The sequence below is a fragment of the Centroberyx gerrardi genome, chromosome 19 (genome assembly GCF_048128805.1).
Source record: "Centroberyx gerrardi isolate f3 chromosome 19, fCenGer3.hap1.cur.20231027, whole genome shotgun sequence".
Classification (NCBI taxonomy): domain Eukaryota; kingdom Metazoa; phylum Chordata; class Actinopteri; order Beryciformes; family Berycidae; genus Centroberyx; species Centroberyx gerrardi.
In genome coordinates, this window is record NC_136015.1 from 6,710,723 (window position 1) to 6,782,381 (window position 71,659).

General features: G+C 43.8%; 4 protein-coding genes across 4 annotated transcripts; 2 read left to right on the forward strand and 2 right to left on the reverse strand.

Moving 5' to 3' along the window:
* Nucleotides 1-313: 313 nt before the first annotated feature.
* Nucleotides 314-12,764, forward strand: txlna (taxilin alpha). The gene is made up of 11 exons (XM_071913362.2): nucleotides 314-451; nucleotides 1,494-1,682; nucleotides 1,916-2,185; nucleotides 2,807-2,898; nucleotides 4,412-4,582; nucleotides 5,355-5,549; nucleotides 6,225-6,344; nucleotides 6,481-6,555; nucleotides 7,360-7,452; nucleotides 7,604-7,699; nucleotides 10,596-12,764. The coding sequence occupies exons 1-11, from the start codon at nucleotides 322-324 to the stop codon at nucleotides 10,923-10,925; spliced, it is 1,761 nt and encodes a 586-aa protein (XP_071769463.2). The 5' UTR covers nucleotides 314-321; the 3' UTR covers nucleotides 10,926-12,764.
* Nucleotides 12,765-20,182: 7,418 nt separating this feature from the next.
* Nucleotides 20,183-25,115, forward strand: eif3i (eukaryotic translation initiation factor 3, subunit I). Its single transcript, XM_071913366.1, has 11 exons — nucleotides 20,183-20,311; nucleotides 21,273-21,365; nucleotides 21,542-21,629; nucleotides 21,782-21,847; nucleotides 22,189-22,338; nucleotides 22,994-23,121; nucleotides 23,334-23,444; nucleotides 23,583-23,672; nucleotides 23,843-23,916; nucleotides 24,296-24,388; nucleotides 24,510-25,115. Exons 1-11 carry the CDS (start codon nucleotides 20,309-20,311, stop codon nucleotides 24,589-24,591), a joined length of 978 nt encoding a protein of 325 aa, XP_071769467.1. The 5' UTR covers nucleotides 20,183-20,308; the 3' UTR covers nucleotides 24,592-25,115.
* Nucleotides 25,116-25,577: 462 nt separating this feature from the next.
* hdac1 (histone deacetylase 1) lies at nucleotides 25,578-35,855 on the reverse strand. The gene is made up of 12 exons (XM_071913351.2): nucleotides 35,759-35,855; nucleotides 34,512-34,624; nucleotides 32,342-32,459; nucleotides 32,172-32,246; nucleotides 30,354-30,492; nucleotides 29,044-29,185; nucleotides 28,842-28,934; nucleotides 28,642-28,750; nucleotides 28,163-28,543; nucleotides 26,928-27,083; nucleotides 26,800-26,845; nucleotides 25,578-26,688 (listed from the first exon to the last, which is right to left on the reverse strand). The coding sequence occupies exons 1-12, from the start codon at nucleotides 35,805-35,807 to the stop codon at nucleotides 26,661-26,663; spliced, it is 1,449 nt and encodes a 482-aa protein (XP_071769452.1). The 5' UTR covers nucleotides 35,808-35,855; the 3' UTR covers nucleotides 25,578-26,660.
* A 2,792-nt stretch (nucleotides 35,856-38,647) lies between these two features.
* marcksl1b (MARCKS-like 1b) lies at nucleotides 38,648-41,286 on the reverse strand. The gene is made up of 2 exons (XM_071913374.1): nucleotides 41,007-41,286; nucleotides 38,648-40,055 (listed from the first exon to the last, which is right to left on the reverse strand). Exons 1-2 carry the CDS (start codon nucleotides 41,190-41,192, stop codon nucleotides 39,510-39,512), a joined length of 732 nt encoding a protein of 243 aa, XP_071769475.1. The 5' UTR covers nucleotides 41,193-41,286; the 3' UTR covers nucleotides 38,648-39,509.
* Between the last annotated feature and the right edge of the window lie 30,373 nt (nucleotides 41,287-71,659).

Genomic DNA, 71,659 nt, shown 5'->3' on the forward strand with positions numbered 1-71,659 from the left:
TAAAATCAAAATCTCTCAAAATGTTCCGTGACTGCCATGTAGACCTGGATGTAAACTCAAAGATTCAACCACCAAACTCAAACTCCTAACATGGAAGGATGTCTATCGTCACTATCTAAAAGAAGACTATTTATTCTAACAAGTTGTCTGGTATAAATCTGGTGTTTGAGTCTGTGAGCTTTGAGACATTTGGAGCATTTCATTGGCTGACTTAAGAAAAAAACAGCAACTGTATTTTAATTTTATTCATTTATTTACTCCGTAAATGCATTATATTTTTATCTCCTGTACTCTGTATTATTAAAAAAAAAGTTTAAACTCATGTTCGTCAATAGGGATTTTATTTTGAAAGATATAACCGGAAGTAATAGTTTTTTAATTCGTGCTCACGCTGCTGAGGAAACCTGCGGATCACAGCCACACTTATTATTCACTGAGTCTCTGAGTAAAGGTAAACAGTACTTTGTGATCTGACAACGAGTAAATAAGGATGCTTATAATGTGGAAATAAGTCTATGTAGTCTGATTATGTTTTTGGATCTTTACCTCAGCTGATAGCTAACATTGGCTAACTAGCTAGTAGCCGTTCAAGCTAATTTAGCTGCAACTGTCTAGGCTAGCTAACGTTAGCTTGTTACAAGCACGGTGAGGTAGCTACGGTTAACATGATGCAGTTATACCTCGATAGCCAACAGTAACGAAGCTAGAGCTGGGGTTGACACTTGACAGGAAACTTAATACATAGGGGCAAATGTTTACCTTACATTAGAGCTAGCCCCGATGTGTTCCTGTATTGAGAGACCGTCACTCCAAACTCTGTTTTAAATTCTGTCAATTTCATGTTGCCTTGAATATCGGCAAATGTACATACCTCAGAACATAACTTAAGACCTTTTACGAACCATTGGGTTCCAGTCTTCAATTCGGCATACATGCAACACAGCAAGCAGCACATATCTCAACAAAATTTCCAGAAATTCACAGAATTGGTTCACTTGTTATTCCCACAATCTTCTTCCGCCAAAGTAACTTTACACCGTGAAAGGCGGTAGCAGTGTGAAGCAATTGTAAAAGTTGAGATTTTATTGCATTAAAGTGCTGCTTGGTGGACCATATACAATGTACCAGAAGAACCTCGCGACTCGTTAAATGTATTAAGCCATGTACTACGATGTGTGTCGCGTGCCGATAAGCAAGGCAGTATTACATTTTAGAGCAGAGTTTGACTTGACGTGTAAAGTTTTCTCTAGTAACGTTACAGAATTAGAGAATGGCATGTAGAGAAATTAGACATATTAGAAAGCACTTGAACCATGCTTCACTTTTTACTGGAGTTTATTTTAGAAGCCTTGAATGAACTAGGCCTAGCTGATTCTAAGATAACTACCGCCTCATGTTCTCTTCAACAATATACTAACTTTGTGTCATTGGCAGTTAGCCAAGTGACACAGCTGTTTATAATTACCGCATTACGAATTTCATTGTGTACATAGGAAAGATGAAAAAACAAGACACGGAAGAGTCCACTACCCAGGGCAGTGAGGACACTCCACCTACAACAGGAGAGACGGAGTTGCCCACAGCTCCAAAAGACGGTCCTGACAGCAACAGCCCCAAAGAGTCTGAACCACAGACACCACAGACAAACACACCGCCTCAGGGCGATGGGGCAGAAAGTGAAGGTAAAGGTGGCATTTTATAGGTTCATTCATGCTAATATGGTTGACATTACCCTGTCATACAAGAACCACTTCTGACATGGTAGGTAGGGAGACACAGTAGTTGCTATTTCCTGGAATAGACCATTTTTGTTATTTTACAAGTAATATTTTTTAACACAATAGGATCTCTGAACAGTGTTTGAATCACAAGAAATTGGGTCGTGACAACTAATCTCCCCCTCTGCTGTATCTAGTGGTGGAGGCAGTGGCAGCGTTGTCCCAGTGTGACATGGCCGAGGAGCTGAGCCGGCAGCTGGAGGACATCCTCAGCACCTACTGCCGGGAAAGCATGGGCGACGATGCCACCGCCCTGCCCAACGGCCAGTCGCACAGCCCCGAGCTCAACGGCCTGGCCGGCGAGAGGGAGGACCACAAGCCGGGGGAGGGCAAGGTCAACGGGGGTGGCGGCGGGGGCGAGAAGGAGCAGAAGAAGACGCAGGACAAGAAGAAAGGGAAGGGGCTGGGTAAGGAGCGGCTCACTCTGGCTGAAGTCCACCCTGGAGAGGTTTTGAATATGTCATGCTGATAAGCCTACCAGAGAGCAATAGGGGGTGTTCTTGTTTTGAATGACTACTCAAATTCCCCCTTTTTTCACAAAGGTCTGGGAAGTTATGGAAAATGATTCTGAAAATTTCCATGTGCTAAAAAAAGTATAGAAAAACAGAAAATATTTTAAAAGTTTGGAAAAAAGTCAGGAAACTTACCATCACACTACACATTGCTTGCCCCCGAGAGAGACTGTGTATATTCTTCAGGATCTGTGATATTATTAGCCTATATAGATGTAGACATTTTTTTAATTCTGCCTTGTGTAAAAATTAGGGTCTTGAAAAGTATGGAATTTGGAAACATTAAATGTATACAAATGTTGCTTAAGTTTAGCATTCATGCAAACCATATTATCACTGTCTGGTTTGCCTTGTGCTGATTCTACCATTCATTCATGCCCAGACCTCTCTTAACACTTTTCATCCTTTTGTTTGTTACTAGAACATCAGGCAAAAAATTGACTTGCTAAACAAGCCTACTAATCAGTAACAGGCTGTATAATTCTTCTTTGTCTCTGTTTCCCTTGTGTTGTTTAGGCAAAGAGATCACCCTCCTCATGCAGACTCTGAACACACTGAGCACCCCAGAGGAAAAACTAGCCGGCCTCTGTAAGAAGTATGCTGAACTGGTGAGTGGCTCTTGCAAAGGGTTTGGCACTGATACTCTAGTCTAGTTTTTGTTGTTTGGCCACACTTGATCTTGATCTTACGTCAAACTCACCTACAATTTGTCTTAATGTCAGATATCAAATTTTGTTTTTTTGTATTGTGTTATATTTTATGATTACAATTTCAGAAGATGTGTCCAATACTTTGGTATTGGTTTTGAATAACACTTATTTGGTGTGGTTGAATCAAACCCTGAACCGTTTATCCCTTTAATTTGGCTCCTTTGGGAGGTGAGAACAACCTAATTGAATTGAACTGCTCCCTGGTCTCAGGCCTCAGCCTGGAGCAGTTTGTATGAAGTGGGAATACAGTCAGACTAAAGGTGGAAAAACAGTCCAGGGATCATGTGTTTAATGGAGCTGATTGAATGTTTTGTTTCCATTCTCCCAAATGTTTTCAAGAGCATCACTAAGCTAACTTAACGCTGATGCAGGGATCTGAGAGACACACATACACACACAGTGGTGCAATGCAGACCTCTGTCCTATGTGTCCTTTATACATTCTAGGGCACCGTATAGCATTTCACAGCACAAACGGTGACCTGAAATGATCTATTGCGTCCGTGCGTCCTGCAATAATGTGGGTTTTCACATTGACCGTGTGTGCGTGATAGAGAGTTTGCGAGACAAGCCATTTGTTTGTATGTGTGTGAATTTGAGAGAGCTGGTGTGTGTGTGTGTGTGTGTGTGTGTGTGATTTGGCACTGTGTCAGAGCTGTGAGCCGTGGCCTATTTGAGCTGACTGGGCCTGCAGGAGGCTGATAGATGAAGTGCGGTCTGCAGCTCGGTCTCTGGGGCTGCAGTGTTGTTAATGGCTGGAGGTGGAACTGCTGTCCAGGGAGAGGCACTGGCTCCACTCTGACCTCCACTCTGGTCCGGCTCATCTCTACTGTATTTTGACTCGGGTTCGACCCACATGGGCTTTTGAAGGCAGATACACAATGTGACCGTTTTGTTCCAAAAAAAATCCATAAAATCAATCAAGTATTTAGTGTTATTTAGACCATGGTACAGTGTGGCTCTTCATTGAAATTCATAATAATAATAAAAATAATAATAATGATAAAACATGAATACTTGTGTGGAATCTGATCAAAATGCTGCATGATTATTAGTCTTGATAATTTGCAGAACAAAATTACTCTGCACTTTTTGCATTTTATATAAACATCTTGACTTTTTCCACTGCAGCCGACATTCTAAATTAAGTGACACATTTCAATGTTGCCAATATTTTATGATCATTTATTGTGGAAAGTAAAACTGTGATATACTGTACAATTGTCCACAATTAACTGTACAGCCCTACAAATAACCTAAATTCCCCATGGAGATCAATACATTTTTATTTTATCTTACAAAGTACATATTATCCAAGAAACTGCATCATATCAGAGATAGAGACTCTGGATCTTGTGCGAATACCTCATAAACATGTGGTTTGTTCATGTGTGTGTGTTCGTATTTGACAGCTGGAGGAGCAGCGTAACTCCCAGAAGCAGATGCGAGCGCTGCAGAAGAAGCAGACTCAGCTGGTCCAGGAGAAAGACCACCTGAGGAACGAACACAGCAAGGCCATTCTGGCCCGCAGCAAGCTGGAGAGCCTCTGCAGAGAGCTGCAGAGACACAACCGCACACTCAAGGTACACAACAGGCACTAGCAGGCAGGCGAACACACACTCTACACTCAACGCTGTGATTATAGACTCCTAACTGCTTGCTTGATGTTGATCAATGGCTTCTCTACAAACTAATAACCACAGCATAACCCACACATCAAGTACAGTTTCTGTACAGACCGCATTGGTGGTGATGACAGAAAGATCTAATTACAGAGTCTCAAACAAATTTTTTTTTCGATGTCATAGCATTTGTAAAGGTTGCTTTACTTTACACCACAGTAGTGCTGTCATGAAAATTTGGTATGAAGTTATGGAAAGGTTTTGGAATTTAATTGTAAAATAATATACCCCCTTTGCATACAAGAGGAGGATTATGGGAGCTGTGTTGCAGCTAAAAGTGAAGATGTATAGGTCAAGTTACATTTTCACAATAATAAATCCTCTTTTAAATCCTTTTATTAATTAGATACAGCTAATAGAGACATGATTTGTAGAAAAGGATTTTTACCAAACTGTTATGAAGTTTGGGAATGTCCAAATATAGAGGAGTGAAGTGTCTCACCGTGACTCACAGAATTCAGCTCTTGAAGGTCATGCTGCTGAGGAAAACACAGCTTGTGGGACTGTAGCATCATCACATATGGATGCTCCTTTGAATCCACATTGGCCGGCCGCCACCTTGAAGCTGAGCCAGCCGGTCAAGATAGAAGTCAGGCATCACAGCATGATGGTTCCTCCAGCACATTTAGTCTTATCCCCCTCCTCCTCCTCCTCCTCCTCCTTCTCTCCGCAGGAGGAAGGGATGCAGAGAACCCGGCTGGAGGAGGAGAAGAGGAAGGAGGTGACCTCGCACTTCCAGGTGACGCTGAACGACATCCAGGCACAGATGGAGCAGCACAACGAGAGGAACGCCAGCCTGCGGCAGGAGAACACCGAGCTGGCCGAGAAACTCAAGAAGCTCTATGAGCAGTACAAGCTACGGGAAGAGGTGTGTGTGTGTGTGTGTCTCCCATAATTCAGAATGCACATCAGTTTGTGGGTTTTTGTGTGTTATGGTCTCTCCTCCCCCCTCATCAATATCAGTCTAATCATTTGTAAAAGCAGTTTGAGTTGTATTCTGTGCATAAAAGGCACTCAATTGAATGAGATTAGATACAACTTTAATAATCCCTGTTGGGAAATTGGGTTCTTCCAGCAGCAAAGAAAATGGGATATAAATAAGAGTGGAGCAAATGCGGGGTATTAAACATAATGCAGCCAACAATTTCAACACTAGAGCATATTAAGTAAAAATGTATGAATGAAAACAAGTATGAATTTATAGCATATAGGCAGTGAGTGCAAAATGACAACAGTGGAACGTACTGAGGCAAAGAAAATAAATGCAAAATTATATGAAATATGAAAAATATCAGAACTTATGAGGTATGAAGTAAATGAAAATATGGAGATGTATTCAATGTATAATGAGAAAATATGAGAATATGAACAAATATGTGAATTTACATTATTTATATAGGGTGTGACACGTGCATTGTCGGCTTTCTACGATGTCAGATCATACGTATATGATAATGCAGTGCAGATGTAACTGTTGACATTATTGGTTGTAGGAGTGTTTTGTGTATAACTTGTCTGTGTGTGTTGTGTTATCCCCCACCAGCACATAGACAAGGTGGTAAAGCACAAGGACCTGCAGCAGCAGCTGGTGGACGCTAAGCTGCACCAGGCCCAGGAGCTGCTGAAGGAGTCGGAGGAACGGCACGACAGAGAGAAAGACTTTGTAAATGACCCCTCAACAGACACACATACCTACACAAAACAAACCAAAATACAACACCAGTGCTGTGCTTTTGTCCTGCCTTCATACCAAAATCTAATTATCTGTCCTCATCCCTTGTCCTTCGTCTCGCCCTCAGTTGCTGAAGGAAGCGGTGGAGTCTCAAAGGATGTGTGAGCTGATGAAGCAACAGGAAGTCCACCTCAAACAACAGGTTTCCCATGAGTCTTTACCTTTCATAGCTTGACTGTGAAATGACTGAAGGTGACAGGTTTTGTCCCCCGTAATGAAATGTCCACCCGTCATATGTGACATCTCTGACAGCGCTGATTGGGTGCTGACAACACTTGGGGGAATAAAGCATCTCACCGCCGTGTTGTGGCATTTTAAAAATTACACTGATTAGCCCAAGGGGAACGCCACAATTACAGGTCGGTTTAAGTTGGAATGACATGAAATTTGGTGCATCCAGCAATCCTTGCTCTATTAATCTGCCTCCATGACCATCAATACACACTATATTTGATTTTTCCACCATTTTGAGTTTCTTGACAGTTTCTCCTCTGTGGCTTTTTCATTTATTTACTGATTGGACCAGGGGTGACAATCAACCAATACGGGGCGCCACAAATGCCAAAAAGAAAAGACCAGCAGACAAATAGTAGGGCTGGGTAATATCAACAAAATATCACGATAATGACAAGAAATTAGTTTGATATCAATATATAATGATATCTGCTAACATATGCAAAATCACGTTTAATAATCAAATTGATGTTCATCACAATATGATCCTGTTGAAAGACGATAAATGATCAAATTTAATTATTGCCCAGCCTCAGCATACAGCTTTACAAAATGCAAGAAAAAAAATAAAGGACTCACTTACTTACTTTAACATGTGTATAACTTTACTGATTTGGCCAAAGGGTGACTACGTCATTTGTTTGCTATTGTCTTGTTTAATGTTACTATGGGTATCTTAATACGACCGACCTCTGTTGTGTTCTGTTCCCAGCTGTCGCTATATACAGAGAAGTTTGAGGAGTTCCAGACCACTTTGTCCAAGAGCAATGAGGTCTTCACCACTTTCAAACAGGAGATGGAGAAGGTGAGGTGTGTGTGTGTGTGTGTGTGTGTGTGTGTGTGTGTGTGTGTGTGTGTGTGTGTGTGTGAGAGAGAACGAGAGAGGGAGTTACTGCATGTAACTTTTGTTGGGTTGACCTGCTGACTTGCCAATCTCATCTCCTGTGTGACTTCAGATGACTAAAAAGATCAAAAAGCTGGAGAAGGAGACCACCATGTACCGCTCCAGGTGGGAGAGCAGCAACAAGGCTCTTCTGGAGATGGCCGAGGAGGTAAGCTGCTCTGTGTCCGACTGTTAAGCAAGTGGCTCCAGAGCAATGTAGAATAGGGCATTGAGGGCAAATGATGGAATTCAGTAGGGCTGGGTGAAAAAAGGATACTCTAATACATTGCAATGTATTGGAGAATTGGTTCAGAATTGGTTCTGCAAGCCCTAGTACTGATACTCACCCTTTGTAGCTGTTATTTTACAACTACAGTACTCTCCTGTAGGCATCATTTTGCTGCAACTTTGAGAAGTACGAACGAACATACAGTATATACATAGCCACTTAACCAGGTGTGTTCAATAATAGTTGCAGGTGCCATTAAGCCAGCACAAGCAAATCTCTAGGCAGATGTTTGGACACATTTCTAAGTAACATCATCTGTAAGCTTTTCCATTTGGTATTAAAATACTGTGGTAACACCATGAATTTACACACATACCTGAGTAGGGGTGTAACGATATATCGTGGAACGAAATTTCGCGATCCAAAAACGTGACGATAGGCATCGTGGAGGTGATTAATGGTTTGTGATATCAAGTAAAGCTTATCAATTAGCTGCACCACCAAAATGTAGACTACTCTTTGTTTTCATTTACATACTTAAAACGCCAGAGGGTGGAATCAGTAATCCTAGATCCTAGTTTGCCTGACTGGCGTTATGACATCATTGACACCGACGTTCACCGACGTTCACTCGAGACCCGGATGAGCCAGGTGTGTAGCGTGCAACAGGAAAATGGAAAGCGGTGAAATCGAAATACACTCGTTACATTAAGTAACATTATCATCGTTATTTTGAAAGAGATGGAGGTAAGTGTTGTGAGACATTCTCAAATTTTCTAGCCAGTCTGTTTCCTCAACATTGCGGTTCTTCCCATAGATATAAAAACAGTTGTTCCTACCAGTTCTGCGGTCTCAGCTCGGCCCAAATGTTGCGGTTGAAAGTATCAAGTCCATGCGGTGGAAAAAGAGAACATGACGCCGCTGTCAGTGACGGTTTATTAAGATCTTATGGATAAATTGACGCCTCTGGTTACTGGTGTTACTGGTGTGTAAACTGAAAACACAGGCAATGGTAGCCGCCATATTGGTCTGAAGTAAACGTTACTATGGTTACAGACATTATTTACAACCATCGCGAGGTTGGCGTGGAGTGACTCCTGTTACCCGTTAGGGCTGTCAACGAATATTGTCTGCCTCGCGAGTTCTCGTGTGGGCTTGGGCCGCTGCACTGAATGCACTGCATGACGGACAGGAGTCACACAACGTCACTTTCATTGATTGAAAATGAAATGTAGGTCAAGCTGAAACGAGCGAATAATTCAACAACAACCGTGTGGTAATGATGGCAGAGAGTTCACAACCCAACTCGGCCACAGAGAGAGTGATTTGCATTGTTTGATTATTATTTTCTGTTTCATGTCAAGGAAAAGATAATTGTTCCATGTTTATCACAGCACAGCTCGCTCAGAGCGTTGAATGTCCGTTCTATATACCATAAAAATACCGTAAATTAATTGCCCGGGCTTTTATTCGCTTCAATCATTGAATACAACCGGCCTATATTTGGGACAGGAGTCGGGACCTTTAATTCCTTTCGCACAAAACTCTTGCTCAGCAAAGATGGAAAAATACTATCAAATTGTTTATTAGAGAGAGAGGGAGAGGGAGAGAGAGATCTTTAAATTAAGTTTTACGATATAGGACAATAAGGACATTATTTTATTTTGTAGGTATGTAGATCTTTTAAAAGACATGTTTATGTTGAAATAAATATACCTATACAAGTAGTTATGTCTCTCGTTGTATTGGTTTGCCCTCTTATGGACAAAAATAGATCTTCGAATGGTTCGAACCTATGTGTTTTTTTAGAAGGAATAATCGAACGTCATTTTTGGCCAATTTTGACAGCCCTATTACCCGTACAGACACAGTGGTAATTTTACTCCGCTCTGCTCCAGTGTGAACCAGATATATGCAAATTCACTCTCATTCATAAATTCGGTTGTCACTACCAAATTCTGGCAGTGTGTACGTAGCTAACTGTCAAAGGTGTCAGCTGCTGCCTGAAAATGTTGACATGCTAATTTTCTTAAAAAAATAAAACATGTCCTCCTAGGTTAGAAAATCAATGTCTGAACATATTTGTTGTTTTAATTTAAGCTTAAGTTTTGTGGCCTGCCTGGCCGACTAAGATGTTTGGAGAATGTTAGATCAATGTTCAGACATTTGCACTTAATTGTAAAGAGGACATCCTTGTTTAGACATTTTATTTTAATTTACAATTTGTTTCATATAGACAAGCATCCGCTGTTAAAAGCTGATTTATTTTATTCAACAGATTCTATTATTTGCTTTTTGCACTGAAAAATATATAACAAAGAAAGAAACCATTATAAAAGAAACTGTAGGAATAGGTTAATGTTACATTTTATGTCTAAGCAATAAGGAAAGAATCTTCTACAGTCATAATTTGTTTCTATTTAAACTTTGTTAAAAATATCGTCATTGTGTGAAACCGTGAAGCCTGTACCGTGTATCATACCGAACCGTGAGCTGAGTGTATCGTTACACCCCTATACCTGAGTAGACACCACTAGTGGTTGTATTTAAGTCCATTGTACAAAGAGTTGTACATTTTCAGTGTGTGTTTGTGATTACAAGTTATTACAGTTAGTGCTACAGCACACAGAAGTCTACACTGTTTACATTTATTTTGCCTGGTAAATTAAATGTAAACAATAGTGGATGGAAATATAAACAGAAATGTTAGTCAATTTTTGTTCAATTTGTCCCCTAAACCATATCAATTCACATAATCACATCACAATACTAAAAAGACATGTGGCTGCTGCAAATTTACCATGGTCGAGTGACTGTTGGTGTGTGTTTTGTGTAGAAAACGGTGCGGGACCACGAGTTCGAGGCGCTCCAGGGCAAAGTCCAGCGGCTGGAGAAGCTGCGGCGGGCGCTGAAGGTCGAACGCAACGAGCTCAGCAAGAAGGTGCAGAGCCTGAGCGGGCAGGACGACGGCGTCCCCGGGGCCGCCGCCTCCGACCCGGGCGCCGACTCGCCCTCTCCGCCCCCCACGGACTCCCCGCTGGAGCCCAGCGAGCCACCTGTCCCGGACGCCACGCCCTGCTCCCGGTCCTGCCACTGCGACCCGGAGCTGGACACGCACGCCCCGCTGGAAGAGGCCGGCGCTCAGCCCGTCACCGCCCAGGATTGAAGCCTCTCGCACGGGACAACGCTGCTCACAGTCCCCCCCCCACCCCCCCCACCTCCAGCACCAAGCAAGCACCAAACGACCAGCCACCAGCCTGCAAGCCACTACTACTACTCCTCTGGAGGAAGCTGAGCCTGAGCACCCATCCCGCAGCAGATCAGATCCCTTTTTTATATATTGTAGGGTAAATATCTGATCTGCGGTCAGTGGTAGGGTTAGCTTGTGTCCTCCCAGAATCCTCTGTGGGCATCATGAAGATGACGATGAGAAGATTGTGCCTCATCTCTGTCTCTGCGTTGTGCTTTTTGCTGCATTTTCCCTTTTCGACCTGCATCCGGTAGAGAACTACTTAGGCAAGATAGGAGTGTCAGTGCTGCTTGGGATGGAATAAGTCAAATATGTATTAGTCAAGAGGTATCATCTGGGGCTGAATAATTTGTGTGTGTGAGAGTACGTGTCCGGTCAGTGTGTATCTGGGATTATTTGAGTGTGTGTGTGTGTCTCGAAGGGGTTTGATGCAGTACTGTGAAGGCCACTTTTAGTAGTAACACATTACTATGTTTTTTTTTCTTCAGGTCAAGTCTTAACACAGATATCAAGCAAATTATTTCTTTATCCAAATCAGTACTAGTAAATTAAAATTTCCTTTTTTTGCTAATCAAAAATAATCTAGCCTCGGGGTATTACAGGAATGAATTTCTCATTCCGACATCTTTTTTTATTTGTTTTTTTTCCAAGCAGCACAGATGTTGAAAAAGCATCATTATATTTTGTTTCTCCACAATATTCATACCAACATATTGCCCGTAGACCATTTTAGGGAAATCACCTTTGTTCTCTCGTTTGATCATCACACCTCTTCAGTTGCACAACGTTTCTGATTTTGTGGACTGTATTTATTGTTTGATGTATAATCTCTAATGTTATTATAATGTGTATCTTACAGAGCACCACTGTAAAAAAAATCAGTCTATTTTTCTTAATGGAGACCATTTATAAAGCTATTGCAGTTTTGACATTCCTAATCCTTCTGAGTTCAGTTGCTCCTATGTAAATCTGTGTTTTTGGTTTTTTTACCTTTGCAATGAGAACCACTTCAGACTCGACCAACCTGTTTTTCCTGTAGGTCTGTTAACTCCATCTTTGTGCATTGGTGTGTATGACGTGTGGCTAAGATTGTCGCCTCCCAGCCCTAATAATTGCAGTAGCTTGGAATCAGGTTTTAATAAGAATGTTCAAGGACCTCTATGCAACCCTCGCCTCTTGGTTTTATTCTGTGGCAGTCTGAACTGACGAGCACTTAACTGAGAATGTATATTCATTATATCCACTGTCCTGCATGGATGTAAAAACACAACACGTTTGCTCAAGTTTGAACTCTGTTAATTGAACTAAATGCTCTCAATTTTTGCTTGAAATTCAACGTCTTGCATCTCCCTGATGCTTTCAAAAGGCACAGCGACTTTAAGTCTAGGTGCAACGAGGAAGTAAAATGAGAGCAAATAAGATGTATATCATAATAAATGACAGTTAATGAAAGTTTCACGCTAACATTCCCACTTTCTCCTCAGACATTCTTATGTACTACTTAATATGTAGCATTGGTAAGGTCCAGGTGACCGCTGTTTCAGTAATTTTCCACTTACAAATAGCAAACTTAATTTCTTCCATTGTCCCACAGGACAGACTCATAGTGTCCCCAGTCCCATGCTGGATTTGGAGGTTCATTGACTTTGAGAAGGAACCAAAGATTCCCTTTTGATTTGTTTTTGTCTGTTTTGCAGTACTTTTATCTGGCCCTGTATATTTTGTTTCTTGTTAAATAAAAGATGTACCTGTGTATATTTGAGTTTTTGGCTGATTTTTGCCTCAGCTTTTTTGACCCAGATACTCCAGAGGACTGCCGCTTGTCTAAAAAGGAAAAAACACCCTAAAAGCCTGATAGTAGATGTTCATTTCGGATTGCCTTGTACGGGGCTCCATGTCTCAAAGGAGAAAGGTGTACACAGCTCCAAGAACCTGCAGTATTATTGATCTGAATCCAGCTCATCTTCGCCAGGGATCCACATTTGATGAGACTGTCCCAAGGAGCCCAATCTGAGAAGATTTTTGTTGCTAGACAAGACGGAATTAGATAGCTGTCTATAGTGTCAGTAGGCTAATAACATAAACCTAGAATAAAAACAGCCATCTTTAGACATTTTGTCATTGTGCTAACTTCTACTGAGTGAAATAACAGTAACATTTATGTGAATATATCCCTGTCTGGACATGCAGTATATCCCTATTCAGGACAAACGTAATTTTTCAAAGTGCACATCAGAGTGTACATGTCTGTCTGCCCAATACAGTCTTGTTCCAATAGCAGTGCATCATCTGACTGCATGTTGTGGACGCTGACAGCCCCAGAGATGACATGACATGTAAACAGAGATTCATTGTATCCAGACCATGTGGATCTTTGTATTTGATAACTGAATCATAAATATCATCCCGTATAGCAAACTATCATTTAATCAATGTTGAAACACAGCACTGATTCAACATCAATATTGCACCTTGAAATGTTGATCCAATATCAGTGTTCAATGTTATTTCAACCAATGTTATTCAATCGATTTAACATCAAATTAACATTGAAACAAAATGAAAATGAACCCTGTTTTATGTAGAGCAAGACTCAATGGTGACTTGCCAATACAATACCATGTCAATCTCAGCTCCTTTCAATATAGTTTCAAGAGAACTGAAATATATAGGCATCCTGGTGGATTACTAAGGCATACTGTGATTATTCCTTTCTAACATTTTCCAATTTTTTATTTCTTATGTATCGTATTATACACATTGTACAATTGCGTTGTTAATAAAATTACATTTTAATTAATGTCTGATTGAAATTCAGGTGGATTGGAGATTCTAAACTGCCCATAGGTATAAATGTGAGTGTGAGTGATTGTCTGCCAGTCTGTTAGCCATGTGATGGACTGGCAACCTGTCCAGGGTGTTTCCCTGCCTTCCACCCCAATGCATGCTGGGATAGGCTCCAGCCCCCCGTGACACTGAATGGACCCTTTTCACAGCAGCCATCATTAATGTTATTAGTTACACCTGTGTTTACCCTGCTATGACACATCAACATGGCTGCTGTGAAAAGGGTCAACTGCATGATCCCACACCCAAACCCTGCTTCTGTCTGTCTGTCTGTCTGCTGTCTGTTTGTCTATCTCTCCCTTTCTCTCTCTCTCTCTCTCTCTCTCCCTTTCTCTCTCTCTCTCTCTCTCTCTCTCTCTCTCTCCAGTGGTTGTCCATCAATTCTCTCAGGTGAACACAAAACTTTTCCCATGGAATCCAGCCTGCTGCATGGCTGCATGACATCACAGTGCACTTGGTGCATACAGGTTCTACACCTCATTATGATATCATCAGATATCACTGAATTTAAGTGTGTGCTGAGTTGGAAAGCGTTCATACCCACATCAGACGAAGACGGACTGAGACGGAAACGGGACGACAGGAAACTTTACTTGAAGACGCACATCTGGACTTGCATAGCCTTTCTAAGCAGTGAACAGGTTAGACTTGAGGATAGAATAGGATTGACGAAATGTCATCCTCATTCTCCTCAATGGAGACCGAGGGCTCAATGGACTCCAAGTCCTCGGGCCCCCCTCCCAACAAAACTTCATCCTCAGCCTCCTCAATGGACATCGACTCCTCGAGCCCCTCTCCCCCCCCTCCTCCCCCGGCCGCCTCTGACTTCAAGGTAGCCAAGAACGATGTGCTGTGCAGCAGCTCCAGTCACTACCTGGTGGAGGCATTCAAGGGAGAGGGATGCTTTGGCAAGGTGGCTCAGTGTCTGAACGTAGACACAAAGGAGACGGTGGCTGTTAAGATCCTCAAGAGGAGCCGCTATTCCATGGAGGATGCTAAAAAAGAGGTGGCCATGCTGGACACGGTCAGAGTTCTGGATCCAGACAGGTGTAACTTGGTGCACTGGCATGAATGCTTTGTGCACAAAGGACACACCTGTCTGGCATTCGAGATGCTCGACAAGAGTCTTCAAGACTACATGATTGAGAGAAATTTAGAGCCGCTCTCTATAAATGAGATTAGGCCAATTATTCAGCAGCTGGCCACAGCATTCAAGGCTCTTAAAAGCATTGGTATCATCCATACCGACTTGAAACCAGATAACGTAATGCTGGTTAACCAGGCCAAAGAGCCATTCAGAGTCAAGCTCATTGACTTTGGCTTGGCTATTCCTGCCTCTGAAGTGAAGCCGGGAAGCAAATTCCAGGCTCTTGGTTATAAGTCTCCGGAAATCCTCCTGGGCCTCCCAATAACGGAGGCCATCGATATGTGGGCCCTGGGCTGCGTCATGGCAGCCTTGAGCATCGGCTACCACCTCTACCCCGGGCAGTGCGAGTATGACATCGTGAGGTTCATCGCTGTGACTTTGCGTCTGCCAGAGGAGGAGCTGCTGAACGCTGGAACAAAAACCAGCTGCTTTTTCACCAAGGACCCACCCAAGTATTCCGAGTGGAGGCTTAAGGTATTGTAGCACCATCCTGATTTTTCTCATAATTATCTAATAACCCTTTAAAAACCTATGAATAAGTAACTCATATATATTCTATGTTGTTTCAGACGCCAGAGGAATACCACATGGAAACCGGCATCCAGCCAAAAGATGGTTGTGAGAAGGTCGTGGATCGCCTGGAGGGCATGATGACTGTAAGTAGTCCTTTTACTGAATTACAGTTTTTTGCAGTTGCTTACACACATCTTCTGAAACTAAGGCCCATTTTCTCTTGCAAAATGAAACACTGCATACAAAACTGTACAATCTTCTCTCAAAACTGAATTTTGCATCAAAATGACACACACCATCATATGAATACATCTTTCTAAAAACCGACTACACACTGATGTGCTCAACGGAAAACACTATGAATATCTTATCAGTAGGTTTATGCCTTTTGCATTTTCAGAGTTACACTTATGCACAGCAGCCTGTAGTAAAAGACTGTTACAGTAATGTATATCTATGCAAATATAGTAACACACAAATACTTTATTTCAATCAACACTTGGATATGTGTTGTGAAATGTCCTACATACAAAACACAATGCAGTAGGAGAAAACAGAAAAAACAAGGTTTTCTGTAAAAATAAATAAATAAATAACTTCTGCAAAAGATCTAAAAACATGATGTGATTGGTTAGGGTACAAGGATATTTCTCACTGCAGTTTTAGTGTGTAAACAATTGTGAAAAACTGTAATAGCATTCATTTGCTCCGTTTCTGTGCGTGAGGAAGCAGATTTAACTGAAGTGTCATTGACTTTGTTTCCAAATATAGCGCTACAAGGACGTAGAAGAAGATATTCAGGCTGAAGACTTCTCTGAATTCCTAAGCCTTTTGAGAGGGTTTCTGGAGGTGAACCCAGATGCCAGGATCACTCCCAGCGAAGCTCTGAACCACCGGTTCATTACAATGAGCCACCTGGCAGACAACATGGACGACAGCGCTCAGTAAGTATCTGTGCAGTTTTGTGTGTGTGTGTTAATGTAGTTAGTAGATCACACGAGTTTGGATAGATGCTTGCAGTGTTGGGCTCGTTACTCCAAAAATGTAATTTATTACTCATTACTCGTTACTCTTTTCAAAAGTAATACTATTACTTTACTTATTACTCCCTGCCAACAGTAATTCGTTACACTACTCGTTGTATTACTTTTCCGTTACACCCCACAAAATTGGTAATTGCGTCCTTTCTCCTCAAAATTCAGACTTTGCATGTGCGTCTCTGTGTGAATGTCAGGGTAATCGCCGGTAAGCGCAGCTAAGGCTTCAAACTAGCAGTTTTTTTCTGCAGCCTATGAATCCATAAAAGTTACAGGCTAGATGAAAAGCACACCTGTCAAAGTAATGGGAATATTTCCAGCCGCTGAATGTAAGCGTTTCCATCTTCCAAGCTAGCTTGCTGCTTGGTCACGTGCACGCCGTTTTGCGGCAGGTCGTTTTGCGACGATTACGAAAATGAGTCAACAAAAGTAAGGTTGTAACGAGTTATTTTTTTGGGGAGTAACTAATATTATTACTGACATTTTATTAGTAATTAGTTACACTACTCGTTACTGGGGAAAGTAATATTATGTTATATTATTAATGCTACTGCCCAACACTGGATGCTTGTTTGCATGGAGGAATGGATAGATGGATGGATTGATTGACTGACTTGACTGAATGATTAATTGATAGGTGGATGGATTGATTGACTGATTGATTGATTGATTGATTGATTAACTGATTGTCATGTTTCATATAGTGTGCAGGCTTCACTCCAGGCTATGTGCGTCTGCATGCGGGAGGACTCACTGATGGAAGACCCCAGTGACATCCAGAGCCAGGCTGATGAAGAGTCCAGCGATGGGAACATCGTCTCTGATGCCAGCTCTTCAGCCCCCGCCGCTACACCCGCCGAAGCAGCCTCAGCCACCTCAGGCTCCGCTGCACCTGCCGAAGCAGCCTCAGCCACCTCAGGCTCCGCTGCACCTGCCGAAGCAGCCTCAGCCGCCTCAGCTGCCGCTGCACCCGCCGAAGCAGCCTCAGGCACCGCTGCACCCGTCGCAGCCGCCTCAGACGCCGCTGCACCCGCCGAAGCAGCCTCAGCCGACGCTGCACCCGCCGCAGCAGCCTCAGCCGACGCTGCACCCGCCGCAGCAGCCTCAGCCGACGCTGCACCCGCCGCAGCAGCCTCGGACACCGCTGCACCCGCCGAAGCAGCCTCAGACACCGCTGCACCTGCCAAAGCAGCCTCAGGCACCGCTGCACCCGCCTCAGCCGCTGCTGAACCCGCCTCAGCCGCCGCTGCACCCACCGCAGCAGCCTCAGATGCCGCTGCACCCGCCGAAGCAGCCTCAGATGCCGCTGCACCCGCCGCAGCAGCCTCAGACGACGCTGCACCCGCCGAAGCAGCCTCAGACACCGCTGCACCCGCCGAAGCAGCCTCAGACGACGCTGCACCCGCCGCAGCAGCCTCAGACGACGCTGCACCCGCCGCAGCAGCCTCAGACGACGCTGCACCCGCCACAGCAGCCTCAGCCGACGCTGCACCCGCCGCAGCAGCCTCGGACACCGCTGCACCCGCCGAAGCAGCCTCAGACACCGCTGCACCTGCCAAAGCAGCCTCAGGCACCGCTGCACCCGCCTCAGCCGCTGCTGAACCCGCCTCAGCCGCCGCTGCACCCACCGCAGCAGCCTCAGATGCCGCTGCACCCGCCGAAGCAGCCTCAGCCACAGCTGCACCCGCCGCAGCAGCCTCAGACGACGCTGCACCCACCGCAGCAGCCTCAGATGCCGCTGCACCCGCCGAAGCAGCCTCAGCCACAGCTGCACCCGCCGCAGCAGCCTCAGACGACGCTGCACCCGCCGAAGCAGCCTCAGACACCGCTGCACCCGCCGAAGCAGCCTCAGACGACGCTGCACCCGCCGCAGCAGCCTCAGACGACGCTGCACCCGCCGCAGCAGTCTCAGCCGACTCTGCACCCGCCGCACCCGCCGCAGCAGCCTCAGCCGACGCTGCACCCGCCGCAGCAGCCTCAGCCGACGCTGCACCCGCCGCAGCAGCCTCAGCCGACGCTGCACCCGCCGCAGCAGCCTCAGACACCGCTGCACCCGCCTCAGCCGCTGCTGAACCCGCCGCAGCAGCCTCAGCCGCCGCAGCCGCCGCTGAACCCGCCTCAGCCGCCGCTGAACCCACCTCAGCCGCCTCAGCCGCCGCTGAACCCGCTGCAGCAACCTCAGCCGCCGCTGAACCCGCTGCAGCAACCTCAGCTGCCACTGAACCCGCCTCAGCAGCCTCAGCCGCCGCTGCACCCGCCGCTGCACCCGCCGAAGCAGCCGCCGCTGCACCCGCCGCAGCAGCCTCAGCCACCGCTGCACCCGCCGCTGCAGCCTCAGCCGACGCTGCACCCGCCGCAGCAGCCTCAGACGACTCTGCACCCGCCGCAGCAGCCTCAGACACCGCTGCACCCGCCGCAGCAGCCTCAGACACCGCTGCACCCGCCTCAGCCGCTGCTGAACCCGCCGCAGCCGCCGCTGAACCCGCTGCAGCAACCTCAGCCGCCGCTGAACCCGCTGCAGCAACCTCAGCTGCCACTGAACCCGCCTCAGCAGCCTCAGCCGCCGCTGCACCCGCCGCTGCACCCGCCGCTGCACCCGCCGCTGCACCCGCCGCTGCACCCGCCGCTGCACCCGCCGCTGCACCCGCCGCAGCAGCCTCAGCCACCGCTGCACCCGCTGCAGCAGCTTCAGCCACCACAGGTCCTGCTGAAGGAGACAAAGTCATCACCGTTCCTGGTGAAGGAGCTTCAACCGTCTCCAAGAAGAAGAAAAAATTCAGGCCTGTGAAGAAAATCCGCAGATTTTTCTCCAGGGTGGCGAGGGCCTTTTCTCGCTGTTGTGGTCGAGCTGAAGACTGAAAGTCCATCTAAAACCAGAGGACTTCAACACCAACACTAAATAAACAATTAATTACATAAACTTCTGGAATGTGGGCTATCTGTAAGCAAATTGAGAAACTGGAGTAGTAGTAGTAGTAGTAGTTGCACTAGTAGTGGGATTTTATTCATTCTGGCCTGGGTGAATATGTTGGGATACCTAAGTAGTTCCAGTGAAAATGTCTCTGATCACCTTTATAAATGAATACACTGACTATATATTGACTGACTACAATAACATATTCTGTTATTTATATATATAAAATAACAGAAACACTATACTATAATACAATAGAATACAATAGCCCTGCAATAAATACCAGCTTTGATTTTTGAGACTTCTCCTCTTGCCACATTACATAATTTTCAGTGTTTGCGACCGATGCACCAGGAATTCAGGCCGCCACTACGACCTCTGATCAAAAGTAATGTCCTTTTTCTGATATTTTGTCCAAACCAGGTAGATGTCATTTAAATGGGTAAAACATTCAATTTCTGGCAGATACAGTGAAATGTAGTTGTTGGAATAAATTACTTTTCAAGTTAATTAAAATAAAATTAAAATTAAATATCCAAATAAGCGATCGAGCCGGATGAAAATGGTAACCCTTAAAAATAGCATTGTTCAGTCCTGTTAGAATAAGGTATTTCTTATAGTTTAATACATCCATGACTTGGACTAGTATGTGATGGTGAGCTAATATTATCCCAGACAGCAGAGGGCGCACTAAACGCGACGTCACTGCTTGACACAGGAAGTACGTCACGTTCCTCTTCCGCCGCGGCTCCGGCGCCTGAAACACGAGTGTTCATCTTTTCTCTCTTTACAGGAGAAATAGCGACTATATAAGACTTAGTGGCAACACCTAGGTGACAAAATGGTGAGTATATGTCGTTGTTGTAAAAGTTGGTTAAAAGTTTTATGTTCGCCAGGATCGTGTTCATTGACCTGCAGGGATTGACAGCTCCAGTTTATCCACCCTGGCTAACGTTAGCATAGCTTGCAAGCTAACTGTAACTAGATAGCCTAATGTTAGCTGGTGTTAGCTTCCTTAGCATGATGGAGAGATGATGCAAAGTGCACCCAACCCTGCCAGATGGACCGAGTTGTTGCCTTCAGATAACGTTAACTAGCTACTTGGAGAGCTACTTTATCAGCCCAGATCACATGAGAGAATGCAGTTATTAAAGTTGCCTTCCTTATCGGCAAAGAGAAAACACGACTGGACACTAAGGTCTTTCCTAAATCGTAACGGTTTTCTGTTAACTTCACCAAATGTATACGCCGCCATACTCCAATTTGATTGTTCACACTGTTCGCCACCGTCCTCCGCGGTGCATTTTGGTGGAAGAAGATTGTGGAATAACAGTCAAACTAATTGCTGAAATTTAACTAAGTGAAATAAGTGCTGCTTGGTGGATTGGATGTATGCCGAATTGAAGAGCGTCTCCTACCCATTAGCAAAATGTCTAAACTGATATTCTACAAGGTGTGTACCTTTGGCGATAAGCAAGAAAACATTTATTTGCCAGATTTTGGAACAAGGTTTGGCGTGACACTCTCCATACAAGAGATGTATGAAGTCTACGTGATGTATTGTTCATACGTTTGTATTGTTTTAATGTTTACTGCCCAGGAACCACAGATGTAAATTAGCTATCTAGCTAACTCTGACTCAAATACTGTGTTGCACAGCGCCCCTGTTAAATAAACTAAACTATATAGAGAGGATGCTAAGTGCCTCCCATCTCCTGCCTGATGGACTGCTGAGACAAGTGTCCGAAGGTAACTACTGAGGCAGCCAGTCAGCTCAGGTCGCTAACATTCACTGTTCTCCACAGAAACCCATCCTGCTCCAGGGCCATGAGAGGTCCATCACTCAAATCAAATACAACAGGGAAGGAGACTTGCTCTTCTCTGTAGCCAAAGACACGGTGAGTCAGTAGTATTAAAGTTGTGTACTTACTCTGCCCGCTTAGGCACATTTTTGCCATTTGTGGAGCCAGAGGCTTGCCCACGTCATAGTGCAAGGTTGAAGCTGCGATGTAAGTCCATGATTGGTAGTGTTTGGCATTGACAGGTATATCTGTTGTGATGTTTTTGACTGCAGGTAACCAACGCGTGGTACTCTGTCAATGGCGAGAGGCTTGGCACCTACAACGGACATACTGGAGCTGTGTGGTGTGTCGACTGTGACTGTATCCTATTCAAGAAACGCACTTATACATTTTTTCTCACAAACATAAATACACTGCTTGATCATAATGTTGTATATGTTCTAGTGATTGTGTGTTTTATTAGTTGATGCCATACTTGAGAAGGATTTTGGGTCCTTAACGTCCTCTTTCAGGGGACACCAAGAACGTGTTGACGGGGTCGGCAGACAACAGCTGTCGGCTGTGGGACTGTGAGACTGGTAGGTGAAAAGGAGCTACTGTGCATGAGAGAAGTGTGTGTGTTTGCTTGCAGTGCACACTTTTTCCCATGGAGCTATTGGCATGGGCCAGTCAGATACTCCTCTATACTGGGACTATGGTTGGGTGAAAGTGAACATCCTCCTGTCAAATAATCATTACATACGTTGTTGATCCCAAATGTATTCATCCCAGGTGTGTGTGTGTTCCCAGTAGGAAGCAGTAGCACAGGACACTCAAATGCGCCATGAGACCTTAACACAGTCTCTACTTGTTTCGCCTGAGTCTTTGTGGCCGCTTGTGTCCGCAGCACTAACCTCTGTGCCCCCTCTGTGCTGCGCAGGCAAACAGCTGGCCCTGCTCCAGACCAACTCGGCTGTCAGGACGTGCGGCTTCGACTTCAGCGGCAACATCATCATGTTCTCCACAGACAAACAGATGGGCTACCAGTGCTTCCTCAACTTCTTTGACCTGAGGGATCCACAGCAGATCGGTACGCACCACACACCACACACCTGAGGTTTTAATTTACCAGGAGGTTGCCTACCTTCCAAAGTGGCTGCTAGACCAGAGAGACTTGCCAGCCGTAACCAGAGTCTACCTACATGGTGGCTGGGGTTAATTTCCCGGCCTGCAGGTGGATGAAAGTCCGCTTGTTAGACCTAGTGCATCGCCTTTTGTTAAATATGCATTTTAGGAGAATGTGACATCCCCCTTGTTGAATTGGTCAAATCACATACTTAAGCTGCTATTCCATATACTTCCCTAAAGCTGGTTGTTTCCCTTGTTTTTAGGTACATCTATCACTAATCAGTAACCCACAAGAGGCTTTACAGTGATTTAGAACAGCTAAGAGATAATAGAATACATAGATGTTTTACAATCATTGTATAGCATAGCCTCTTGTGGCTTATTGCTCTTATAAAGCTGTGAATTAAAAAAGAAGAATGCAAATGTTCAATACATCTTTTTTTTATCAATAATAAATAAATAAATATTATTCAGATTCTTAGATGTTGAAAAATTAGATGGCATCTAATCTGTTTGCCTTTTGACAATTGCCTTGTTGCAGAGAATATATTGATTAGCGGGAGTATGGCTCCTTTCAGTGGCATGACTTAAGTATGCGTCTCTCCCTCTGTCTGTAGAGGACAACCAGCCCTACCTGTCGATACCTTGCAGCGAGTCAAAGATCACCAGTGCCGTGTGGGGACCTCTGGGAGAGTTTGTCATCGCCGGCCACGAGAACGGAGAGATCAACCAGTTCAGCGCCAAGGTGAGCGCACGTTTATCTGGCTTTAGGCAAACGCATGATGATAAACTGAATTTATTAGGTATGGCAAATCCACAAAACATTAAGAAAACAACTGTAGAAGTGCATTTTTCAGAATAAGATGCTGAATAGCTTGGCAGAACTGAACAGCCTTCGGTTTGAGTGTAGCTTGATATAAAGTTGAATGCCAGTGACTGACTGTTATTTGCCGACAGTCCGGAGAGATCCTGAAGAAGGTCAAGGAGCACACCAAGCAGATCAACGACATGCAGTCATCAGTGGATCTCACCATGGTGATCAGTGCCTCCAAAGACAACACCGCCAAGGTAGGACCCCTGTCTAATCAGCGTACCCCTTTCACACAAACACACGACCTGGAAGTATTAGGGTATGCCACAGGATTAGGATTCAGGTATTAGGGTATGTGCTTTGTTATTGAGTCTCCTCTGTTTGTTTCCTCCTAGCTGTTTGACTCTTCTTCTCTGGACCACATCAAGACCTTCAAGACAGAGCGACCCGTCAACTCTGCTGCCATCTCCCCCATCATGGATCACGTAAGAAAAGACTCGCAAAACACAACCAAACGCATTCACAAGTGTATACAAACTCCCACAGGAGCGCACACTGTGTGTACTAAGACCATATACACTTTGATTTGGCTCTTGCCATAGCATTCAGCATCTCATCACTGACCTTTGACACTTGTGCGGTGTGTGTGATTCAGGTGGTGATGGGAGGCGGACAGGAGGCCATGGAGGTCACCACTACTTCTACCAGGATCGGCAAGTTTGAGGCCAGGTAAGGAAAAACGTGGCTGGGGTTGATTTCTGAGGTCAAGAGAGATCACCCCCTTTCCACACCTGGCTGAACCTGAAGCTTGAACTTCATTTCAGGGTGCTTGGCCCTTTTTCCACTATGCTGGGCAAGGTCAAAATGGGGCATACACTACTCAGGAACCCAATTCTCTATTCGTAAGCTCCTCTTATTAGCCAGGGCTCAATCGTTAAGCCCTTGTACTCACACATCATATAAAGTAAGAATGGTAGTTATTTGATAGATCCAAAACAAGTGTGCATGATTCATCCGAAACATACACCTATGGGGCGGCGTCACTTGACTGTCAATATCCACTGTATGGTTTCAAGTGTTAACTCCTCATCTCCTGTCCTCCGCTCAGGTTCTTCCACGCTGCCTATGAAGAGGAGTTCGGCAGGGTCAAAGGTCATTTCGGTCCCATCAACTGTGTGGCATTCCACCCTGACGGCAAGAGGTAAGAGATGAACACGCTCCTCACAAACCCTGCTTTAAAAAAATAAGTCTTATTTATAGTGATGTAGACTTTGGTGTGTGCCACTGTACTGAGGTATTTCTCCCGTGGTTGTGCTCTACAGTTACAGCAGTGGAGGAGAGGACGGATACGTAAGGATTCACTACTTTGACCCACATTACTTTGACTTTGAGCTGGAGGCGTAAACAGCCAGCCTCTTCAACCCCCACAGCCTCATCTACACATCTGCTATCAGACCCAGCGGCTCAGTCCACACTCAGGAAGACGTAGGCGGGGAAGGAGAAAGACACTAGGGTGCATTTACAGCGGACTGTGACCTCCTCTCCTCACCTCCTTCCCTTCATCTGAACTGATCTGAAGTCAGGGTACAGGTGAAAGTTATGGCAGATGGCTGCCAGGGGCTTGATTTGACCTGTATAACTGTCATAGATCAGTGCAAATGGAGGAAAAGAGGTAAGAAGAGGAGGCCATTTGTGATTCTGAAGGTGCACCCCAGTGACAAGATGGTTCATTGGTTACTGTTGTTGTAATAAGTAATTATTGTAACATCACTAAAAAATATTCCTTTGGAAACTTTGTCTTGGTGGGCTCAGAAGCATAGATTTCCATTTTTGTACCCTTGGATTTACAATGCCGATGTGACTGGACTCAAACCCACACTTCCTGATTCCTGAGTGTATTTAATCTGAAATAAATGGAATTTGAAGTATTGAGGTGTTTTCTGTTATTTTACCATCAGTTGCCATAACGAATACACAAGCTGTTTCTGGTGTGATCTATGCCAGTGGTTCTCAACGTGGGGTCCGGGGACCACCAGGGGTCCTTTAGGGGGTTCCAGAGGGTCCCCAGCAAATTGAATTGTTAAACTTCAGCATCATTTCATTTACAAGAAGTTAAGACAGTTAGAGGATGTAGAAGAATGACAATTTTGATCATAATTCCACTGTTATCTCTCTACCTACAATACAGATAGTCATAGAATTCATATCTAACAATAAAAATATTCTCAGATTTGGGTCCAAGAGACAAAATCTCATCAAATGGGGGTCTGTGGCTCTAATGTGGACTAAATTAGGGTCTTTGATATGAAAAAGGTTGAAAATCACTGATCTATGCAACCTTGGATCAATGTTAATTGAATAGGGTGACGGAACAGGCATGAAAAAACACATTTGGAGCAGTTTTATTTATTTATTTTTATAACAAAGTCAGTTATGATAATGCACATTTCACAAGGATAGAACTCCAAACAACCACATGTGGAGGGCTATTTACCAGCTCACTCCACCTTTATGTATAATGGTACAAAATATCTAAAACAAGTCACTCGCGTCCCCACATCAGCCTCTGAGGAGGTACAAACCCATTCATACCTACACACAAACAATGCAAGAAGAAAAATAAAGGGGGGGGGGGGAGAAACACTGACCAGATATTCATAGGAAGACAGGCTAAAGGAACTGTATGTGTATTCATGATTTAAAATAACTTACTGAACAGAGATCAAGGGACTGTCTGCAAAGTAGCGGACTGTGTGGGCAAAAGGAAAGTTTAATATGTACATGCGAAAGGCAAGGACATTCTAAACATGCAGTTACTGATAAATTAACACAACAAGCCTAACAGTTTGTCAGATGCTGGTTATTCTAACAGTATCATAAATAGATGTTTAAAAACTAAGAAGAGCCTTTTTGCATGTGAGCGCTAGACTTGTAAATCATCACTACATCTCTGCAGGTATTTTAGTGAGCCCCGTAGCTCGAGTCCAACAAACACGTTTTGCCTTTTTGTATATCTGAAATGCCATGATAGGAACAGTAACACTCTGGGTGCTTTTCTTCGCACCGAGCAGACCTGGCTCACACCGCAACTGAAAAGAATTCATAGCGCTTGTTTTAAACTGCGCGGAGCTTCGGGTGGGTGGGGTTTACCGCGTCAGCACAATAGAGAAAGTGTCAGGCGAGTTTCCAATCAGAGGACTACGCTAAACTGGTGTTCAAATACTTTGCTGTGATTGTCCAAACTTTCTGGCACTTACTGCACTGTCCAATTTGGCAAGGCCCACCCATCTGGAACTCCAAGGAGGTTAAAAACAAATGCAAAATACTATGTAAACCAGGTTTGTCAGTAAGAACATATACTAAAACTGGAGTAGAAAATAAGTCGGTCCTTTTATCATTGCAGTACGAGAATATAGGAATCAGTGGGGCTTCTGGACAACGGTAGAACCATTCACTTTTCCCATTGGGAGACTTCAAGTTGTTTTCACCTCTTCTTTTGGTCTGAAACACAAAAAAAGTATATACGGTAAAAGTATAATACAGTACAGTTTCCATAATGCCATTACTTATGTTTTGATATTCTAAAACTACATGAGCAGTTGTTTCTCTTACCCTGATGTATCCATCTTCTCTTCCTCTTTCTCCTCCTCTTTCACTTCTGGGAAGCAAAGAAACAGGAATGAGTATTTCACTGTGTGTTTGAGAGTGCGTGAATGCCAGTGTAACTTTGGAGGCCTCACCTTTCTTTTCCTCTCCTTCCTTCTCTTCCTCCTTTTTCACTCGTTTGGCCTTCTTGTGGTTGGCTGCGTTCCTGCGGCCTCCTCCCTGGCCCTCCGCCTCGTCCTCGGAGTCGGAGAACTCCTCCTCGCAGGCTATCCTCTTGTCGTGGGCCCGGACTGAAACGCAAAACACACATCATTACACCGACTGTCTTCACAAGACTGGAGATGAGGACATGGTTCCATAATATCCCTTGCACAGTAGGGACAGGCCGATAATGTTCACCATTATACTGAGCTGATATTAGTTCTAGCTATAAGTCAGTGTCTTCCAAAAGATATGATGCCATTTATTTGAATACATATTTATTGCAGAACTGATCAAAATTACACTGGTCACAGACGGTGATTCCCCACTGTAATTTATTTTAATCTCATCCTCTGACAAATGGATAACCCTTTCATTTGTTGTCCCTGTTGTGCCTTCTAACAAATAACATTTCAGAGTGAGAAGTTATGGGCATTAAATACCATGTGTAATTACAGGTGAAACTCACATGGTTTGGTTGAGTAAATTGATCCAAGTAATCCAATTCAATAATCTCCTTGAATTTGCACCCTACCATTGCCACTCCTCAATGCATATCAGCTGGGTTAGACATGCTTAATGTCTCCTGCCAAGCGTCTACCCCATTTCCACGTGCAGAATGCTTGTGAGCACAGGTTAGTAGGTCAGCATCTGCACTTTAATACCATTAATGCCACCACAAACGCTTCAGAAATACGGCCCTTAATGATATATGGTCTAAATGCAGTTTCAGAGGCTTCTCCACCCTGACAAGAATTCTGGGGCAATCACTGATTACTTGCCCTTTTTTGGGGGAATTTTGGGCAAGAAAACAAACCCTATTTCACACACGCACAAGCTGGGAATATTACCGTATGCTGATCTGGATCTATCCTGTGTAGGAGGCAATTCACACTAAGCCTTTTGCACAGGGATATCCTATGTGCCGTCACTTACATGTGGTGTTCAACAGCGTGTATGGCATGACACTCCAGACTCAGAACACAGCATTTTCAAAATAAATTTTAAAAAAAGACGCACTGAACTTTCACATTAACAAGAGTAGAGTTTGCCCCCAGCTCTCAACACTATTCGAGTTTGAAAGGGATAAAAGAAATCCAGAATGCGAATCGCCATTTGTTATGAACCTGTCTAAATAGATATCCCTACACCCGTGAATGTCTCTTACTAGAGATGCGTTTGTCGGGGTCCTCTTCGTCCTCGTCCCCGCTGTCCGGGTGCGGGGCGTCCTCGGGAATCGCCTGCATCTGGACACCCGGGGCGTGGGGCAGCATGCGCAGGTTTTCGAACAGGCGCTGCTTGATCTTCTCCAGGTACTCGTTGGTGTTCTGGTTGGTCATGTTGGACGGGCTGATGTGCAGCTTGAAGTCGGGTCCAAAGTACTCGAAGTAGTCGTTGTAGGGCAGCTCGTTGGGGATGGAGCAGTCCAGGGCGACGGCCGTCTCGTAGGTCCAGCAGCGGGCCACGTTGCGGATGGTGTAGCCTCCACCGCCCAGCATCAGCAGGGGAAGGTTGAAGCTTTTCATGTACTCCACACACTTGGCGTGGCCTAAAACACACACCGCGCACATTAATTACCCCTGTATAATCCCTGGTACTACAGACATGCTTTGGGTATTGTTGGAAGAATGCGAGTTGCGTCTATACCCTTGATGGTGAGGTTGAAGCAGCCCAGTCTGTCTCCAGAAAGAGAATCAGCTCCGCATTGAAGCACCACAGCGCTCGGCTGGTACATCTCCATCACTTTAGCCATGATCTAACAGATACAAACACACGTGTTAAGACCCTTATTCAGAGGACGGGACTTATGTTAATTACATGGTGCTTGGTGATAAAAGCGGACTTACAGGTTTGAAGATGGCTTCATAGGACTCATCGTCGATGCCGTCCCTCAGAGGGTAGTTCACTGCATAGTACTTGCCCTTTCCTGCTCCGATGTCCTACACACATTGGAGATGTCCTTTAAGTCACACCCACATACACACAATATACAGCAACAGTCTTTAGCAGGAACATGGGGATACACACACACACGCACAAACAACTAACCCTCAGGTCTCCGGTCCCGGGGAAGTACTCTCCATACTTGTGGAAAGAGACAGTCATCACCCTGTCTGTGGTGTAGAAGGCCTCCTCCACTCCATCACCGTGGTGGATGTCGATATCTATGTACAACACCCTCTGGTGGTACCTAGAGAGAAGACAGAAGTCAGTTAATGACATCTTAAGAAAGAGCCAAGTTCTGTAACAGACCAATAACAAGATCAGCACAAAATAAATCGTGGCAGACAACCAGGAGGGCAAAAAACAAAAAAACAAAACAACATTTATCTGGTAAAACAGTCAAAGTGGCTGGAAACTTTGGAAACTTTTACACCTGCATCCTGGCGATTTTATTGTAATCAGAGAGCAAAAACGCAGAAAATCCAGGCATAAATGCATTGGAACATCCAATCATCCAAACCACCTCCAAGTGGTCAGAGGTACAGTTGGCCACATTAACAACAAAGTGTAAATGGGATGCATCTCCAAACCACAAACACAGTTTCTCAACCAAAATAAACTAGGACACACATGCAAGTCAAACAGGTTGCAGGCAGCTCAGAAACAAACTTGTTTTTGTCAAGTTTGTATATTCCCCATCCATGAGTATCTTATTCCCCATCCATGAGTATCTTATTCCCCATCCATGAGTATCTTATTCCCCATCCATGAGTATCTTATTCCCCATCCATGAGTATCTTACTCCCCATTCATGAGTATCTTATTCCCCATCCATGAGTATCTTATTCCCCATCCATGAGTATCTTATTCCCCATCCATGAGTATCTTATTCCCCATCCATGAGTATCTTACTCCCCATTCATGAGTATCTTATTCCCCATCCATGAGTATCTTATTCCCCATCCATGAGTATCTTACTCCCCATTCATGAGTATCTTACTCCCCATCCATGAGTATCTTATTCCCCATCCATGAGTATCTTATTCCCCATCCATGAGTATCTTATTCCCCATCCATGAGTATCTTATTCCCCATCCATGAGTATCTTACTCCCCATTCATGAGTATCTTATTCCCCATCCATGAGTATCTTTCATTGATTGAATCACGTACGCAGCAATCTGCACTTTGGCGTGGAGAAATCTGATTTCGATGTGTGTGTAGACCATTTATTTCACTGCCTGGGTGTAAATGTAATCCAGCTAAATAACATCTAGACATAATCCAGATACAAGATTTACGCTAACGGCAGGTGGAAAGGGGCCAAAGGAACCTGAATTAAAAACCTAACAGCATGGTGGAGAAGGAGACGTGGCTAAACACAGACAGAAGACAGCAGTCAGGCTGAGCTCTTACTTGAGCAGCTCGAGGATGGCCAGGACGATGTCGTTGACGTAGCAGAAGCCGGAGGCCTCGGACTTCTTGGCGTGGTGGAGTCCGCCGGCCCAGTTGATGGCGATGTCTGTCTGCTGCTTGTTCAGCTTCACGGCCCCGGCTGCGGGACAGGATCAACAGAGTCAACAGATGCACCGTTGGCTTGACGGACTTCTGTTTGTTGATCCAAATGAGGTCATTGGTTCCACAATTGTGAGCAATGGCATGCAGACAGAACCAAATGGGTGAAGACTTTAGACTAACTTTATCGAGACAAAAAAGACACAAGGTACGGAAAGCCAAAAGGGTCACAATTAGCCTCTTCCTTCGCTGTACTACCCAGTAAAAACACTGACATCACCTGCTGGTAGGTGCAAATGTAACGCAGACTGTTGTAAACTTAACGCTGACCAGTGGGTTACGTCTTGGTGGGCCTGCTGCTGTATGTTAACTTGCACCATCACATGGTCTACATTAGATGGGATTTGCACAGTATTTGCATAACACCTCCCCGGTCTACAGCAACGTTAGTTCAGTTGCCCTTGTAATTCAATTAATTTTGCCTCAGCGATCAATATGGCAGGAAGAGGTTTTATTTTCAGATGCAAACACCAACCCTGCCATGCTCTACTGACATACAGAACCACAATGAGCTATGCATTAGGCATATTATTATGGAAAGGATCCTCACAGTTTTGTTGCTCATGGACCATTTTAGTATGGTGAGATAACATCTAATATCCACAGCTTCATTATTCTGATTCTCAACATGACAGAAGTGTAGACATTCAATGTGCGTTTGCAGTACAAAATCCATACTCTAAGAGCACATGGCTCTCTGGCTCAATACACTGAAGCACAGAAGTACTAGGTGCATTATATGCAAATGTTATATTACTGTGAAAGGTCTGTCTGTGTGTGTCTGTTGGTAAACTAATGCCAGCTGATGCAAAATTAACATCCTGCAGCGACAGGCACACCAGGATGTTACCTGCCACTGGCCTCTAAGATTACTACAGTCAACATTAATTTTTTTACGATGGTCGAAGGTTAAATGGTTAATACAGCGATGGAATAGAGGCAAACCGTGTTCCTTTTGGCTTTCTATAACAAAGATACATAATCGAAGGACAGCGACACACACAAAGAAATCCCTGCTTTAAAAATAATCTGCAAAAACCTTCAAATCTATTCTGAAACCAACAGGTAGTCAAGTGGTGCCAGAATTGGGATGAAGTGGTTTCCTCTGTCAGCACCAGCTAAAATCCCAGCTGTTGTATTCTGTACAAGCTGGAGGTGTTGGCTTTGATTTACGCAGGAATAAAGAGAGCTGTAGTTGTCTAAGCAAGAGGAAATAAAAGCGTGAGTGCCTCTCTCCAGATTGCTGAATCATAAGAACTTTATTTTGAAGATGGTTCTTAACTGTACAAGACAGGACTGCACAACTCTCTTTACCTGAACATTAAATGTAAGGTCAGCATCAAAAACAACTCCTAAATTCCTGGCAGCTGGCTTTATATTAGCTGATGAGTTTGTTTCAACTCTAATTTATAGCATTAAGGGGGCCAAAGAGTAGCATTTCTGATTTGTCTTCATCTGGTTGTAAACAAGAGGCACTTGAGCTGCCTACTGTCCCACCATAATAATAATATATTCAACATAACCGGTGATCCTAATGAGGCCATTAATTAGCAAATATTTCTACAAGGTTCCACACTCACTTGGACTTTTAAAAGGCTTTCAAGGCCTTTGAAAAGTCCATAATCAAGGATTATGGGAGGTGTGGGTGGAATAACTTACCGACAGAGCCACCTGTTGAGAGCTGGCAAAACTCAAACAGGCCATCGAACACGGGACAGTCCTCTCCGACGTTGACTGTGAGGAAAAAGCACAGGACGGAAAGGTTAAACATAACCGGACAGCGACAACAGTTCAGTCTAGTGGCCATTCAGAGAAAACCCGACGCTCACATCTCTGCATCTGTTTGCTGTACTCAGACATGTTGTCTGGTCGGATGGACCGCAGGAACTTGATGTAGTCGTCACTGTGGTACTTGGTCATCTCCTCGCCGTTGGCCTTGTGTGGTCTCTGGAAACAGACAGAAAAAGTAACAGGGAGGTAAGAGAAGGTGTCCACTTGCACGTCAATCCGCACTGTGCTTGTCCAATCTTAAAGCTTCACCCTACAACACAACTTTCATGTTATTTCTCAGTGCAAGATAGCCAATTCATTAATTATGAATATGAACTCACAGCCAGAAACCAGCTACAACTCATCACTAGCAGTGGGAATCACCAGACGGTTCCTAACACAACATTATCACAATATAAAAATATTGCGCTCTTAAAGTTGTGCAAAACCTTAAGCATTGTGATTCTGTCCTGCCATCTATTGTGATTTACCAAACTTCTCGCCTTTCAGTTCAGTATAAACCTGAAATAATATGTATAAAGGCATTAAAATGCCAAAATCAACTACATTTATGAGTAACAAGCCATGAATAAATATCCAGATGAAATTCAAGGCCTTTCAAACTTTGAAACAGTTGTTCAATGACCATTTTTGATGTTCATTCAATTTGATTGAGCATCTATGCTAAAGTCTTACATGAAAAGTTGGTTTCTTGTTGGTTTCGTGTGCAGCATTAACAGTCCTGAGAATGTACCGTAATTCCCCAAAATCCTGGTGCTTTCAGTCTCTTTTAGCATCTTTCCTATTTCATTTTAAATGAAGCATCAACAGACTTTTACATCTTGACCACATCAAAAGTTCAAATCTTAGTTTTCCTGCATTGTTAGAGAGCTGTGTTTGATTTTAATCTGTGATAATATGCGACAGCGCTGGAGTTGCTCCACTGATAACCAAGGGTGTTCTGGGGATATGGATACACTTCCTGGTTCAGAGCTGTCAGCATTACTACACTAATAGGGGTGTAACGGTACACGTATTCGTACCGGACCGTTTCGGTACAGGACTTTAGGTACGGTGCAGATGTGTACCGAATGCAATCTTAGTAAGCTTGTTTTGCGTGTGTAACATACTTCAAATCCGAGTTTCCACACGAACATATTAAGTGGCGGACCGGAAGTTTGTTTAGTCTCCGCCTCGCACTTTGAGCGCACTACACAGACAGCACGCTTAGCCTAGCCTAGCCTCTGGCTAGCGAACGTCATGGCCAATGCAAACGATAAGCCAGACCCTCCCTTATCGTTAAGGTCTCCTGTTTAGGAACACTTCGGTTTCCCGGTGAAATACAACAACAGACAAAGACAAGTGGATAAGATGAAAGCTGTGTGCCAACATTGTTCAGTAGTGATCGGGTATGTTTCTGGCAACACGTCAAACTTGATAACTCATTTGAAACGGCACCACGCGAATGTGAATATCACTGCTGTAAGGAAAAAAACGAGCGTAGTGCAAACGCTGCTCCCTTCGTCATTTAAACAGCCTTTCGCTGATAATTCAGATCGGGCCAAAGCAATAACAAATGCTGCACTTTAGTCAATGTGGAAAAGTTCATTTCCTAAAAAAAGAAAAGATTATTATAGTTATTTATATTTTTTTATTATATTTTATATATTTCTTATTATATTTTATATTTTGTTTAATTTGTTTGAGAATATTTTATTTTTTGGAGAACTAATTAGTAGTAGTTTGCAGCAGTATTCTATTTTTTATTCTGTTTTATTTTTATAAATTTTATTTTTTATTATGTTTCATTTAAAATTGTATTAAAAAAAATTATAAACTGTTGATGTTTACAAAAGTTCATAATAAACGACAAGCAATTTTATGTTTTGCATTTTTTCCCCTTACTGTACCGAAAATGAACCGAACCGTGACTTCAAAACCGAGGTACGTACCGAACCATGATTTTTGTGTACCGTTACACCCCTGTATACTAATAAAGATTATTCGGGTATAAAACCTCAAACTTTCTACGCCAAAAATTAAACCTCTCATTCATTCTCTCCAAAAAGTCTCTGAATATTCTTGATTCACTGGTTTCAGGTTTGATGAGTTGTTCACGCCAACATATGTTGATTAGCCATTCACAATCATAGAAATAGCATGTGAATTCAGCTTTTTTGTATTTGGCACTGTAATAGGGTCTTGAGTTTATGTGGTGGTACAACTCACATAGATCTCCATTTTCCTGTACAGTCCATAGTTGAGGAGGAGGTTGTGTGTCATGCGGATCCTGTGGGGTTTCATGGGATGGCCCTGGCCATAGTAGTAGTTCCCCACATCACCTTGGACAGAAAAAGTGATGAGGGTTGAGTCTCACAGCAGCAAATACACACAGAAACAACTAGCCCCAATATGTTCTGTTTCTCTTGTATGGAGAGAACTTCAAGCCAAAATCTATTCAAAATTCTGGTAATTTCATGTCATCTTGCTTATCTGCAATAGTTAAACACCGTGCAGTGCAAGATTTAAGGCCTTTTTCATATAGTTATGAGCGACTCTTCAATTACATCCAACTCAGAATATTTCAGTGACATTTCAAGTTTTATAAATGGTTCACCTGTTTTTCCCACTATCCTCTATTATCAAAATACACTGGGGGGGCAATCAATACATGTGCAAACAACTCTAAAAGTGCAGTTTTTGCGGAGCATCCTCGATTTGACCAACACGGATGATTCGTAAAAGGTCTAAGTTCATGTTCCACCTGGGGTATACTTTTGCCAGGTATACTTTTTTGAATGGAGTTTGGCATGACATTTTCTTCATAAGGTTTACAATGCAAAGTGACATGAGAATGGCAGGGAAAATCCATTAACATATCACAACGTTTCGTAGGTTTTACATACTATATGTATATACACGTATATACACGTGTGAGATTTTAGCTAGGGTGCTTACGCATAATTGAAGAATAAAATATTTTTAAAAAATATTATCATTTGCACTGCAACTTTTGCCAAATAATAAATCGTGCAACCCCAGAATCAGTCACCACTTCTAGGAAGTTGTTAGCAAGTTAAGGGGAACATAAACGATATTAGCTCCAGCTCGCTTGGCTAGATGGCTGGCTAGTGACCCCAAAATGAGCAAATTAGCTACACGCACAATCAAAAATCAAGTCAAATATTTGAATTTATTGCAAGAGTGTATCTGATGATTGGTTAACCAGTATCCGAGATGAACACCGGATAATATACTACGTGCAGCTGCACAGCAAGCTAACGGCTAACATTAGCAAGTAGCACAGGGTAGTTACCAAACGAGCAAGCTAACGTTAGCTCGCTACACTTGCTAGCTAGCTAGCCGTTCGGCACCGGTTTGTAAAAGGAATAAATGTAATTTTCCATAAACATCTCCTCGCCTTTAAGGCCACAACAATCATTTGAGAAACTGAACCGCGCAGCTTATATATTTACCGTCATAATAATAGCAAACTTTCTTCTTTGTTCCTTGAGACAGCGCCATTTTACACCAATTATCCCACACTGTTCCGTGCCCACCGGTTCCTCTAGCGCACCGGGGAACTTGTGCTGAGCTTCTGTCGACCAATCACAGAAGCTGCGCACCGCCCGGCTGGGAGGCGCCTGGATTGTAAACCAATGACCGTACAGGCTACTGCCAGAGAGCCAGACAGTGTGTAGACCAGTGTGGACAATGTGTTGGGTTTAATTCAGCGATGTAGTGATACATGAAAAGGTGGGCAACCTGTGGTCTCCAGTTTGTGATCACCAAAAGGTAGACAATCACCAGTATAAACAAAAATCAATTAATGAGATACTTGATTGATCCCCATAGGGAAATTGTCTTTTCTCTTGCTAGAACCTCCTTGCCACAGGGAGGTCAGAGGTCAGGCTCAGCCACAGAACAGAAGTCCTGCAGCTGGTAGGGAGTCTCGTTCAAGGACACTTCAGCAGGGAGGATTCTTGCCGACACAGGAGCCTGAACCCGGATGCTGTGGTTGAGTGGTGGTCTCCCTATGCACCATGAAAACCACTATTTTATTCAACTCAAAATTAGTAGTATATCAGTTTGATACTACTTACTATGATATAGATCATGAACTTAGGCCAAAAACATTTATGTCAGTCTAAAAATGTGGGTAAATTGAGATTAGATGGATTTACCCTCCTTTACATACATAGTTTTATTGATCCATCTTGATCATTGATCCATCTTTATATAAATGTACACATATTCAGCCCCTGGATCTGAATGTCAGAAATCCTGAACACGCCTAACAGTATATATGCCTCCATCATTGCATCTCTAGTACTTTGATAGCCTACCAGAGGCCTTGATAAAGAACTTTGGGTGTAGATCCCATACTGCAAAAAAACCCCAGAAAAAACATTTATCATATACTTCAGAATATGTTTCAAGATATGTGCATACAAAATACACAAAAATGTGTACATGTAGGTGACATTCATTTGAAATATAATTTGGTCACATACATACTCTTTCTATGTGCTGTTGACAACATATATCTGCAAGTATATCCAATAGGAAATATATTTTGTCCACTCAAATGTTTAGAATACATGTCATCTACATGTACAAATACATTTTCTTGGCCAATTTTTGTACAGTTTTAAAATACACCTGTAAACATATTCTGAAGTGTGTGAAATGCATGTTTTTCCAAATAGACTTATTGTCCTGTCTTACACAAATGAGGCTGATTATGCATATTGATGCAGGCTTAGTAATTATTCCAGCCTCTTAAAACATACTGGGACGGATTAGGCAAGAGGTTTTAAACTGCATGCTGATTGGCTTTGTGGCATTCCATGTAATGGCCACAGGGTGACGCTCTAAACTCAGTTGTGTTTGACACCGCTTTCAAATCTCTGCAGACCCTTTGGCTGAGTGAGGAATGGAGCGCCTCTAAACTGAACAGCCAAGATGCTGAATCTCATGTATAGTCTATGTAGGTAATAGCAATATGTATGTATTACTATGCAAAAAAAACAATAGTATAGAGGATAAAACAACACATCCAGACAATTAACTCTTACAGGAGAGACCATTTATAGTTTACAGCTTACCTACTGTCATTGAAAGTGAGATGTGGAAGATATCTACAATTTAGGTCTGCCTTGTGCTGATTTCGCCTGCAACTGAGGAAGGTTAATGCATCCATCTATTGTACAAGTTGAACAAATGCATCTGCAGCAAGAGGCAAAGAGCTGTATCAATATGGAGCTACAGCCTCGTTTAAATAATTCATAATTGTTTGAAGGCGGGGTCTAAATATAGCCCTGATCTCAACTCATCATATCACCATGTGAACTAGGTCATTTCAGCCAGATCAGGACTACTGTGTTAGGGCTCAGTGAGCCATGTTCAGGGGGCCACTCGGCTTTAAATGGACCCCCATCCTGAGCTGACCTCAGGGCCACGAAGCTAATAGAGGGCCAGGGGTCGCTACATCTGACATTATGGTGCTGGTGTGTTCAATGATCTGAAAACTAATCAGCTGGAAACACTCGGCTGTTTCTCCTGTCAGTGAATAACAAAAACGGAGCATCTGATTGTCGAAGGAGTGCCATGTACAACAATCTGACACCTATGTCCACATCAGTAAAAATTCTAACACTATAAATGAGGCTGGGCTTGTGTATACTGGCCTTATGCCTTTATACTCAGCGGTGGAGCATTTTTTTTACACTTTCCTCATATTTGTTTGAAGCTGGACTGGAGCGAGTGCCAATCCAGTGATGACTAATTACCTGGGTGAGTAGAATAAAACTCACAGCGCCTTTTTTGATGTCCAAGCTTGGTCTTTTTAGATGCATTGTATTGTATTGCTAGGAAACATTTGTACCCCCACCATGATGTGCAGGTTTCTTACCATGCACTGTAACTACCTGGGGTTAAATGATATACTAATGTTATGTCTTTGGCAAAGGCCTTTCCTAATGAAAATGACTGATATATTATATTTTGGTGTTGAATATGGGAGGAGAATGTAGCTACTAACATTGCTTTTACTTTGAACTTTTACCCGCCTAATATGCAGACACCAATACAATGCTAAATGTCATGGAGTCAATTCAGTGTGGACCATTAAAAGATGTCTCTTTAGTTTCAAGTGTCAAGATAATTGGAGGAACTAAAATCCAGTACTTTATCCTTAATCCTTACTCTCACTGCCATTAGACTCCTGCTAGTGGCTCTAGTTGACTCTAGGGTGCTATAGAAGTCTATAATAAGACTAATAGTCTTCGGGCCTTCTTACCATAGGATAGTACTTGGTAATAAATGTAATGCAAGATGTAAATAACCATAACGACACATAAATGGGCAGGTAACCAACATTTATTTACCATTATCAACTTTACAATAAAACCAGTAACATCTGTCAACATTAGCAAAATAAAGAACAGAAATCAATCCAATGTATTTACAGAGACAAAGCAGATTCAGGCTCACACACGACAGATAAACAACTCTGCTTCATTTCAAACCGCAACAGTGAACATAGCAAGCTTAAGTGTTCTTTTTTTTATAGTAAGGTAAAAATCAAAATTGTCTATTTTTTATTCTTTAAACAAACAAGACATAGCTTCTCTGAATCTTTAAGATGGTTCTCTATAATACACCACAAAATACTTCAAATTTGGGTTAAAATATAGGAATGTAAAAAGTTGGCAAGTCTCTTAATTTCTGATTTCATTTTTTTTTCTCTATTTAACAGTCATTTCAAGTGGTGGTGGTGTCCTAGTATCCTATCTAGCTTCATTCCTTTAGGAAGGAGGCATCTCGATCGGTAGATGTTTAGGGAAAAGATGCTTCGACTCCATCCTTCTCCATCCGTCCATCCATCCATCCATCCATCACGGTGTCATTAGCTCGCACTCCAGCCATTAAAATCCATTTTCCACATAGCGACCAGCCCACAGCCTAAAACTCAAAGTCAAGGTCCAGATGTCGAGCAGTAACCAGGGAAGTGATCTAGTGAATCTAGTCTGTCGTCTTGTTACCATGACGAAAAGTGGCACGTCGAAGGAGTCTCTCACATACATGTGTATATATTTACATATACATATATCCATACATATGTATACATATACACATATATATAAATATATATATATACTCTTAAATTTTCTCTCTCTCTCTTTAAAAACAGTTCACACAGTTCATTGTGAGCTAAAGATACAATCACTCTTTCTTTTCAGAGGGAGCGGGGGTCGAGCTGCTCTCCTCTGTTGGTTTCGTGGCCTCGGGGGCCGGAGCAGCCGCCTCCTTGGCCTCCTCCTTGGGGGTCTCCTCTTTAGCCGGCCCCTCCTCCGCCTTCGGGGCCTCGGCCGCAGCGGCGGCAGGGGCAGCCTCCTCCTTCACCTCCTCTTTCTTCTCCTCTGCGGCAGCGGCAGCTCCGTTCTCGGCCGGCTTCTCCTCGGAGGCAGCGGCGGCCGCCGCCGGTTCCTCTTTCACAGCCTCGGTCTTCTTGCTCTTCTTTAGGTTCAGCTTGAAGTTGAAGGACTTCTTCAGGGAGAACTTCTTCTTCTTCTTCTTGGGGGTCTCCTTGGCCGCGGCCTCGCCTTCTGGTTTGGCCGCCTCGCCGTCCGCAGCAGGCGCCGGTTCGATGGCGTCGCCTCCTGCGCCGCCTTCGGGCTCCTTGGCGGCCTCAGCCGAGCCGTTGGTAGCAGCAGCATCCCCATCAGGCTTTGCAGAGACGTCACCATTGGTCTTCACATGGCCGTTCTCCTGGAAAACGGAGAGAAAGGAAAATAAAAATCAGTCTGGGTGTTTCTGAAGCTGAGCATTCTGACAAAGAAAAACATGCCTTGTACTCAAAACATCTCTGCACACGCATCAAATACAAACAAAAACCGATTTGAGATGTGTGTTTCTTCATTTCTTTGGAAAGCATCGTCGTGCTCATCAATTAACCACCGTGTCGCCTGGCTCAGAGGCGACGCCTTGCAGTACCGCAATCAGGCGACAGGCGGCGGTAGCGCCACACGGACCAGATGAGGTACCAGACATAGGCTCAACAAAGACTGGCTGGAGCTCATCGATGGATGAGCGAGAGAGAGAGAACACTACAATAGACGGTTTTAAAATACCAGACATACATTTGAGGAGTAAATGTATGTAAGAAAAATTTCCCCCCTCCGCTTTATAAGACGCGTGTAAATTTCATTCAGTTATTTTACAATGGTCTAGACTGGCCTGGTTATGACTAAATATAATTCCTCTCACACATACACGTTTTGGAAATCCCCAATTTGCAAAGTAAGTAGTAGCAGGCTGCCTACGTGCGCCCAACCTGAAACTGCCCCCCTCCCCCTTCATGCATGTCACCATTACATGTTGTGGGGGGCTTTGGTTTGAACCTGTCACAAAAAGAAAAAAACAACAACCGACGTGCTCATTTTTAACTTGCATTTAACCATTTATCCGAGACCAATAACGGCAACAGTCTGGTTAATTTTTAGTTTCGAGTGTCCGCCGTGTCCAGCCGGAGCCACACCATCACCAGAGAGATGCTAGACGCCCCACCTGACTTACCCAAAATGCCCTCACGTTCAAATTTAACCGAGTTGACGTCGCTTAAATAAGCTGAACTATTGTTTTAATTGGACGAAAGTACATTTTAGCAATTTCTATCTATCTGCTGCTTTGGAGAATGAGTAGTGAGCCATTGGACTGTACCTGTCCGTTGGTTTTGACAGCTGCAGCATCAGCGGCGGCAGCGTTTGCCTCCACGGCCACCTCTCCCTTGGATGCCTGGGATCCCATTGTTTTCGGTGAGTTTTTTTTTTCTTCTAAAGCAAATGAAAAAGAAAAACTAAAAAAGAGTGGTTTGAAGTTAATCCAACCCCAGGGCGAGTTAAGCATCCACCGGTGAAACGAGTAAAAGTATGGGTTTTCTTCAAATAGTAGCTAGTTCCCTCTGTTTCCCCCGTTTTTTGGACCTGTCACCCTGGCAGAGAGAGACCCACTAAACTCAGCACTGGTTGAACGCAACGCTTCAACATAGACCAGGTCCAAGGCGCCGCCCATGGGCGGGGTCTGCTGAGTGCTGACCAATCAATGTCCCGTCTGGGCATGTCGACCCAGCTCTGACCAATCACCTCCGAGTTTCTGACTTTGTCCCCCACCCTCATCAGAAGACCCCCAGCAATTAATTCAGTTCAACTCAATTCAATGTGCTTCATTGGCATGAAAGTGAAGAACAATATTTCCACAGCATCAAGATAAAGATCTACATTTTTTGCATGAAATCACTTTCCCTCTTTGTATCAGTGTATAGAAGTGTTAGGGTCAGGGTGATGTGTGTGTGTGTGTGTGTGTGTGTGTGTGTGCATGTGTGCGTGTGTGTGTGTGTGTGTCAGTCAGTGCCTGGACAATGCAGAATCTGGGTTGCGTGTTCTTAGAGTTCACACTGAGTATCAGTAGTCTATGTGGAAGTTATTAGTCTGTAGAAATAAAGTGTGATAAATTATTAATAGGTGACCAAACTATCAGCTTTAGAGGGAATGCTGGTCCTGACTGCTCCCCTGATGTGATTTTGTCTGGATTTGGCTTCCAAATAGATTTCTGACTATTTTTGCTTGATCTTTGCCTTTTTTCTTTGATTAGAATGATAAAAACTGCAAGATCAAATTTAGATACACTTAGGCTTGTCTATGTGAAACCTGGCGAGTGCCACACCTTGCCATAACTGACACCCGTGAGTAACTGTGAGTTTAACTGTTATGTGACTAATACCTTGTTGTCAGTAAATGTGACTATGCAGTTTCCACTGGTGGTTCTCGGTTCATGGCATGAAGTAAATTTTGTTATTGCATTTTGCAATTTCACATTTTGGGATTTCGAAGTAAGTCGGGAAGTTTCTGAGCGTCTGTTCTTGTTTCACATTCATTTCAGATTGTAATTGCTCACAGACAGAAATGGAGTTGATTTTCAACCTGGAGGCAAGGGAAAGGGGAAGTGTTCTCACCATTGCCAGAAATGTTAAGAAGCACACTTTCTGTCACCTCTGACTCAGTCTATCATCACTTAGCCTACTTTAAGTTTCAATGAAACGTGACTCTGTTTCAATGTGACTTGAACTGAGTCACAAAATGCTAAATACCAAACGATAGCTAACAAGCTAATATTACCACCTAGTAACATTTTGGTGTTTTTTGGGTTTTGTCGTCTCCTTTGTTCAGCCAGTTTTGAAAATCCCCAAAATTGCTGTGCTTTCTGCTCTACAAATACACAAAACTCTCCAATAATACATAACACAGGCCTACAAAATATATGCTTATGTCACAACATGCGACCACCTTTCATTAGCTCTAGTTAGCCAGTTAGCATTTTAGTAGTTCAAGACAGTTGGAGTTTAACAATTATGCTTTTGTTTCTCAAAAATAACAAGAAAACATATGTAACAGAGGACCAGACAAAGATGTGGTATTTCTTGTCAGACAGCTTCAGTAGGAAGAGACAGAAAAGGTGAATTTTCACATTGGTATTAATGGGGAGTCTGATATGTCTGCCTGTTCTCTCCAGTCACATCCTTCCCCTCCGCTCCTGTCTGTCCCCATCACATGCAGGAGGAGCAGCTGAATAACTAAATGGACCTACTTTTGTCAGACAATGGTGAATGAGGGTTTAACCTGTTATTCAACAATGTGTTTGTGCCGTCATTATGGATATGGGGACACATTTTGTTTTTGCTGGTGTTGAATGCAGCTGTAGGATAGGGGTCAGGCAGTAGTGTGGCACGCTGTCTCCTCATGGCTCCATGACTAGGTTTGTTGTTCACTTCCGCTTGTCAACAACATACCAGAAGCAGAATATGTCAACGTGATAATCATGCACATTCCAACTGATCGTTTTCTCGTACAAACACCCCTTGCAACAGTTGTTAAACATACAACTCTCAATTATGGGAGGACAGGACTTCAATGTGTAGTGTCTCGAATTGATCTTTCCTGTGACCGATCACTCTAATTGATTTTATAAGACGTCAGAACGTTGGAATGCATGTCGGCAGTCTGCCTTAATGCTGAATTCTCCAGCTTACAAATGCACATGTAAGGTTACAGACATTTCGGTAACATGTCTAAGTCGCTGAGACAGAAGTGACGCCCTGACACTTGCATGGTGCAACACTGGCCACACTTACATGCACATCAAAAGTGCGATTATCATGCGATTAAGACAATAATGTGAGTGAAGCAAAGCCCATGTAAATACCATACTCTGATTATATAAATGTGATTATGCTCTCAGTCATAGTAAGCATAATACACCTTAGTCACATGTCTTGAACTGTGGTCAAGTTGTGCATGTGCCCAGTTCATCGTAAACTGGGCACATGTACACATAAACAGGATTATTATGGAGAGTTGTCTTGTAAACGGCTTAATCCGACTCTTATCTTACTCACAGTATTGGCAATAGTTACATTATTATGCACATGTAAACGTAGCTATCGTCATAAACCATCTATACAGTGTGTGTAATCTCCCTTGTCATTTGAACCTGACTGTATCACAATGCATCGGAGGTTATTCCAGGTTCCTCCACTCTGCGTAACACCGCTTTCCCCTAACTCTGCTCCTTTCTTACCGCAGTCACACAGAGCGGACAACCTTTTCTCACATACACATCATGCTGTATCTCTCTGGCTGGCCTTGTAAATGTCATAATAATGTGTCCACTGTGTACTGTGGAATGCCTGGCACGCAGGCCCTCCCGTCTCCTCAAGCCATCTTCCTCTGTGAATGGGCTTCTTCAGCCTGCCTGAGGTAACTCGGCCCTGAGGGGGGGAGAGAGAGAGCGAGAGAGAGACAGCATCACGGCTGACTTTCACAGATGGAAGTATATCAACTGCTCCTTTCTTCTTTTTCCGCGAAAATCGCGTCATGACGACGGCGACGAGGGCGATGACGACGCACAGGCTCATCGTCTCATCATCGCTGCACTTGACTCTTCGCTCTGCGTAATGTGTGTGCGTGTGTGTGTGTGTGTGTGTGTGGGTTTGCATGTGTGTGTCAGTGCGATGTGTGCACATAAGGGAAGCATTGTCATGGGACCAGCGAGCGTCAGGGGGCGAAAGGCACAGAGAAGCAATCCTTCACACATAGAAACACATTATGCACACACACGGAGCAAAGGAGGCATCAGCTGTGACAGCGCTCATATAGATGTGCTGGGGGTTGGAATGCAGGGAGGAGGAGGAGGGGAGTTTTCTGATCTGAATGATGGAAGAAGAGCTGAGGCCTTAAGATGGAAAGAAAGGGACAGAGGGAGAGAGAGAGAGAGAGAGAGGAGACCGCCAGAGGTAGAGTTTGTCACATAGCCGTTTGGATGTGACATCCCATGTGTGAATAGAAAGGAATGACATGCTGATAGCTGAGTGATAGTGTTAGGTGTGGAGGGAGGGATGCGATAACAGGTCATCAAACAACAGTTAACCCCCACCCATCCCACCCCACCACACACACACACACACACACACACACACACACACACACACACACCTCCAGGAGGGATACATACTCGGATTGGGAGGCGGGCAAAGAAGAAGATGGGGGAAGGGAAGGCGGTGAAGAAGATTGGGTATGGAGGAGAGAATCAAGTATGTGGAGTAGGGTGTGACTGATATGAGTTTTTCAAGGCAAATGCTGATAATTTTGATAAATTTGACCATTTTCATGCCAGAAAAAAAAAAAAAATTCCAAGTATTCAGTGTTTCTCCCCAGAATTTTATTCTTGGCAGGATTTAAAAGCCTCTGATCCAGGATAATAATCATAATCCCAATCATATTCATGCATACTTGTGTGGAATCTGATCAAAATATCACATTAGAATCAGTTCTCATAGACAACCAGTGGTCAATTATTCCATAATATGTAACAAAACTAACTGCATCATATCCATCATATCAGAGATGGACAACATGACTGGCCAATATCTGATTTTTAATAAAAGGCCAATATCAGCAAATCAGTTTATTAGTCTAGGTAGAAGGTTAGTGGAAGGAGGGAAGAGTAAAGCAGTTAAGACTTGATTGTACAATGACTGTATTGTATTTTTTTCAGATACAGTATAGTGAGATCATTGCATGACTAAATCATAACTTGGTTTTCTGTTGGTCAGAGGTTAGTGTAGGTAAACGGTGCTGTAAAGGCAATGTGACTGTCTCATCATTACCTTGTTTAGAGGAATTCACCTAAGTATTTCTGGCCTGTGTTTTTTACTGAGTCGAGGTGTATCTGTGTTTTAAAGGTGCTTTCCATCCAGCCAGTGATGTAATGGTAAAATAAAAGGTGGGTAGACTATGACCTCCAGTCTGTTATCGTTATCATAAAGGCAAACAACCACCAATATAAACATAAATCAATGATAATTTATGTTTAAAAAACCCTGTCCTTATATAACTAGCATCAGTTTTATACCACTTAATATGATGTATACTATGAATTTACATCATTAACATTTAAGTCAGCCTGAAAAGGAGGGTAAGGTGGGTCAACTGAGTTCATGGGTTTACCCTCCGTTATATTCCTACATACAGGGAGCAAGTTAATACTGACAGCTCAAATGAGCAGTGATATCCTTTTTTATGCTCTGCATGCATTTCAGAACCAAAGATCTGGCCGTAACTCCATTAAAGCTTCAACAGACAGATCTAAGATTAGTCTTTTTTTCTGCCTGAACCGGCCATTTACTACATCAAACTGACAGCATGAGATTATTAGGAATTCATTACCTCATTGTAACTCTAATTGAGCCAATCACGCCCCTTTAACTTTCTCCATTTCTCTCTGTCACCTTGTCACGCCGAGCTAAACCGCTCTCCCTCGGGGGATACTTCCAAGTCCTCCCTGCCCTTTGACCCCCGCCTCCTCCAACCCTTTGATCACATGACCGGAGGTCGTCGGCCTGAGGCTCGTCCTATGTAGCGCTGCTGGGCCTGTGAATGTGCTTTTTTGGTGCAGGAATGCCGAGTTCGTCTCTTAATTGCTTTTACCTGCCTCGTGTCTTTTGTTCCCTGTCAGTCGTAATTTGTTTTCACGTCAGGCCACCAGATATCTTCTCCTCTCTTAAGCGGTGTAATGTACGATCCAACCCCCGCCCTATTCCCTCTCACTCTGCATTCGCCTGCCTGCAGTCAATGAGTCTTTGTGTATGTATTCCTGGGTGTTGTTCGCACAGAGGGAGAGCTCTGTCTCCCAAAGGCCCCATTGTCCTCTGCTTCATCGCCCTATGGATGAGCATCACAAGTCCGGCTGGAGGGGGAGAGAAGAGGTACGACTGCGAGGAAAAAGACAGAGACAGAGAAAGAATGAGGAGGCAAAGGATTATGGGTCTAAAATCAGCAGAAACAGAACTAGAGAGAGTGATTCGAAAGTTCATGAAAGGCTAACTTCCTTTTACTATTTCAGGACAATCTTAAACAGACAATATCATCTTTAGATCATCGTGTCAAAGATTAAAACAAAATAATCCAGTGCCCGCCCCAGATTATAATCAGCCATTTTAATCAAAGCCCAGCCGAGCCGCGGTCAATATTTCTTAAGTGCTCGCTCAATCGTGTAAGCGCTGATTCCCGGTCCTCGCGGAGGGACAATAGGTAGCATATGGCTCCGCGTTTGAGCTGACAGATGTCCACGCTGGACAAATAGAGAGAGGAAGGAGAAAAAAAAATAATCATGACTTTAGCTTTGAGCAGATGCAGCGGCCGGGGGGGGGGGTCAAGGGTCAGAGTTGGGGGCAAACAACAGCGGCACGAGGAAATGATGGAGGAGGAGGAGGAGGGTTGTAGGGTTAAAGAAGTAGGTCGCATTAACATCTTGTCTGGAGTGACAAAGAAGCACTTTGACTTCAGAGGGAATGTGTGTGTTCCTGTGTTGAAATTGAGAAGCTGAAATGGTGAATCAAGTATATGCATTTTGGAAATTCCATTATGTGTTAAGGACTTCTCACACACAACTAGAATACAATAGATTGTTGTATGCACTTGTATTTTTTTCCCTCTGGTGCAATGACATGGGAAGTTCCAGAGGTTTCCCTGCTCTTCCTATAAACGAGCCAAACAGAAAGTCTAATGAGAGAATGAAAGGCAGCAAGCAGTTTCTGGGAACTGCTTGGGACTTTCCTATTAATGCTTAAATACTATACTGTTGCTGATACGACTCACTGGGTCATCCTGCCAAGCGTAATTGCAAAGTATCTGGGCCTGCTGTTTCACTTTCGCTTTCTGTCCACTTCTTATTACTCTGCCTCTTATAGTCAGAGACGGGGGAATCCCTGTGGGGAATTCCCTAGAAAAGATGTTCATGTGTACATGTTGGTGTGGAATGGGTTTCACCCAAACTACACAATGCAGAGGGGATGAACTGGCAGAGGATTTTCTGAATTACTTGATATTTTCCAGTATTTGTCATAGTCCAATTTTTTAAAGGTTTTTGATTTTGAAATCTGTGTTTGGGAAATATGGCTTAACTTGCAATACTAGCGGGATTTAAGCCTAGCTGTTAATCAACCAAGTAAGAAATGACCAGACTCATTCTCCCGGTCTGTCTTTGTCTAACATACTGTATGTACACACACACATACACACACACATGCCTGGCACATGCAGCACTGGAAATGGTGTCAGCCCAGTATAAATCCCTTTTGACATATGAGCATGCCAGTGACCTTATTACCATGACAACAGTTTCTCCAGCATAATAACGTTATGGCAATGCTGACACAATATGACACAACAACACAGACAAGGTATTGCTGAGAGGTTTTTTATTGTCTCTTTTCTCTCTTCCTCGTGCCTCTTGTGGTTCATGTCCTTATCTTTCTCTTCATTCGCCCTGATTTCTGTGTGTTGCTGCGTGTGTGTGTGTGTGTGTGTGTGTGTGTGTGTGTGTGGGCGTGTTTCTGTGTTTGCTAATGTGTAATGCATCTTGCAGTGCTTAATTTGTAAATGATGAGGTCCCGGAACACCAAGTGGTCGGTATTCCCACAAGTTGGTGTGGAGGGAAAAGGTTCCGGAACATATCAAGACAACAAGCGCATTGGAGGCACGGTGGTGCTCAGTACAGCCATATAGCTTACTGTAGACCTAACAGCCTAAACATTACTAAATGACCGACTATATGACCTTAGAGCTCCGACTACTGGGGACCTATAACAATATTTGATTATTGCATAGGCTACATAATGCTCATTTTTACAAACCTGCCCTTCAAGTAGTGGACTAAAGATATAACTGCACTGTGCACAACATATAAATACCCACATAGGCTACTATGAGACATCCTAATCATACATAAAGGAAACTGCAATGGCTTCAACCATTTACCAGAGAAATTCTGGCTCGAGTAGTTACGCATCAATATTCAATACAAATACTTTCATAGGATATCGATTTTGAATGTAGGAAACAATGTCAGCGAATAATGCAATAAAACGTGTCGTGGTGCAGCTAGAAGTAGAGCTAAATGCGTCACTCAGCTGGACCGCGCTGGTTTTGAAATGCCCACAGTGATGTGGGGCTTACAGCCCTTCACGTCAACCAATTCTCATGTTATTACCAATTATTTCTGGACACTCAACATAACATGCGCAATTGCCCGCATATTTAACTGTGGGACTTACAGGTCCGCACTCCAAAAAATTTCTGTTTCGCAGTCATCTATGCAAATATGAATTTTGATTGTCCCAGCAGAGACCTAATAGATTACAGAATATGCTAACACGTTTACAAAAAAAAAAAAAATCATGCTTACCTTGTCTAATTTTCCGAAATAGTCCACACAGCGGACATATGGACAGCAAATTCAACTTTTAGCCATGACGCTGTCTGAAGTTTACCATAACACACTCTGCAGAGCAGCTCACTCATGTGTGATGTGATTACTATGCGCTTGTTGCTACTTTCTAATAGGGTAATTACCTGTCTTCATATGGAAATGAGACAGTTAGGTTTTTGGAAGGGAGGGGAAAGGAAAGAAGGGTCAACTACTGGGATTATTACATGGCAGACAAAAAAAAACTACATTTCATGCCACCAGGTGGGTCCACGCAAATAGGTACCGGAATACAGGTAGTCCAAAACCGCGAGGTGCCGGATCCTGTTCCGGCAGGATCCGGCACAAATTAAGCACTGGCATCTTGAGAATACAGGTATATGGAAAAGTCTTAGGGCTAGAGAGGCGGCTCAGGGAAAAGCATCCTCACAGCAGCTTTCAAACACAGATTGATGTAAAGGTAGGTCAGGCCTATCTCTGGGCTTCGGCGCTCTCACTTCCCTAGTGTGTGTGTGTGTGTGTGTGTGCGTGTGTGTGTGTGTGTGTGTGTGTGTTTCAAATCTGTGTACACCCACGCGAGAGTCCTAAAATAAACGCTTCTCCTTTCATACATGTGAGCACATTCAGCAGAACTGAACAACACATCCGCCCCCACCCCCCTTCCTCCTCCTCCTCCTCCTTCTCTCTCCTTCGCTTTCTCCATCCATCCTGAGAGTAGACAAGAGAAGAAGAGGAAAGTAGGGGAACGGGAAAACCAGGAAAGGGAGAGAGAGAGAGAGTCTATTTTGAACAACAATATCAGAGTCTTGGGCTTGGTTTGTCTTTTTGCGTTACATCTCATGAATGTATCTCATGAATACATATGGAGAAGGAAAGATAAAGTGGGAATACATGAGAGACACTGAACTTGGGGAATTCTGGTCTCCTGGAGCAGGAGACTAGGGGAAGACAGGAGCTCAATGTTTCATTAATAACCGGAATAATAGCCCAATCCGAGTAAAAATGCCTCTTGTAACCACCTGAAACAGAACAGACTAGCCCATTCTGAATTAAATTTATGTATAAAACGGGTGATATAAACCTTTAACAACCTCTTCAATAGGAGAATATTAGCAGCTAATTGAGGGAAAACCAGTCAACATTTCAACATTGAGTAGATACTGATACGACACCAAAATGAAAGTTGAGACGTATCTGCATCGTTTTGTGAAATCAGAACCTAAATATCTTTCTGATATCAGTTCAAAATAGCTTCCAAAGCTGTTTTAATATAAATTTTTACCATGCGATATTATCATAGTGTGAAAATTTGTTGCTCTTTTGGGTCGACATCAACCTTTGCCACCTCCTCCTTGGTGCATGAAAACACACACACACCTCATCAGATCCCTTCATTGGAACAACTCATATGACTGCTTCCATCTTCCCTCTGAAGGAATTCAATAAAATATTCTGCACGCAGCCACAGCCAGACCTGAAGAGAGAAGGAGAGGCAGCGAGATATAGATCCAGCAGGCCGGGAAAGCGAGGGATAGACGGGTGGATGGTGAGTCAGAGGGGAGATGGAGGCAGAGGGAGGAGAGGGAGAGAGAAGTGCTGATGAATGGGTTGATGGCACACTGACCCACTAATGTTGCAGCTGCATCGCCAGTGGCTGCGCCTGGCCTGGACACACACACACACTCATACATGCACATACACACACCAAATTAGAAACCCTTTTTGTCTGTCCTTACTAGACCCTTTACATCACTCAGCCCAAACAAGCGAAAAGGCTTTTTAGCCAGTTACATTGTTGGATATGTGATGCTGCTGAACCTACTGCACCAAGATACTGGCACACTTCTGCTAATATCGCCAACTGACTGGCATTAAAGGTCATGAAAGTCTGGCGCTCACAGGAAACATGCACCATGTTTCACAACCGTTAACCACCGCCGAGTGTCTAATTCTGTCACATGTATTTTTAGGCTATAAGACCGATTGAGACTCACTATAAGGTCTTTGTCTCAACAGTGGGGGCGAGATGGACTGAAGTTCAAGTGGAAAAGATGACAAGTCTTGTGAGATGATCATCATGTGATGTTTTCCAGTTTGTTTTTTTAAAGCCCTTTAACCTTTTTTTTTTTTTAGCCCTCAGCCCTTTAGGCCTACCCAGGCACCCAGGCTTAGAATGTACAAGTGGTTGCTTACAGACATTATCACAATAGTCTTTTTACTGAGAAGATATTTCATTTTGAGTTTTAAGTGAACAGAAATAACTCCTATAGAGAAAAATATCCTTAGTGTTTCATACTGCAGAAAGAAATGTGTTTTTAAGTTAAATCCAAAGTGTAAAATCGGAGTTACACTTGGAACTGAAGTTGAGCAGCCATCAGATTCACTGTGACAACTCCAGTGGTTGAACTGCAGAGCCAGCATCAAGGCCAGCGTCTCATTCTGCCAAGTCTCTTTCTCCTTCATCTTCCTCCTCTTCCTCTCAGACTTGGCCTCACTGTTCCTGCGTTTCCTCTGCAGTTCCAGTTGGACAGGCTCAGGCTCCAGGTGTTTTGTCTTCCTTTTACATCCAAAGATAACAAAACCAATGTCCTCGTCTTCCTCTGACTTACTCCCCTCCTCTCTTCTTTTTCCTCTGCAGCCAGGCTGGGACCTGGACCACCGCTCCTCCTCAGGAGCCTCCTGGCTCTGGGTGGATCCCACTCTGCAGACGGTCAGGTCAAACTGGTTCCCAGTAACCAGCACTGGCTCCCACCAGCTGGCACACGGAGCCTCAGCCAGGGTCTCCAACAGCAGAGAGGCTGCTGATGGAAGCAGCATGTAGAGCTGCAGAGAGAAAAGTGATGTCAAGGTCACTGGCTGGTGGTTTTGAACCTGCTGGTCTCCATAAGCCTCCTGAGTTTCAAACTTCGTAAGCAGGGGAGGGAAGACATAAAAACAAATAAATGAAAGTGCCTCTCCGATAACAAGGACAGAACATCTTCCAGAATCTACCGGCTTATGAACACCAAGCTTTAATGATAAAAATATTATGCTCCTACTTTCCATCGGTGTTCTGCCGCTGATCCTGACCTCTGACCTCTGACCTGCCTGTGGAGGAAGGCAAAAGAAAAGAGACTTTACCTACAGCATCAGGTTCAACCAATACAGGTTTTTCAAAGCCGACACCAATATTTTTGGATTGAAGCTGCTGATAGCCAATATTTTGTGCCGATATTCAATATCTTCAAATTTGACCATTTCGATGCCAACAATCCCAAAAAGCATTAATCAGGATCAGTATTTCCCCTGGAATTGTATTCTTGTCAGGGTGAAAAAGCAAATTTAGGCCATCATGAGACACTAAAACTCTCTATTGAAAGCCAGACTAATGAAATTCTTTCAGGTGGGTCAGCACCTCCTTAAGGCAGGGTGAGGCAGGGTTCATTGCAGCTTTTATAGACTGACTCCCCTGAAGCTATTGAGTGAAATCACACCCCCACCTCCATTATACTGGTCATAATTATTGTTCTTATTATAAAGAAACCAGACAACCTATCGCTTTCAGGCCCACGAGTTTCTCTGCCCTGGCATTGATAGCGGCTATTGAACGAGGGTCTGCTTAGTCGACTAATTAACTCAATCTGAGAGACTGTTTGCTGAGGAGATATAGATCTAATTAAAAGCTCAACACCTTCTAAGGACATCAGCATTTCCAATGATGGATGCCGGCTCGGAACGATGCCAAGACGTGTTATGCACACACACACACACACACCTTTTTATGCCCACACACATGCAAATGTCATGATGGCACGTATCCCCAGGGAAAGGAATCACACACACACACACATATACAGTCTTAGGATGCGATGTGACTGAGAGCTAGTGACAGGCCAGCGTGAGGAGGCTTGGAGGCTGGCTGGATGTGAGCTATTTCAGGGTGGCTTCACACTGCCTCTTTAATATCACCATTAAAGACTGAAACACACAGCGGTGGGAAGCCATCTCCTGTCTTTAACAAACAGGCCAGACTGACTGTTGAGGAATCGGGTCTCTGTTTGTCCTCCTGGTTGTGTGCTATGTGTGTGAATAAACAGATGAACAAGGTGAGACCATATGGGGTTTTAACCTACAGTGCTGCTTACATAAGATAAGGCAGTCAGCCGGTTAGAGGGAATAAAGGCCCGCTATGTAAAGCCTACTCATTAAAACCACACCGTCCCCCCGAGGCTAACCAAGACCGCAGGCGGGTCACATCGTTTGCGAAGAATCCGGAGAATTTGTATCATTCTGGGTATGAGGTGAATTTGTTTGGCATGCGGTCCGCATGACGGTGAGGTAACGAGGTCGCGCACGGGTGATGGAGGAAGGCTGGAGGAATGCGGCGTCGGAGAGAAAAATGTAGCGAGAAAAGGGCAGTGGCGCTGACAAAACTGGCAACGCAGCCCCGAAAAGCTACAGTGGCAAGGCTGCCCTTGGCACACACACACACACACACACACACACACACACATATCGGCTTTGCCCTCCCAGCACACCCTCCAGGCTGGCACATGGAGCGGTGGGGGGAGGGAGGCTACATGCCCAAGGATGAGAATGGAAAGAGAGAGAGAGAGAGAGAGGGCTAGGGAAGAGGGAGAGAGAGAGCGATCGGGGCGGACGACAAGATGGCAGAACGGCCGAAGCCGCCTCTCCTCTCCTCTCCTCTCCTCTCCTCTCCTCTCCACTAAATTAAAGACTGTATACGGACCAGACCGCTCCACTAGATGTACTGTGTGGAATAATTCATTCGGCGGCATCGGAACATCTGCAGCTTTCGCCATCAGCCATCGCAGACGGCCCTTTTGAAAATGCCATATCAAAGAAACACACATCCCATATTGGGCTCAAAGTCTCCAAATGATTTCCAGCAGATCATTTCCACTGATTCTGCGTCTGTGAACCGGCACCTGAAAGCAGTATAATTTGCTCTTCAGTTTAGTATACATGTGCACAGTATGGTGGAAGTGATGGGGAGGGGGGATCTTGTGCTACAGGCTGCCGATTATATAAATTACTGTAAAGAGAATTTATAAGCAGGAACCTAGACGAGGCAAATGAGTTGGTAATCAGGGAAGACAGAGAGGGAGAGAGAGAGAGGGAGAGAGGGAAGGAGGGGTGTTGTGTGGAGAAGTGTTGACCTAATTCTACGCAAATGGCTGCTCGCGTGGTAGACAGAATTGTTGGCGCTATATATTGTAATGCCTGAGACTGGGTTTGAGCCAGGCTTGTGTGTGTGTGTGTGTGTGTGTTTAGGCTCTCGCATGTGTAATCTGTGCATGTGTTCAAATATGATATGGTGTGTTGTTTTTATTGCCACGCTGCTTAAAAATGTATGGTTCTGGGTGGGGGTGAGGGGGAGAAAAGTAAGAGGAGAAACTGGGAACAGATTCATGCATTTAGTCGAGCTCTTCTGCCCATCCAGTACAGCAAATTTCAGGGTTTCAAAGCTGAATTTAAGGTGAAATACAGGGGTTCCACTGGTCATCGAATTTCTAGAATACCATGGGATTTTGAGAGGTGTATTCCAGGGAAAGTAGGGGAATTTGCTAAATTCTCTGGGGAAGTCGGGGGAATATCAGGGAATTTTAGAAATGGGACACTTTACAGGAACATAGCAGAATGTATTTCACTTTCATTGCCTTAGATGATGGTTTTCAGCTGTTTTTCTCTACAGTAAACTCAACTGCAGTGGAAACCAGACTGTTTATGCTTTTAAAAATCAAATTTTTAGGTCATGATGGAAGCGTTCCGACTTAGTTATGGAAAGTCATGGAAAAGTCATGGAATTTTACATTAGGGCCACCAAGGGAGCTCTGGAAATAAATAAGTGAAAGTGTTTATAACTTTCTCTTTCTCCCTCTATCTCTCTCTCTCTGTCTGTCTCTTGTTACCTGTCTTCCCAGCTGACAGAATCATGTGTGGCACCACTTACCCCCGGTCTCAGCCTGTCAGGTGGAAGAGAGCAAAGTGAGAGGAAGTCAAAATGACAGCAGAGCGTCTCCTCACCCTCCGCTGTGGGGTTAGACGCTCTCACTGTACCTGGGATACACACCTCTGATCCGAGTGTGTGTGTTTTTGTGTGTGAGTATTAGGGATAAACCAATATATTGGCCTTTTCTTAGAAATCGGATATCGGCCAGTCATTGTCATCCACCTCTGATATGATGGATATGATGCAGTTTTTATTATGTATTTATTGTACAATTGATCAATACTACACTGGTTGTCTATGGGAAGCCCTTAACCTGAATTGATTCTAATGCAACATTTTGATCAGATTCCACACAAGTAGGCATGAATGTGTTTTATTATTATTATTGTTATCCTGGGTTTTAGTGTCTAAATGCTGTTTCAGAGGCTTTTCCACCTGACAAATTGTACATTTTGGGCATAAATATTGTCAAATTTATAGATACTGAATATCAGCACTGAATATCTTCAATCCAACAAAACTGGTCTTCAAAAACCCATTACGGTTTAAAGTGTGTATTTTTATGTGTCCTTCTGTGTGCTTGTGTATGTGTGAACTGCGCCAGGAAAAGTCTTTGGACTCTTTAGTCAAACGGCCATAAAGTGCCAAAGTGAAACCAAACAAATGCTTTTCCTTTTGCATTCCAAATGCGTGTCTATCGTGTGTGGAATGCATCTGCAAGAAGTGGAGAATCTCCCTTGATCCACTGTCGGTTATCAACAGATGGCTGATTAGCATTTCCAAATCTGTGTTCAAACTTTGGAATGATTGGGGAGCGATTGGAATTCCAGCTAGAGACTTTTTCTCTACCCACATAGTATTGAACAGCCTCTCTCTCTCTCCTCTCCTTTTCCATTCTCTTGCCTTTCCTCCCTTTGATTACCAAGCCAAACATTATTTTGATGGCCCATTGATCGGCTGGGAGTTTTACACAGATATACAGTATTTATAGCTATGGGCTCCTGGAAAAAACGCACAGCAAGACCAGCAGAATTTACTACTGCTTTCACACCGCTGCCTCCTCATCCATAATACACACTCCCTCTCTCTCCGCTGGTGCTTTGTTCCCTCTCAAACTCTCTCTCTCTTTCTCTCTATCTCTCATATCACTTTCCAATCAGCTAAATTCCCCAGGCACACCTGAGTAATGTGTCATCATTCACTATAGCAAGGGCACATAAACACACACACACACACACACACACACACGGTGGCCCAGTCCTATAATGTCATTATGGCACCCACTGAGTCAAATTACAGTGAATCAATAGGTCTTGTTTATCTGCTGGGGGCCTCCCTGCCCCCAATTACAGCCCAGGGGAATGTCTAGGGACGGGGCATGTGTGTGTGCACGTATGTGAGCATGCACATGGGTGTGTGTATGGACGTGCACTTAACGTGTCTTTACATCTTGGCGTCTTTTTCGAGATTGCCCCGGTGTTATCAGCAGCTGTGGGTTCATTCAGACGGTTTCAGTCCCTGTACCTAACCTGCATAGGAGCTCCACATCAAGGCAGACTTTGCCAATAGCCAGATAAGCTAATTGACTCCCCGACTGTCTCAATGAAAAGCCCATTGAGATGCAGCCCGGCGTCTGAGCAGCAGCGCACAACAATGAGGGGAATGTTAATGACTCGCTTTTTTGACTGCAAGGTAAACAGCCCACCAGCCAACTGCCTGTTAGCGTTCGTTCAGCCACATTATCACGCAGCACACAATGCAGCTGTTGTAGGATCCGTGGCGATAAACATTCCTGGAATCACAGGCGGTTTTTCGCAGAACGCAGTCAACACCAGGATGCAGCCAGTGGGCAGTTTGCTCTCATTTGACAGGAGGGAGAGGGATTTTGTTCACAGGTCATCTTTCTCTCACTTTTCCCCTGGTTAAAAAGAAGGATAGATATTTCATTTTTGGTTCTAGCATGAGAGATATCAACCTTGGAATACTAGAATCAAGGATGTTAATTCCACCACAACTTCTAAACCTGCTTGTAGAAATAGACTAGTGGAGCGATAACTGATGATTGACAAGATATTATAATTTGGCAAATGTGATAAATGATTAGACACAGATCACCAAACTATCAGCGTAGAGGAAACATTGGTACTGCTGTGATTTATTTTAAGATATGGCTTCCAAATGAATTTCTAGCATATTTTGCGTGATCTTTTCTCTCCATTATAGTGACAGAAACTACAAGATCAAATTTGGACTCACTTAGGGTAAGATATAGCGAGTGCCCACATCTTGCCGTATGCAATTGACACCCATGATTGGCATATAAGGAAAGTAATGGCAGCAGAAATCACCCTATTAGTTATTTAGGCCTTTGGTGTGGCGCATATGTTCATTTTTGGCTCTTCTGCCAAAGATAGTTGTAGTTTTGTCATTGGAATCTCTGTCTCCACAGTGTGGGTGGGCTAGAGTGATTGACAGCCAAGGCGATAAACCCCTCCCATGGGGGGGCGGTCAACACTTGTATAGACACATTCACAGACAAGCAATTAGCACACTGAATACAGTCCAGACAGCCAATTACAGCGCTACCGTTAAGTCCTCCTGTATGCAAATCGTCCCAAGAATTGTAGAAATGTTTTGGTATGTGCATAAGTGCTATTGGAGATGGCAAACGCACAAGCAATGCAAGTGAAATATGAACGCGGAGGTAATTAGGAAGCTACCGGGAGTGAAGTAAGACGAAGAGTGTGACAGGGCCGCGTCTTTAAAAGAGAGTAATGAGAATCCGAATTAGGAGAGAAGGAAGAGAGAGCGCGGCGATAAAGGGAAGAGTGGGAGATTAAGAGAGGAGAAGCAAGGCAGAGGACAAGAGGGTGAGGGGGTGGAAACAGAGCAGAAGAAGAAGAAGAGAGGGAGAGGTGAGAGTGGAGAGAGAGAGAGAGAGAGAGAAAGACTGGGGGGAGACCGAGCGTTGGCCCACATGAATGTTTCAGAATCGTAGTGAAACAGGCTTCCAGTCTGCCTGCATACTAACACAGCTCACTATGTATTTATAGGGCATGCGGAGTGTGTTTGAGCGTGTGACTGTATGCCGAGTGTGTGTGTGTGTGTGTGTGTGTGTGTACCTTGGGTTTAGACATTCTTTTTGATCACACAGACTATAGCCGAGATTGTTGTGTGTGTGTGCGTGTGTGTGTGTGTGTGTGTGTGTGTTGGGTGCGTGGGAGGATAGGTTCAGCTGCAGAGACTTGATGAGAATGCTGCCATGTGGTGAATTTTGTATGGGATCACGTTACCGCGCTTGATCACATGAAAGACTTGTCAGAGCGCAGCGCAGCGTATGACACCTTTAACTCCCTCACACACACACACACACACACACACACACACACACGGCCTCTATCTACCTCCCTCCCTCCCCTGTGTTTCAGCATGCTTTATTTATTGAAACACACTGCACATCTGCAACATTCGACTGTCTCAGACAAACAGATTTAGAAAATTAGAAAATTTCCCTTTCAAATAGTTGTTATTGTTTTATGGTTTTGCAGATTGTTTCCATCCAGGCGTGCGGGTCGATGATGCTCCGCCGCGTCATTAGTTCATGTGTGTCGCCCCTCATCCCATCCACTCATGTTCCGTAATCTCAGCATGTCACACTCGGCGGCTTGACTGGAACCACGGCTTAGCAGAGGCTGTGTATGTGTGCGGGAATGGGAATGAGCTCGGAATTATGGGAACTCCAGTCACATTATTGGTTTCCCCCCCTTCCCTCCTTTTTCCCATTTCAATGCTGCATCCATACTGCACTTTCTCTTTCGTAATCTTTTTCTCTGCAAAACTGTCCATTTGGTTTCATATTCACTCTTAAAATCTTACTTTTTAAAAACAAGTCATATAGCAATCAAGAAACCAACGCTTGATTTAAGAAAATCCTTGACTTGCATTGGAATCCAGCAAATTTATCTCATCCCTATTGACATTTTTCTACCCGTTTTATGAAAAATAGGATTTTTAAGACTCAAGTTTAAATGAGCTGTCAAGGCAGATATTCCTGAGTTTTCTCTTTCTTTGTCTAAGTTTCTCTTTATGTCTGCTCTCTCTCTCCCCTCTCTCATATCTCCCCCTCCATTCCTCTCCTATTCTCCGTGTATTGACTCTCTGTATAGCCTCTGTTTGCTAAGAGAGTCAACAGTGGAATGAATGTGCGGGTCATCGCTAGGGGTCACTTTCCCTGCATCCTTTCCTCTCCTCCCTCCCTCCATCCATCCTGCGCTCCCTGTGGCCCCCATAGCCCTGTCCTTCCCCTGCCCCCTGATTATGTGTTGGTAATGAGAGGTCTAGACATGCTTGATCAGGATTAAGGCCCGGGAAGGCAGGCGGGCCGAGGTCAAGCAGGGAGAGGCGGCTTTAGCCCGGACACATACACCCCCGCGGGCCTGGGACGGGCACCAAAACGCCCAGCCAGAGGTTTTTTAGGAACGTTAAAGGGGCGTGGAGAGGGACAGGAATTAGGAGACAGAGCGGATGTACAGATGTAACCGTCGTAGAAGAAGGCCTAGTTTTTACGGGCTCGCTCTGCGCTGATGTGCGACTGGGGCTCCAATATTATAAGAACAAATCCTGCAGTCCTGGGGTGGCAGGACGGCCTGGTGGATGGAGAAACTGTCTTGTCACTGAAAGGCCACAGGTTAAATCCCCACAGCTGCCAATGTATCAGAAGTGGTAAATAAAAAGGAGGGTAAACCATGACCTCCAGTTAGTGATCATCTTAAGGCAAACAATGACCATTCTAAACAAAAATCAATTACATTTTGCTTCTTTTTTTTTTTTTTTTTACTTAAATTACCCTTTCCTCATATCAGTTCACTCACAATGATGCATACTATGAATTTACGTTATAAAGATTTACATTTGGCCTAAAAAGGAGGGTAAAAAATTCTGCAGATGAAAAGTTGCAGAAATTAAGTTTAGGTGGCTGATTGTACCTCTACCTGCTCATTCATTGCCAGTCACTCTGGATAAGCTAAAAGCCTAAAACATAAATGTAAAATGAACAGAGATGTTGGCCATGGACACCAGTGTAACTGCTTCTTAAATGTGCTACGTGTAGCATGTTTAAACATCAATATATCAGGGTCAAATTAATAGTAATACCTTGGTATTATTACCATAACCAAGTCAGACCATGGTCTAGATGAGGATATTGATACTTGTCCACCCTCGCATTCCCTGGCATTGCTCAATTTGTGTTGTCTTTGGCTTTACTGAAGAGAATAACCATGTTGGAAGGGATTTTTCCATCAGCCTTTGACTTGTTCCATTGTCTGCCAATGCAAGAAACTCTGTGATGGAAGAACTTCTTGTTTGGTGCCGTAAAGCAATCTCCATTGTGCCGTAAAGCAGTACAGCAGATTTCCCTCCAACTCCGACACTGTGGTACACTGTGTAAAATGCAGTGTAGAGGCTGGGAGTGGCTGTCAATCTTCTCAGCAATGATCTTACACTAATGTCTCCAAATGAATGTGGTAACGATTTATTGCTGTTGAAATTCTACATGTCGCACCTTTAATTGTTTTAAACAGGCTGGATGCAGGATGGGGACATAAACCACTGGAGATAATCAGGTTTGAAAATGAAGATGGTATTTATAACGATGTTAGATGATCGAACAAGGTCATCTGTTTTTCATCAGCAAAGCATTTGAAGTATGGCTTGACATTTTAACCCTTTCATCTTAGTGTTTATTGACTCTTCTCCTTTCAGGTGTAGGTGGTTCACTCTGCATTTGTGTGTGTGTGTGTGTGTGTGTGTGTGCAGGGCTTAAAGACCTCCGGCCAGGTGCCGGATTTCCGGCATATGGACGTTTTAGATTTACAAACTATTTTCGACAAAAAAAAAAAAAAAACTCACTCCACGTGGGTTTTTGTTTTTGATGCGTTTTATCCAATCATATTCAGCGAAGCAAAGCAATATTTTATATTTACCAATGGAATGCGAGTAAAGTTTTTTTTTTTATCCAATGAACAGTAAGCTACTTTCTATCACAATGTAGCACCGATTACGTGGTGTAGCACAGCTAAAATATGGAAACGAAGTTTATGAAAGCTGGTGAAGATACACGCGTCACTGAGACAGACAGGTATGGATTGAATAAACGGGTGGAGACGGGAAACCGTTTGACACTTGGTGTGACAACTTAAGGGAACCGGGTGTTTGTTCTGCACTGTGTGCTCAACCAGCAGAAAGAAGGTGCTCTTTCCACATGAGGTAAATCCCAGACACAACGCCGCTATGCGCGCACTCCGATATCTGACCACACCGGGAGCGACAGTTACAGCTGCCGCTCCAGCAGCAATGACAGACCTGAACGTGATCTGTCTTTCACAATTTACAATCGTCATTCAGCATAAAAATGTGGCATTGCTTTGGCTGTTCTCTACAGAGCTCCCCAGGGGTCACCTGGTAAGAAAAAAATAATACGGGCACCGATTGGTAAACCGCGCACGGCTCCATGTGCATGGATTAGTAAACCGTGCCCTCGAATTAGTAATCAGTGCGCATGGAGTCCTAAACCATGGATCAGTAGACCGTGCACACGGATTTGTATGTACATTGATAACGTCAAACAGGGACACCACAGCGGCCCACAGAGTTGCATATAAAATTGAATTAACATGCTTTTTCTACAAGCATGATTTATAGGGAGTAAATGGATTTCATATTGTCACCAAAACACACATCGGATCATAAATTAGACCTACTGATGTGATCAATCAATGGTTATGGTTCACATATGCTCTAGGTGCCTAATGGCTATTACAGCTCACTATAGGCTATATATGCCAAGCGGTGTGTAATGGCTCTGGCTCACTGTATATAGCAACAAGTCCTCCAACCCATACGACCACACAGGTCGTTTGTTCCTACCCTCTAATATGACCCACAGGAACGTTTCCAACGTGATCTCACAAAAATTCGTGAAATGAAAACGACCCTAAGGAGCGTTTCCAACGAACATGATCTCACAAAAATACGTGAAATGAAAACAACTTGGGTTATGGTTATGGTTAGGCAACTAAAACAACTTGGTTAAGGTTAGGAAAATGGTTTGGTCAGGGTTAAATTTGAACCCCGGTCGCCGACATCGAAGGCAAACGTATACGCCCATCCATCCACCATCCCCAACCACAACGCCTTTACTTTCCACCGTGCTATTTCAATGTTGAGAGAGAAACGTGACAGTCACGTGACGTGGACGCAGACCAACGTAGCACATTGTCGTTATTTACACGACCGCTAGAGGTCGCTTAACTTTAAAACTTAACTATAGGTCGTAATAAGCTGCTTGTACAAACGACCTATGGGGTCGTTTTTTGGGAGAGGACAGGCTCGTATATAGGCCTAAAAGTCTTTGATGTTATCAACGTAGATATTACAAATCTGTGCACATGGTTTACTAATCCGTGGGCACGGTTTAGTAAATTGTAAGAAACCCGTGCCCACTGATTTCCGCATCATTTTTTTTTTGTACCAGGTGACCCCTGGGGGGCTCCACAGTTATTAGTTGTTGAACTTCCTCAAACCATTACTTATTGTTTCTCCGGTTTTAAGGTTGCTGATGTGATTGAACAAGCCCCTGCTATTATTGATTTGCATCCCTCTGTCCACACTGTGATTGTGCACCTGGGCACTAATGACGTCATGAGGAGACAATCGGCTAAACTCCACTACGAGTTTGAGTCATTAGTGACCACTATTGAGAGCCTTGGAAAGACCTGTATTCTGTCTGGTCCAATTCCTACTTTGAGGAAGAGCTCTGAGCGTTTTAGCCGCCTTTTCAGTCTGCATTCCTGGCTACAGACTTTCTGTACTGCTGCTGGATATGATTTTATTGACCACTTTGACTCATTTTGGAAGGAAGAACATTTACTTAGATGGGACGGCATTCATCTATCCAGACATGGGGTGAAGCAATTTGTGTCAAATGTGAGGAAATCTTTACCTAATTTATCTGACTGACATATTTCCCTGCAGGCCCCTATCCCAGATAGTCCCTCTGTTATTCCTGTGCTGATCAACAACCAATCCAGACTGCCCAGGGCTAAGTTCAATTTTAGGAATAAAAATCACTCAAATGTCAATAGCAACCTCATTTCAATTAAGTGTAAACCAATTCTGGATGCTGTTCAGCCCATCGTCTTCACTACTAAGTTTGGTCTTCTTAATGTCAGATCCCTTTCTAACAAATCATTTTTATGTAACGATTTTATTGTCAGTAATGATCTTGATTTCTTTCTGATCACCGAATCCTGGCTGACCCAGGATAATATAGTTCCCCTAGTTCAAACTTGTCCCCCTGGCTACTCCTACCTGAACCAGCCCAGATTAACTGGCCGAGGGGGTGGCCTAGTTGTTTTTTATAAGAATAGTCTTAAATGTTGCAACATTACCTTTGGGTCTTTCTCTACCTTTGAAGCCCTCTGTTTTATTATTTCAGGTAATCCACAGTCCCTCTGCATTCTGATTAATAGACCACTCAAATCCACAACTGGTTTTATCACAGAATTCTCAGAACTATTATCAATTGTTATCCCTAAATTTGACAATATTCTGATTCTTGGCGATTTTAATGTGCATGTATGCTGCCCTGAGAATTCTTTAGCTAATGAGTTTTTAAATTTGGTAGAATCTTTTAATCTGCTTCTTGCTCCTACTGGTCCTACCCATATCAAAGGCCACACCTTAGATCTTGTTCTATATACTGGAATTATTTTAAACAACACACTCTGCATTGATATTGGGGTTACTGATCATAATTGTATTTTATTTAACACTACCATTCCCATTATCTCAAACCGACTTGAAGGTCAGACATGCTCTCGCATTTTTAATTCCACTTCTGCCGCCATGTTCTGCCAAGAATTTGCCTCCTCTGATTTCCAGGTTTGCTCTTCAATGGACACCAATGATATTTTAAATGGTTTTAACAGTACCTGTTCAGCCATTCTAGACAGAGTAGCACCTTTTAAAACAAGAAAGGCCAAAAATACTTTTCAGCCCTGGATAAATGAGGAAATTCGTTCATTGAAGAGAATCTGTCGTAAAGCAGAACGGAAATGGAAGGCCACACAACTAACTGTTCACCTTGACAGTCTAAAAATCTTAATGAAAACACTCAATTCAGCAATTAAAAATGCTCGAGCAAACTATTTGATTGTTTGAATTATCATTGAGAAAAACCAGCATAACACCAGGGTGCCCTTTGATATTATTAGCCGCACTACAGATGCCCCCCCTAATGTGATTGAGCCCTCCACAGAGATTTGTGAGGAGTTTCTATCTTTCTTTTCCAACAAAGTCATCACAATTAGAAATCAAATTACCCCACTGTCTCTTGTAACACCCGAACCTCCTAGTCATTTGTCCTGCTCTCTAAATTTATTTCACCCTGTCTCAATTGATCATTTAGCCAAGACCATTACTAATATGAAGCCCGCATCCTGTTCTCTTGATATCCTTCCCACCCGCTTCCTTAAAGAAGTCCTGCAGCTAGTTTGTCCTTTTATTTCAATCATAATCAATTCCTCTCTCACATCTGGCACTGTCCCCGATCATTTTAAGTCTGCAATAGTCCAACCGCTTCTCAAAAAACCCTCACTAGACCCCACTATCCTGAACAACTTTCGTCCCATCTCCAAACTTTCATTCCTGGCCAAGGTTCTACAAAAAATAGTTGCAGAACAGGTAATTTCATTTATGACTGGAAATGGTCTCTTTGAAAAATTTCAGTCAGGCTTTAGAGTGGGCCATAGTACGGAGACTGCACTCCTCAAAGTGCTCAATGGTCTTCTTTTAGCAGCTGACTCTGGCCACTCATCTATTTTATTCCTTTTAGATCTCACCGCTGCCTTTGATACTGTAGATCATTCAATTTGAATTGAGCGTCTTAAAAAATGGGTTGGCATCTCTGGCTCTGTGTTAGACTGGTTTTATTCGTATCTCCGAAATAGGACTTTTAGTGTTGCTATTGGTGATTGCAGATCTTCCACAGAATCTTTGTTTTGTGGAGTACCTCAGGGGTCAGTGCTTGGCCCCCTGCTTTTCTCCATTTACATGTTACCACTAGGACACATAATCCGCAGACACAATATTAGTTTCCATTACGCAGATGACACACAGCTTTATTTCTCTTTCGACCCCACCAGTAACAACCAATTAATCACAATAACTCAGTTAATTCAAAATGCCGCTGCCAGACTCCTCACTAATTCTAACAAAAGAGTACATATAACTCCTATTTTAGCTTCATTACACTGGCTACCTAAGATTTTAAATATCACTTTTAAGGCCCGGATGGGACTGGCCCCTGAGTATATCAATGAATGTTTAATCCCATATGAGCCTAAGTGTTGCCTGAGATCCTCCGGTGGGTCCCTTTTAGAGATTCCAAGATCTAGATTGAAAACCAGGGGCGACCGGGCCTTTGCTATCAGGGCCCCGTCGCTCTGGAATGATTTGCCGGAGGAGATCAGGCAAGCCACATCTTTGTCCTCTTTTAAATCTCTTTTAAAAACGCACTTTTTTAGATGCGCTTTTACTTAATTGCTGTGTATGTCTAATAATCAATTCTATTGTTTTATTATTTTAATATCTTATTGTATACTTTATTTTAGTTTATTCTTACTTTTATGTTCTTTTATAATATTTTTATTTTATTGTCATTTTGTTGGATTCTGTTTTAATTTTTGCTGTTGTGAAGCACTTTGTAATTATGTTTTGAAAGGTGCTATACAAATAAAGTCTATTATTATTATTATTATTATTATTATCCTTATTGCACTAGGTTTATAGATTAATAATGCTGTGTGTTGAATATTCATTCATTCAGCACAGAAACGTGTCAATTGTTCTCGTCGTTCTTGTTATTGGACTAGTTTTATAGAGAAATAGAGAAATAAATGGTGCAGTGTGCTGACCCCCCCCCCCCCCCCAATCATCAGTCAGGAACATTTCAGGCTCAGAATGTTTTTTTGCTTTAAGCCCTGTGTGTGTGTGTGTGAGTGTGTGTGTGCGTGTGTGTGTGTGTGTGTTTGCACGCGCAAATGCATGCGAATGTGTTTCACCGCTCATCCCACGTGTGACATCAGTTGTTGACATAGGTGGGTTTTCCTGTGGGATTCCTGATACAGAGGAGACAACACACAGCCAACGTCCAACTCTCTAACAGATGGAGCTGATTTGTCGTTGTTCCTAAACAGTGCGGGACGAGGAAGGGATCTTGACACTGGGAATGTCAGGGTTGTAGCAGGACCCTTCAGTAAACACATGTGGACTGACTGGGGAAATAGCCTCCAGCAAAAGGAGAATTTTAAACTCAACCCTGATCACCTTGTCTTGGTCTGATATTGTCTAACAACTACCTGGGCAGCAGGGTGGTGTATTGAGTAGGAAGAGTGTCCTTCAACTGGATGATTCGAGTTCAAGCCTCCATGTGGCCAATGTGTCTGGAAGATACAAGAGAACTGTGGTGCGGTTCATTAGGAGACAGAATGTAGTCCAAACCAACTACTGGAAACAACCCCAAAACGCGAGGATTTATGGGTATAAGGACAACGATGTTGATATCTGATAACCAGCAGTTACTCATGCTTTGAAAGCCTAGCAGAACAAAATGAACTGAGGGCAAACTTGGAGTCAAGATGAGGTGAAATTCTTTGAACGAATGAAGACTGGACTGATATCCAGCTATTTCTTCCTTTGTTTTTAACCGGTATGAAGAAGGTAAATTACAGCAAAAAGCACAGACAAGTCCATCATGCTTAGCTAAAGTTACAGGGACTGGAATCAGATCTGTTTTCTGTAAACCTGGCGGGATCACAGATTACCAAAACTCCCCTGCTACTTATGAAAAGTCATGTGACTTTTGTTTACAAGCCACTTGTAATTGGTCAGTGTGAACCTAAACGACTCAAATACAAAAATGCGTCAACTTTTCCGCTATAGTTCAGACCAAAGAAAATCAACTGTAGGATTGATCACATCTTAAAATCCTACTAGCCTCAGAAACTACCTGCCATATAAATGTAGGCAGTGACATTGTCAAACACAAATAAAAAGCTTGTATCCAACATTCACAATATGTAATTAGCAAGTACTTTTTGTTGTTGAGTATTTCGGATGTGTAAATGGATGTGTTGGCATATTGGCAAATTGTTGAAAAGCCATATATTCACGCCTCATCCCCATTCACATCTCTCTCCATCTCTACACACACACACACACACACACACACACACACACACAGGGACTCAGGGACACTGAGGGAATGATAACAGAGACATGTTAATGTGTGCTAATGATGCCGTTATCTCCTGACGAGTGCAAATGGAGCGAGAGATTAACACCAACGCAACAGGGAATGAGGTGTGTGTTCACAGTCACACGTGTGCGTGTGAGTGTGTGTGTGTGTGTGCGTGTGTGTCGGTGAGAGATGTGGGAGGAGGCCGTCAACTGTATGACAGACTGTCTTTTACTGATGTGATGGAGCAGGAGTAGAGATACAAGAGGGAAGTATGAGAGATAAAAGCAGAAGAGATAAAGATTTTGTGTGTGCATATATGTGTGTGTGTATGAGAGAAAGAGAGAGAGAGAGAGAGAGAGACAGAGAGAGAGAGAGAGAGAGAGAGAGAGAGAATGATTCTGTCAGTCTGTTCTATTTTACTGACCCTACTTCCCCCTGACCTTTGATCACCTCTGGCGGGGCAGTGTGTCCCACAGGAAGACACACTGACCCACCAGAGAGCGGATGAGTGTATGACCGTGTGTGTGTGTGTGTGTGTGCTTCCTTCCCTCCCAGCTGAACTGAAACCCCAACACTTCCAGCCATATTCAGACACACATTTTTGTGTCTTCTCTGGACTGCATGCCACATATAAATTGCAACTACGTAAGAACATGTGCAAGGAGATCACAAGGTGTCCCGTTTTTGTCACAAGCTCACTCACATCCATTTGACTCCGTAGCATGTCATTCAATTGCTGCCGCAGCTGTATACTGAGGATCTTCCATGCGTTTATCATTTCTCCTGTACAGCCACATGCTTTCACAAGCTTGCATCATGCACGCCCACCCGTGTACACGCTCGCGCCTCTTCGAATGAATATCTCACTCTACAGTACTGAGTGTCTTAAAGGAATACACCAAGGTTTTGGTAGATTGGCCCGTTGGTCAACTGACGTGTTAAGTGATGAAAACATAGACATCAAAATCATCCATGTGTCCCCGGTAGATCATTGGTTCCTGTGCTCCGTGCTAACACTTTAGCATACGCTATGTTGAGTGATAGTAGGCTCCATGCTAACACTTTAGCATACGCTATGTTGAGTGACCCTTAACAGGTCAGTTGACCAACAGGCCGATCTCCCCAAACCTTGGCGTATTCCCTTAATAATGAGACAGTGAAATCGAAATCACCATGTCTAAACCTGGGTCCATCATAACTGTCCATTATGCTAACAGAGCTGTCAGTCAACTCTGATGACTATATCCTCCTCTTCGTCCTCTTCCTCCCACTCCTCTCCCTTCACTCTGTCTGTTGAACTGTCAGTCCGTCCGACGCTGCATCTCCACTCTGTCGTTTTCCTCCCTCTTTCCTGCTCTTTCTCTCTATCATTTATGGCCTATTCCTGTGCTGCTAACCATGGCTTTGACTGAGGCTTGGTCGGTTGGGGGGTGGGGGTGGGCGATGGTTGCTTTGCACATTTTCAAGCCGACTGAAATATTCATGTATGTGTGCCTGTGTCTCTGTGTGAGAGCGACTTCACGTGTACCCTTCCTTGGTGTGTGTGTGTGTGTGTGTGTGTGCATGTCTCTGTCGTATGAAGCAGAGCTGAGAGAGTAAAGAGGTTCTGTATGTTTATGTGTGTACTTTCGTGTGTGTGTGCGTGTGTGTGTGTGTAACATTTTTTGCCAGGTGATGCGTAAAGCCCTGTCGTTTGATTCAGCTCCCAAAATAAGACTCGCCACATCAATTACCCATGAGCTGCTCTGCACGCGCTCACACAACCAACCGGGGAGGACGAATTAGCAGAACATGCCTCTCTTATTCGCCATCATCATCTGCGGTATGCATTGCACAAATACTGTATGTCCGTCATTTATTCTGATATTTGGTATATTATATTATATTTGATATATTTTTTCAAAGCAAATGATGATTCCATGTCATTCAAGAGCAGTTTCATCTCCAGCAATGTCAAGATTGAAACAAGCTGATTTGCATTAGAAATAAGTGAAATAATCTCACTCTTATTGGCCGATTTTTTCATGTGTTTTAAGGAAAACAGACTTTTAAGACTCAATACTAGATTAAGATTTACTAAAATGGTCATATTTGCAGTGCAATATGTACAGTGCATGCCATCAACGCTTATTGCAAGTGAACACAATCAATTATTCAGCCTCTGAATTCATTCAGAGACTGGTGTTGATTGTAGAAAACACAGTGATACCATGACTAAAAACGACAGCGCTTGTGTTTTATTGCCTCTCTCTTTCTTGCTCTCTCCCCCCTGTAGCCCACATGGCAGCGCAGGCTTTTCAGAGAGCTGTCAACCATGAGTTCAATCTCTTTTCTTTTCTTCTACCTTTGCCTCATCTCTCCATCCTCCGAGGTTTATGGACCAGCTGATCCCCTTGTCTAGCTCTGTCTCTCTCTCTCTTTCACCCGCCCAGCCTTGTTATATCTCACTCTCTCTTCCCCTCTAACTCCATCTCACACACTCATGCACACAAACCAAAAAAAAAAAAAACCCACACCAAATGACATGCACGCCCCCCCAATTTCCCAGCCCTCTCTCTCAGTATTTCCTTCAACCTCCCACCCCTCTATTGCCCTTCGTCTTCCCCCCTCTCCTCTCTTCCCTAGCGCTCCCTCCCCCCCCTTCCACCCCCCCCACTGCCGAGCCGACCGGAGGCAGCAGCCGCTACATGTATAGCCGGTTGCTATGTGGGCACCATGACAACCGTCATGAATTCGACATGGCGCTCACGTATCCAGGCGGATGTGAGCCTGTGTGGATGTGGCGCTTCAAATGGCGCTCACGTATCTAGGGGATGCAACTCTGGCTCTCAAGGGGTTCAGCGTAAATCCAGACTTTGCTTCCTCTTTTTGTTCAGTGTGTGTGTGTGTGTGTGTGTGTGTGTCCGTCCATGCATGTATGTAAGGCTCGGCTGTGTCCTCAGAGGATCAGAGTCAAATGTCAACTATTTTCAGACTGTCACAATCCTACATACAGTAGCCTAAGTCCCTCATTGTCACACATGGATGTAAAAGATGACTGTCAACTGTATTTCAAGCCAATGAGGAGTTATCACTATAGGTATCAAAGAACAAGACCCAACAGAAATAGAATAGAATAGAATAGAATGGGAAAGTAGGGCATGGAATAGAACAGAGTGGAACATAACAGAATGGAACAGTACTAAATGAATAGAAGAGAGTTGAGTAGAATAGAATAGAATAGAAGAATACAAGACTACACCAGGCCAGACCAGACCAGACCAGACAGAGACAAGCCAGTCCAGACCAGACCAGACCAGACCAGACCAGACCAAGCCAAGCCAAGCCAAGCCAGACCAGACCAGACCAGACAGAGCCAAGCCAGTCCAGTCCAGACCAGACCAGACCAGACCAAGCCGAGCCAGACCAGACCAAGCCAAGCCAAGCCAAGCCAGACCAGACCAGACCAGACCAAGCCGAGCCAGACCAGACCAAGCCAAGCCAAGCCAAGCCAGTCCAGACCAGACCAGACCAGACCAGACCAAGCCAAGCCAGACCAAGCCAAGCCAGACCAGACCAGACCAGACCAGACCAGACCAAGCCAAACAGACCAGACCAAACCAAACCAGGCCAGAACAGATGAGACCAGACCAAACAAGATAAAACCAAAGCAGACCAGACTGGCCAAACCAAACCAAACCAGACCGGAAGAGACCAGACTAGGCCAAACCAGACAAGACAAGACAAGATAAGCCTAAACCAAACCAAACCAAACCAAACCAAACCAGTCCAGACCAGTCAGTCTGGTCAGCCACAGACAGAGCAGATCAGGCTGTGCTGCTTTACTGTAATCTGTCTTTATGCCAGTCCTGCCAACCAGGGCACTTTGTGTGCCACCCTGTCCACATGCCCTCTTACCACCATGGCCAGTAAATCGGTCTGGCAAGGATTAACATACACACACACACACACACACACACAAAACGAAAAATACGAATTCATACATGCACATGTTTTCACACGTATACGCTCACTCATAATCATACAGAAACACCCACCCACACACACCCAAACACCCACACACACACACACACACTCACACACACTGTTTTGCAGCATTGGGCGCCCAAGGAATTAAGGGATACAGTTTGAAGGTTGGAGGCTACATGCTCTAAATATAAACTACGCATCTCTCTCCTCAGCATCGTTATGTAAGATGTCAAGAAATTGTGCAATGATATATGCACAAAAACAGATAAAACGCGCCATAAAGTTACAAATAGATTTATTTTCTCTCCGTCTCTCAGCTTGCATGGCCAT

Bases quoted from the DNA above. Each gene is read 5' to 3' on its own strand.
- marcksl1b (XM_071913374.1), bottom strand. From the start codon at position 41,192: ATGCTTAACTCGCCCTGGGGTTGGATTAACTTCAAACCACTCTTTTTT. The intron at 40,056-41,006 runs GTACAGTCCAAT...TCCGTTTTCCAG, and splicing joins CTGTCAAAACCAACGGACAG to GAGAACGGCCATGTGAAGAC.
- eif3i (XM_071913366.1), top strand. The intron at 23,445-23,582 runs GTAGGACCCCTG...GTTTCCTCCTAG, and splicing joins CCAAAGACAACACCGCCAAG to CTGTTTGACTCTTCTTCTCT. The intron at 23,917-24,295 runs GTAAGGAAAAAC...TCCTCCGCTCAG, and splicing joins ATCGGCAAGTTTGAGGCCAG to GTTCTTCCACGCTGCCTATG.
- hdac1 (XM_071913351.2), bottom strand. From the start codon at position 35,807: ATGGCGCTGTCTCAAGGAACAAAGAAGAAAGTTTGCTATTATTATGAC. The intron at 29,186-30,353 runs GTAAGAGCTCAG...TCTTCTCTCTAG, and splicing joins GCCATCCTCGAGCTGCTCAA to GTACCACCAGAGGGTGTTGT. The intron at 26,689-26,799 runs GTAAGAGAAACA...TTTGTGTTTCAG, and splicing joins GAGAAGATGGATACATCAGG to ACCAAAAGAAGAGGTGAAAA.
- txlna (XM_071913362.2), top strand. From the start codon at position 322: ATGTTCGTCAATAGGGATTTTATTTTGAAAGATATAACCGGAAGTAAT. The intron at 6,345-6,480 runs GTAAATGACCCC...TCTCGCCCTCAG, and splicing joins ACGACAGAGAGAAAGACTTT to TTGCTGAAGGAAGCGGTGGA. The intron at 7,700-10,595 runs GTAAGCTGCTCT...TGTTTTGTGTAG, and splicing joins TTCTGGAGATGGCCGAGGAG to AAAACGGTGCGGGACCACGA.